The sequence below is a fragment of the Chenopodium album genome, chromosome 20 (genome assembly GCF_948465745.1).
Source record: "Chenopodium album chromosome 20, dcCheAlbu1.1, whole genome shotgun sequence".
Lineage (NCBI taxonomy): Eukaryota > Viridiplantae > Streptophyta > Magnoliopsida > Caryophyllales > Amaranthaceae > Chenopodium > Chenopodium album.
In genome coordinates this window covers 39,914,628-39,985,373 of record NC_137853.1, presented here as the reverse complement: position 1 = coordinate 39,985,373, position 70,746 = coordinate 39,914,628, and the positions used below count along the sequence as shown (strand labels likewise).

The 70,746-nt window shown below is 33.8% G+C and overlaps 7 protein-coding genes and 1 long non-coding RNA gene across 12 annotated transcripts; 2 read left to right on the top strand and 6 right to left on the bottom strand.

The window, feature by feature from the left end:
- Positions 1-216: 216 nt before the first annotated feature.
- LOC145598535 (uncharacterized) lies at positions 217-4,404 on the bottom strand. 2 transcript variants are annotated; one of them, XM_081654909.1, is made up of 5 exons: positions 4,388-4,404; positions 1,976-2,099; positions 930-1,047; positions 639-852; positions 217-546 (listed from the first exon to the last, which is right to left on the bottom strand). In XM_081654909.1, the coding sequence occupies exons 2-5, from the start codon at positions 2,068-2,070 to the stop codon at positions 434-436; spliced, it is 540 nt and encodes a 179-aa protein (XP_081511035.1). In that variant the 5' UTR covers positions 2,071-2,099; positions 4,388-4,404; the 3' UTR covers positions 217-433. The 2 variants fall into 2 exon arrangements, with proteins under 2 accessions (XP_081511035.1, XP_081511034.1); XM_081654908.1 differs by lacking the exon at positions 4,388-4,404 and having other exon boundaries at positions 1,976-2,141.
- Positions 4,405-9,340: 4,936 nt separating this feature from the next.
- Positions 9,341-9,836, bottom strand: LOC145597639 (uncharacterized). Its single transcript, XR_014103379.1, has 3 exons — positions 9,767-9,836; positions 9,544-9,666; positions 9,341-9,455 (listed from the first exon to the last, which is right to left on the bottom strand). It is a non-coding gene; the product is annotated as an uncharacterized LOC145597639 (long non-coding RNA).
- A 20,766-nt stretch (positions 9,837-30,602) lies between these two features.
- Positions 30,603-34,901, bottom strand: LOC145598773 (uncharacterized). 3 transcript variants are annotated; one of them, XR_014103614.1, is made up of 8 exons: positions 34,764-34,901; positions 34,541-34,662; positions 33,681-33,816; positions 33,468-33,595; positions 33,192-33,390; positions 32,978-33,091; positions 31,093-31,183; positions 30,603-30,930 (listed from the first exon to the last, which is right to left on the bottom strand). XR_014103614.1 is itself a non-coding variant. In XM_081655162.1 (7 exons), exons 1-6 carry the CDS (start codon positions 34,822-34,824, stop codon positions 32,982-32,984), a joined length of 756 nt encoding a protein of 251 aa, XP_081511288.1. In that variant the 5' UTR covers positions 34,825-34,901; the 3' UTR covers positions 30,603-31,183; positions 32,978-32,981. The 3 variants fall into 3 exon arrangements, 2 of the variants coding, with proteins under 2 accessions (XP_081511288.1, XP_081511289.1); XM_081655162.1 differs by having other exon boundaries at positions 30,603-31,183; XM_081655163.1 differs by having other exon boundaries at positions 30,603-31,183; positions 32,982-33,091.
- An 825-nt stretch (positions 34,902-35,726) lies between these two features.
- Positions 35,727-40,278, top strand: LOC145597611 (tryptophan synthase alpha chain-like). Its single transcript, XM_081653815.1, has 9 exons — positions 35,727-35,982; positions 37,116-37,262; positions 37,337-37,402; positions 37,510-37,618; positions 38,403-38,479; positions 39,145-39,222; positions 39,383-39,460; positions 39,685-39,744; positions 39,830-40,278. Exons 1-9 carry the CDS (start codon positions 35,782-35,784, stop codon positions 39,962-39,964), a joined length of 951 nt encoding a protein of 316 aa, XP_081509941.1. The 5' UTR covers positions 35,727-35,781; the 3' UTR covers positions 39,965-40,278.
- A 623-nt stretch (positions 40,279-40,901) lies between these two features.
- On the bottom strand, positions 40,902-45,240 carry LOC145598620 (V-type proton ATPase subunit F). The gene is made up of 5 exons (XM_081654996.1): positions 45,093-45,240; positions 44,748-44,838; positions 43,893-43,974; positions 43,088-43,170; positions 40,902-41,272 (listed from the first exon to the last, which is right to left on the bottom strand). The coding sequence occupies exons 2-5, from the start codon at positions 44,808-44,810 to the stop codon at positions 41,111-41,113; spliced, it is 390 nt and encodes a 129-aa protein (XP_081511122.1). The 5' UTR covers positions 44,811-44,838; positions 45,093-45,240; the 3' UTR covers positions 40,902-41,110.
- A 617-nt stretch (positions 45,241-45,857) lies between these two features.
- On the bottom strand, positions 45,858-55,234 carry LOC145597757 (histone acetyltransferase GCN5-like). Of its 2 annotated transcripts, none has more exons than XM_081654000.1 (13): positions 54,530-55,234; positions 53,156-53,220; positions 52,966-53,046; positions 52,655-52,726; positions 51,777-51,945; positions 50,605-50,648; positions 50,319-50,418; positions 49,480-49,548; positions 48,684-48,738; positions 47,741-47,859; positions 46,598-46,691; positions 46,243-46,384; positions 45,858-46,155 (listed from the first exon to the last, which is right to left on the bottom strand). In XM_081654000.1, the coding sequence occupies exons 1-13, from the start codon at positions 55,157-55,159 to the stop codon at positions 46,095-46,097; spliced, it is 1,701 nt and encodes a 566-aa protein (XP_081510126.1). In that variant the 5' UTR covers positions 55,160-55,234; the 3' UTR covers positions 45,858-46,094. The 2 variants fall into 2 exon arrangements, with proteins under 2 accessions (XP_081510126.1, XP_081510127.1); XM_081654001.1 differs by having other exon boundaries at positions 48,684-48,735.
- A 1,356-nt stretch (positions 55,235-56,590) lies between these two features.
- LOC145597230 (protein ELC-like) lies at positions 56,591-57,586 on the top strand. The gene has a single exon (XM_081653377.1). The coding sequence runs from the start codon at positions 56,591-56,593 to the stop codon at positions 57,584-57,586; it is 996 nt and encodes a 331-aa protein (XP_081509503.1).
- A 603-nt stretch (positions 57,587-58,189) lies between these two features.
- On the bottom strand, positions 58,190-68,235 carry LOC145598713 (uncharacterized). The gene is made up of 16 exons (XM_081655096.1): positions 67,772-68,235; positions 64,661-64,763; positions 64,377-64,446; positions 64,245-64,283; positions 64,026-64,143; positions 63,882-63,939; positions 63,549-63,689; positions 62,986-63,046; positions 62,623-62,682; positions 62,487-62,506; positions 62,326-62,391; positions 61,561-61,728; positions 60,840-61,097; positions 60,062-60,274; positions 59,112-59,383; positions 58,190-58,590 (listed from the first exon to the last, which is right to left on the bottom strand). Exons 1-16 carry the CDS (start codon positions 67,861-67,863, stop codon positions 58,449-58,451), a joined length of 1,881 nt encoding a protein of 626 aa, XP_081511222.1. The 5' UTR covers positions 67,864-68,235; the 3' UTR covers positions 58,190-58,448.
- Between the last annotated feature and the right edge of the window lie 2,511 nt (positions 68,236-70,746).

Genomic DNA, 70,746 nt, shown 5'->3' with positions numbered 1-70,746 from the left:
CATTTAACAGCATTTTTGTTTCCAGGGCAGAGTTTTCTGGCCTCAATGAAATGCAGCTTAAACAGAAAGGAAGATACATCCCCTGGACAAAGACCTATCCCGTATCCCGTATGCCTGGACTACAGAAGCCTGGGCTATAAACATCAATTTTCTCTTGAAAAGATTGGTTACAGTTTGATGTATATGTACCAAAGAAGCAGAGATTATAAGCAGAGATGTTTGGTCAAATAATATTTCATGTAACAAGTAAAATTAGTCTGAGAGATACAAATGATACAACCGCAAATACTCATAGATAATTTTTACTAGGCAACTAGCCAAACTAGAAAACCAGGCATGCTTCAAAGTTGAAACATAACTTGAATTACATGATAGATACCCACAGAATTATGGTGATTAAAAGTAGTTCCTGGACAACATAACCAAGAAATCCTTAGAAATAGCCTCCATTTTTCTCCAGGCCAGTCTTGAATCCTCCCCATCTAGGATGATACATTATGATATCCATACAAAAAGAGCAGCAGCCATACATATCGGTTTTAGCCTCTGCATTAACAAACATCAGATGTTTGAAAGTCCATGAGCAAACATAAACATATATGGCAGTGGTGGTACAAGACATTAAACAAGGTACAGACCTAAGATATCCTTTTCTGGACCCAAGCATTGGCAAGTGGTAACACGGCGAATCCCAATGCCAGTTAAGGTGAGTTCAGCAAAAAACAGCTCAACTGGAGCATCGGCAACATGTTTCTTCTTAGCAGTGAAGTTGATATGGTGGATACAGCCTCTTGCAACACCAATAGAATTCAAGTAAGCAGTATCAGACTCCACAAGCTTATAATTTCTTTTCTGGCCAAGACAACAAAGAGTTAAGCAAAGTCATCAAACAATAATAGAAAACCAAAAACCATAACAACAAAACTAACCGCGCGTTCATTATAGAACTCCAAGGCTAGCTTTGCATACGGCCTCACTTCAACATAAAAATCATTTTTTGTGCACTCCCTTTTGCCCAATTTAGACCTTCGACTGTCAGAATTCAAACTACAAAACAATAACATATTCGTTTGTGTCAATAAACACATAAAATCAAGCGGGATTCACAAAACCTGATTTGCCAATGCGAATTGGGGGAAGGACGAAGGAGAGGGAGGGATCTATTTTCCGTACCTTTCTTTTCCCTTCCTTTCATCCTTTTTTGCAAAAATTTAACTCTAAAAATCACTCAACAATAAGAGAATCAAAGACTAACATCCTGCCATAATATAAGTGGGAGCTTCCTTATGAAAAATAAAAGCCAGGACCTAAAGATACTCTCGTACTTGCCCTTTATTAAAAAAATAACTTGTGCAAGTTTTTATGTAATCAAGTGTTGATATAAAAAAAATAAAATAAAAATGTTGATATAGTAGTGACATAGCCATTCTCATTCAAAGTGTTGGTATTGACATAGCAATTCAGCCCATTCTCACGATTCGACAAGGTAACAATAACAAATCTAAGAATAGGAAAAGATGATGATATCGTATGATTTATTTATGAATCAATTTTATTTCAAAAAAAAAAAAAAAAAAAAAAAAAAAAAAATCTAAGAATAGGAAAAGATGATGATATCTAATTTCTAAAGGATATGTGGATGAGTGTGTGACTGTGCTCATACAATTAATACGGCCAACGTCGAATCAAGTAAAAGACACAATTGTTAAAATTGAAAAAAAACACATATAAAACCAAAATCAAATATGAATTGCAAAAACTTAAGAAATACTTTTTGGATTTCAAAATCCCCCAAAAATAAATGATTTATGTAATTTTTACAGGCTAAACCTGAATTCAATCAACTAATCAATCAATTTTATCCTTTTTTTTTGGTGCAATTAACTCGATAATATAAAATTCAAGCAATTTAAAAACCCTAGATGAGATCGATTGAATTATTTGAATCAGGTTAAAAACAAAAAAGTTAGAATACCTGGATGGGACAACCCTAGAACGCAAACGCTTGGAGTTGTCAGAAGCAGAACGCAAACAGTAACCACCGCGACCTTCGCGAAGTACCGTCGACATCTTTTTCCTTTTCTCTCTTTTTGTTTTTTGTTTTGAGGAACTCTCTCTCTCTCTCTTTTTACTCTGAGATTAATTTTAGGGCGTGCCCAGGTCTATTTAAAGAGGATTTTATAATAACAAGGTTTTTTCTAGGCCAATTGACCGGGTAAATAAAGAAAGACCCTTTGTGTCAAAAAAAATACTAGTAAAATAAAAAAGACTCTTAGCGACAATTTGGTAAAAAAAAAATAATTCTGATCACAATTTGGTAAAAAAATAACCCTAAGCGACAATTTGGTAAATAAAATAATCTCAGACAACAATTAACCCAAAAAATAAAAAAATTTCCGACAAAGAACTCACGAATGCTTAATTTAGTTCGTTTTTCATGATTAATTTAGTTCGCTTAATTTCAAGAAAAAAAATGTTGAAATATCAATTTCACTTAAGTTTCATACCCCTTATTAACGAAATTCTTTTAAAAAGGGGTTAAAAAAAAGGAAAAATTGCTCCCATTAATCTGAACTTTGCCTCGTCCGCCGAAAATAATCCCAACTTTCGTTTATTATCTATTGCACCCAACTTTAGGGGTTATTAATTTTCGTTGCACCCAACAGGTCATCTAACCTGATGTAGCAGGTCACCTAGCCACGTGTCAACGTATGATTGGCTTAAATTTTTTTTTTAAAAAAAAAAAAAACAAAAAACAAAAAAATAAAATAAAAACCCCACAAACCACCCATACCCAGCAGCCGGCCACCACACCCCCACCCCCACCCCGCCGGGAAATCACCCCCACCCCCGAAAAACCCCTCCCCAGGTGCCGGAAACCACCACCCATCCCCGGAAACCCCTCCCCCTCCCTCGAAACCCATCCCTTCCCTTCCCCCACCCCCGAAAACCCCCCCACCCCCGAAATCCCCTCCCCCACCCACGAAAACCCCCTCCCCTGCTGGTTAGGGATGTTGGGATGACGTTGTTGGTGATTATCGGCGGTTTATCGGTAGCTGGGTGAGATTTTCGGCGGCTGTGTGGGGTTTCGACGGGTTTACGGCGGCTAGGTGCGACTTTCAGGGTGGTGGTTATGGTGGTTTCTGGGGTGGGATTGTGCGATTTTCAGGGTAGGTTCTGTTGGCGGGGTGGTTTTCAATAGTTAGGGGTTCCGGCCGGCCGTTTTCACGGGTTTATGGCGGCGGCCGGCCAGTGTTTGGTGGGGCTACGGGAACGGTTAGGGTTTGGCGGTGGTTGGGGGGGGGGTTGCTGGTGGTGGTCGTTTTTTTTACTTTTTTTTTTTTTTTTTGTTTTAAACTTTTTTTTTATTATGTTTTTAATTTTTTTTTTTTTTTTTTTATAATTATGTTTTAAATTTTTTTTTCTATTTTTTTCAACCAATTACATGTTGACACGTGTGCCAAAAAAAGAAATTAGAAATGTTTACCTGATTTACCGGTTGCAGGTCATTTGGGTGCAACGAAAATTAATACCCCCTAAAGTTGGGTGCAATAGATAATAAACGAAAGTAGAGATTATTTTCAACAGATGAGGCAAAGATCAGATTAATGGGAGCAATTTTTCCTAAAAAAAATTTGTATTGGGATTTAGCAAAATAAAAAGGGGATGGCATAGTAATTCAAAATCTTTAAAGGGAAAAATAAATTTAAAAACACAAAAAACAAATTAAATTAAGATTTTTAAAGAGTTTGTCGACAAAAATAAGATTTTTTGGGCTAAATGTCGCCAGAGTTTATTTTTTTTACCAAATTGTCGCATATAGTTGGCTTTTTTTACCAAATTGTCGCCGGAGTAAGTTTTTTTTATTAATTTGTCACTAAGGGTCTTTTTTATTTACCAATCTGGTCAACAATAGGTCTTGTATGGACCCGGCCTACAATAAATTATTGTAGACCCAAAATTTGACACTTTCATATAATATAATCACATTCTGGATGATATAATCACTTTTTTAGACGATATAATTATCTTTTTGTGAGTCATATTTTGAATTATATAATCTCATATTAAATCATTTAATGAGATTATATAATTATCTTTAGGATGATAAAATTTAAAAATCATCTTTTGAATGATGTAATTTATTATTTAATACTTTTTATAATGATAAATTTACTTTTTGAGTGATACATTTACATAAATGTTTCGGGATGATATAATCACTTTTGTCGTAATATAATCACATTTCGTATGATATAATCACATTCGCACGGTATACTAGAAGGTTGGGTCTACAATAAGTTATTGTAGACCGGGTGTATTCTAGTCTTTACCTCTGGCCAATTGGCCGTTTTTTCTATAATATAACCATTTAACTTGTCATTTTCTACAATGTGCCCCTCCTTTTTGAGATTTCCACACTATAAACCTAAAAATACATTTAGTTTCTTTACCGTAATCTTGTCATTATTCCGCCGTTAAAAAATTTCGTTAGTGGGGTCCACTCTTCACTTAATAATATTTTTTTATCGATTTGCGTGTTGGAAATTGTTCCGTTAAAGGTTTAGGGGGCTATTTTCGGCCTTAAGGATCCATATTGAGCTCAAATTTGGTAAAAAAAAAAACATAAACGCCTTGTTGGATAATCAAACACTCTTGAAAATTGTATAAACTTAGAAATTCATGACAAAAACGGTTTCACAGTTCGGGTTTGGTTCGGTTTGAAATCAGTTCGTTATTAAATCGGGTTGGTTTGAAACCGGTTTAAGTGTCTCGCGGGTCGGTTGCAGTTCGGTTTAAATAGTTATTGGTTCGATTCGGTTTCAGTTTTTTCTTGAGCGGTTTTAATTTAGTTTGGGTTGTAAACAGTTCGGGTAGTAAATGGTTCGGTGCAGACGGGTTGCGGTTTGTTAACGGTTCGGCGTAAACGGTTTTTATCCCGGTTCAAACAGTTTCGAGTTGGGAACGGTTTCGGGTTAGAAACAGTTCGGTTCTTTTTTGGTTCAGTTTATAACTAGTTAGGCTCTTTTTTGGTTCAGTTTATAACTGGCTCGGTTCTTTTTCGGTTTAGTTTATAACTAGTTCGGTTCTTTTCGGTTCAGTTTATAACTAGTTCAGTTCTTTTTCGGTTCAATTATAATAATGCTCAATCGGTAGTAAACATGTGTGCATAATTAAATTTCATTAAAAACACCTTTTAACTTGATTTTAATATTCTCTTTATAGTAAGTAGTTTGTAGCCGATTCGTTTATAAGCAATCCGTTTCATAAACGATTCGGTTTGCAAGCGGTTCGGTTTATATACAGTTCAGTGCAAACGGGTTGCGGGTTGTTAACGGTTCAGTGCAAACGGTTTTTATCCCAGTTTAAATGGTTTCAGGTTGAAAGCGGTTTCGGGTTAGAAACAGTTCGGTTCTTTTTCGGTTCGGTTTGCTTTCAGTTCGGTTAAGAATTAGTTCAGTTCATTAACGGGTTCGGTTCTTATACGGTTCGATTTCGGGTTCATTCACATACGGTTCGGGTCGGTTTTCGGTTTCAAAAAAAGATTTTTAATCGGTTCGGTTCTCATTTGGGTCGGTTTGTTTATGGCAGTTAAACGCGTTTCGGTTTGAAATTTGACAGCCTGATCAAGTCGAGCCCGACCCAATTTAGGGTGGGTTTTGGGTAGATATTTTTGGCCCAAAATTGGGTCGAGTCCGGCCCTACCCAAAAAAATATAAATAAATTGGGCGAGCTTGGGAAATCAATTTTATGCAATTTTAGTTATTTTTTTGGCCCAGCCCGAAAAGCCCGCGTGGCCCGGGTAGTTTGGGCACACATATTCTCGCCTGACCCGAGAAATAGACTTACATTTTTGCTCTCGGCCTGGCCCACCCATTGATAACCTCTAGCTTATATATAGTCCTAGCCTCCTAGGGGCTATGATAACATTACCCTAAAAAAAACATATAGTAGTACACGTTTATTCAAAAAGAAAGAATTTGTTTTAAAAAAAAAAAAAAAAAAATTGATTTTATTAATCCCACCTTTAGGCGATTCACTGCGGATAATCCCAACTTTTGATTATTATTTAATAATCACACCTTTATTGGTTTTTTGTGACCGATAACTTGTAAATTAGGTACTTTTTTTTTTTTTTTTTAAAAAAAAAAAAAAGTAAATTAGATAAATTGTCACTTTTTTTTTTTGAAAGATGACACATGTCACTTAGTGATTGGTCAAAAAAAAAACCTTACAATGAGAATGCCTATGTATTTTAACCCTTTTTAATCGTGTTTGATGCAATCGTTAACACTTTCAATGAGAATGACTATGTATTTTACCCTGCCGAATCGTGTTTGATGCAATCGTAAACACTTTCATTGAGAATGACTATGTATTTTTACCCTGTCGAATTGTGTTTGATGCAAGTTAACCCCTTCATTGAGAATGACTATGTATTTTTACCCTGCCGAATCATGTTTGATGCAAGTTAACTCTTTCTATGAGAATGGCTATGTATTTTGACCTTGTTGAATAATCTTGACCGGAACTCCTAAATACTTTCAATGAGAATCGCTATGGCCTATACCTAGGGGCCACATGTTCGATGCTTCTGTGATAGCTGTTAGTATGGCAAGGGCTTCTGCTTGTATGGCTGAACTTGCATAGATACGGGCAAACCCTTTGACGTCTTTTAGGAGCCCATTTTCTGCTATCCATATAGCTGCTTTCCATTCCTTGTTCGGGCTCCTCTTATCCTCCTTCCATGCCGCGTCCACACAAACACAAACATGCTTATGAAGGGAGGGACTCCCCACCCTCCAAATTAAAAGTAGATTTGACAGTTGTGGTGATCCGCTTCTGCAGCTTCTAGCTTTTTTTGAAATCTAATGCTTTCCTCCATCTTGAGACGTGTGATTGTGCTTCGCCTAGAATGTGGCTAGGATTCACACTCACGCCTTTGATAATGATATCATTCCTATGAATCCAAATGGCCCAAAGAGTTGCTACCATTTTGAGTAGTGACTTTGTATACCCTTTTGTGGGTGATATGGCAGATTAGTTAAGGGTCTTTAATTTGTTAACTATTTTGGGCGGGAAAATTAGTTACAATTTTATTAATTGTTGCTGAATTAAGTTTGTTGGTAGTGGAAGATAGTGGAAGATGACTTTGTATACCCTTTTGTGGGTGATAGGTTGAATTGTATGAGGGATTTTGCGCCAAAATTTGCTTCACTTTCCCGCTCTCAGCTACCCTATATAAACAAACCACCCTAGGTCAGCAATTTATATTACTCTCTTGATACTAAAAAATGGTGAAGGGAAAATTCAAAATACCAGTGTCACTTGTAAAACCCTTCAAACACAACATATGTGGCAATAAGTATAAACAAACCATTAAAAAAAGATCACAAGCCCCAAAATCCTCAATTATTGTGCAATCAACAAAACTCAATGTATTGAATACTTGTAATCCCACTTTGTACACGGAAAAGCCAATGAAGAGGGGGGTTCTTGCAGTTATTAAGGACCCTCTGTTAACGGCGGACGGTAAGGTAACGCTGATCGCAATGTCCTCAGTTGAAGCTGCTAGGATAATTACATCAGGAGAAGGGTTTGTAGGCGATTTGGTCAGAATAACACCGGGTAATTCAGTCAGGCCGGCCCACTTACCGGATTTGTCAGACCTTGCATTACATCCGAAGGTGTTCAAGGTGTTTGTGCAGTGGTTAATTTCAAGTACTGGAGGTGTAAAGGGTCCTGGTTCTGAGAATGTGTTACCATCCATTGTAAGGGATGTGGTGGACCCATGTTCTGAGATACCAGTTATTAAGGAGTTATGTTTGTTGCAAAAAGGAGAGCACACAATGGAGCTACAAAGTTACAGAAACGACTTTAAGTTGTTCAATGTGGCAGCACCATTAGAAGTGACGCGATTAGTTTTATCCACCGCTACTAATACAGCCCACAACTTGGATGGTAGAGTGGCAACATTACATGTCCATGTTACCAACAGAGATAATCAGGGGATGGAGATGGGGATGGGAACCCACACCAGGTTTATGTTATGGAACTGTCGGGATATGAGCAGAGAAGGTTTTCTCCATTCTTTGAAAGAGGAAGTTGAATTACATATGCCTGATGTGATTGTCTTAACAGAGACTAGGGTTTCGGTCAACATGGCACGGCTAATACTGCACAGTCTGTTCCCTTACCGCGTGTCCGGGGTCTCGAAAGCCAATAAAGAAGGTGGATATGTGATAATTACTTTCAAAAAACAACCTACCTACATGTTATGCTGCAGCAAAGGTCATTGTTACACATGGGCCGTTGTTAGTTAATTGTTTGAATTACTTGAATTTAGTTTCCTAGTTTATTTATCGATTTCATTCGGAATGTAATGTGTTAAAATTCCTAGTCCATTAGTGTTTGGACTTAAAAACGTCATATTTATTTTGTTTTGAAATAAGTTCTTTGTCTTCAACTCATTACGTAGTGTCACGAATTTTCATTATGTTAAAATTCCTATAGGTTGTTCATCATTATGTTATTAAGACCAATGTATTCATAGCCATAAACTAAGCCCAATACCCCAAAACTAAGCCCAATTCAGAAACAATACTGTCAGTAAACATAAATTGCAATATGAAAATGGCCCAAGGAAATGGCAAACAAATACTCAAACAAAAAAATGGGCCCAAGGAAATAGCAACCAAATGCTCAAACAAAAAAATGGGCCCAAGGCAATAGCAACCAAATGCTCAAACAAAAAAATGGGCCCAAGGCAATAGCAACCAAATGCTCAAACACAAAAAATGGGCCCAATAATTACTCCACGCATATTACTAAACTGAAAGAGATTGAGTACTATTTGGTCCGAAATAAAGCATGAAACTAACTCGTTTTCCTTTTTACGAACATAATAACACCCCTATACGTCAAATGGATTACCTATTCGTTAACTATGGAAAATAACTAAATTCAGCAAAAATCTAATAAATGAGCCGACTGAACCAAATTACCAACGAATAAAGTACTAAAATCATCAATAGTGTACACTCGGGCTTCAGATAGCAGCACTCAGGTGTTGTAACGAAAAAAATTAAGGGAAGAAAAAAACTACTCATACAAACAACAACTAATCTACTGCAATTGTAAATGAAAGATAAGGGAAATAGTACCCCATCAATACCGTACGCATACCATGTCCGAGACCATGATCACAACCCTTCTCAACCTTGAAATGTTGTTCAATATAACCACCAATTCCTCAAATACAGCTCCCTAGAACCAACAACATAAATGTCAGTACAAATCAATTACAGGAGTAGATCAAATGGTGGTGGGTATGAACTCACTTCAGATGTGATCGTACTCATTGCTGGAGAACCCGTACTATGTAACACCACTCTTACGGAACAATTCTTGAGAATCAACACCCAATCTACTAGAGTCGGACAGTTATCTCCAACCTGGGAAACAAAAAAGCAATTCTTTTTTCAACAACGACAACAACAGCAATCAAATACATGACAAATGAATCCGAACAGATAGGCTCACATGCGAGACAATAGCCATTACACGGCAACAACCATCAATAAAGAAAGATTTCACTAGGTCCATGAAGGGGAACACGCCTTCATTTGGGAATGCTGCACCCCCCGGGAATGTTACAAATACGGCCTGTGAACAAAATACCCCATGGTCACCATTACTAACATTTACAAATTACTATAAACAAAAGAAAAAGAACTGCATAATACCCCATGGTCATCATACTCACCAACGAGAAGGGGTACTTAACAAGGCCCCAACCAGAGTTCGAAGGAAACCGGGCAATAATATCACTCACCTACATAGAATTGAATAACCAAATAATTTACAAACTCTAACAAATATACAAAACTAGCCAAGGTTAATACAATTACAAAGCACCATTGTCTAAAATGTAAATTACCAATTTCACATAAACAAAAGCGTCACAGTACATCCACCTGCAACTAATGAACACCTGTTATGAGATCAACAACATGGAACTTAAACAAACATAATAACAAGTACGACTATATATACCTCCTTATTTTTCCCACTTCAAAGCCTACCAAAACCACCAAACCGGTTGGATTGCGACCATTCAACTTCATTAAATCGGTATCTAGTTCACAGTCCCAACTACACATCGCCGATCGATCAGATTCCCGTGCCTTGTACTGTCTCAGGTTCTTAGTGTTCGACATGCGTCTCGGAGCACGGTTGTTACTTTTTAAAGCAACAGAAGCAGTCATAGCCTGTTAAGAAGCCATATCCAAAATACTTAAGTCTCCAAGACGAAATTCCACGTGAAACACACATCCTATAAGCCTACATTACCTCGACACGTCCCTCAGGACCATCTGTGTCCCTTGCCAGTCTAGGATGTTTCTCACCGTATGCACATCCAAGGTCTGGCAATGATATAACTGTCAGCAGAGACACCAAGATGAGCAATGAAATGTACTTAAATGACATACAATCTTACCCCAACTCCGCCGAAATCACCATTTGGCATACGATCAGCCTTAACAGCCCTTCCAATCTGGTCCATACTCCAAACTTCTATTCTTGGGAATACCCCCCAGTGGACCGGTTGTCTATCAAGCCTATCCAAGTACATGATCTGCAGAAATCTTAATCACATTAAAAAAAGACATGGAAAATACTTAACTAAAAGACACAAATTTTGTAAATAACCATACCACAGCAAAGATGAGGCAACCACCACAACCACTAGCATAGCCATGACAGTAGAATCTACGCGCAAATGTAGCTACGCTATCCATAAGCTTGTTCAGCACAAGGCTGCACCAGTCATACTCATATGCTCTACTAGCACAGGTGAGTGCAGGAACAAGTTCTGAAGCCAACCTTGATGATTGTGTGGGACATAACAACATCTCTAACGACAATAATAAAAACAACAACTTGAACTCCTCACCTTCATGCTGCTGCCACTCCCCTTCCATCCTCTCCAATAACTTCCTGGTCACAGGGATTCCACATGACTTATACTGCCGACCACTCTTGCTTGACTTACTAACCCAATTTTTCCCATACCTGGCCATTATCTCATCAATCTTCTCCTTTTGATCCATTGACAATGACTTGTACGTAGGAACTACAATACCCCGGTTAGGAATACCCAGCACCCAATGTACTTGGTTCTTTGACATATTAAACAATTTCCCGTCTACACTTTTAAGTGTGTGATTAAATGGGTCTATACGAGTCAACAACCAATAAGACAATTGCCTTGGCAAGTGCATGTCTCCTACAAACTTCAACAACCCCCCAAAACCCATTTCTACAACCCAACACCTTCTCCTACCATCAAAACTTTGACACATTCTCGCAAATGTCTCAATCCGACAACTAGTGTTGGGTGGCTGCATTGAATACGTTACATAAATCAAATTATAATTAACTATGAAATAACTAAAAACTAAACTTTAATTTCGTAACTAACCCTTGTACTGTTTCTTTCTCGTTGCATTAACACCTCGCCTCTAGATTTAACAATTCCACCAACAGTTAACGAATCATCCTACAACACAACCATAACTACCCTATCACATTGGAAGTATACACAAAATAAGAGGGATTAAACTAGGGTACAAATAAGATGCATACCTCAAACAAATAAGGGGATAAAGACTTTAATTCAGATACAGTATACGGTCTGAGTTCCTATCAAAACCAAATAGATGGAACCAATCAATTGAACCAATCAATTACCAATCACACAAACATAAATCCACATCAATCTGTTCATTTACACATTTCATATACCTTTGTCAAATCCTGCCCATTGCCTACATTGAACTTCCTCTTCGTACCTTTCCTTACCTCCACACTGTCATCCTACAAACACAGATAAAAGGACCTCAAAATAACAACCATTAACAATCATGCTACGCTTTCATATATGAACAATGCATTCATCAAACATCATAACGAAGAAATAACATACAAATTTAAAGTCGATAATAGTTGAATAACAAATTCAACATGCGTCCATATATCAGTTCTAAACCAACCCGATAATCAAAAATTAAGTTACTTTAACACTCAGTACAGTACCTTCTTCGGGGAAAACATGCCCGTTGCTGCGATTCTGGGTAACAGAATTTAGCCCTGAATAAATTTCGATCTAACTTGATCTAACGGCGGTGGGAATGGGTTGCCTGAACTCCGCCGAATTCCACAACTCTTGCGCTGCACCTTCAACGAATCGACGACTTCTGGGAATGAATTAACCCAATTACTGGACAATTGCAACTCTACCTTGAACGGATCAAAGTCGTCTGGGAATGAATTTCGCCATTTCTACAATTGCCAAGGGTGTTCTCAGTACGGCGGTGGGAATGGGTTGCCTGACCTCCGCTGAATTCCACAACTCTTGCGCTGCACCTTCAACGAATCGACGAGTTCTGGGAATGAATTAACCCAATTACTGGACAATTTCTCAATAGGGTTTTCTCAAAATAGAGAAGAAAGAAGGAGATGACTTAACGGAAAAATAGCATTGTATTTTCCGTCAAAAATAAATCCCAACACAAGTTCGTAAAACGGTGTTCATATTACGGGGACTTTACATGCTTTTTACAAAAGGACCTCCGTGCCCCTCACTTAATTGGGGAAAAGACGGTGCTGCCCATGTTATAAACGACATATGTTGATAATTGTTATAAACTTGTATTTCCTCCCTCCATATCCCTTAAAATCTGCTCCTTCATAAGGAGATAATCCCCATTCATCCCCGTAACTACTCAGATAAATAAAATTTATCTTTTTTTCAATTACTTCCCATTTTATAAACAAAACTGCATGTCCCAAGGATCTCTTGATTCTTTTTCCACGTTTTGTTTCAATGGTTACTTTCACCTCCTTTCCTTTCTTCTTAAACACAGTGGTACCGTCGTAATCGAACTCATCCGTCATGGTTATGTCAGCTAAAACTCCTCCGTAATACAAAATAGAATGTATTAATCTCTCTTCAAATTTCTCAGGGTTTCCGTAATGGTCGAGTGGGGAAAACCCAACACACCAGTGTAACTCATACTTTTTAGCATTCTGAAAACAAAAAAAATAACCTTTAAAACCCATTTCCAACCCAAAAACCCAAAAAAGCAATCAAACATAATTTAAATCTATACTTACATCCATAAGAATAGATGTATCTGCATTGAAACTTTCCTGGGCTACGACTCCTTCATGATGTATTTTTGTCAAAAAATGAGTTAAAGTTTTTTCTTCGTTTGGTAGTTCCATAAACTTCATAATCAAAAAATCAAGTGATAAACTTGGTACTTCAACTTCAATGGGCCTCAACTTGGCAATTAAATTCATTTGGAAGGTCATCAAGTGATAGGTTGAGTAGGGAATGCAAAGTCCTATATTTAAAATAGTTAAATCATCCATTATTTGGGAACTTAAAAGGAAAAAAATAAAAAAAATAAAAATTAAAAAAAATAATTAAAAAAAAAATTACCTGATCCTTCTTGATTCAACGGACGGGGAACGGGTGATTCTTCTTCAGCCCATAAGCTGAAGCCATACAAGGTGGGTAAAACCCATGAAAATGCCTCACTCTTTGTAGAAACTGATGAATTTTCAATCAACCTTTTAAGAGATTTAGATAAAAATGTTAAATTAATATCATTCTCGTTAAGTTTTTGTTTCCTTTCGTTTTGATTTAAATCTTCTAAATACATGGTGATGAAATGAGATAAATTTTGGGTATTTTTTTTTAAAAAAGAGAGAGAATAATATGGGTATTAGGAATAGAGGAAGCTTGAAAACAGAGATGAAGCTTAAGGTGGTGAATGAGGTATAACACGAAGACGACGACGAATGAGAGGAGTACTGGTACAGTGGTACGAGTTTTTATTGTGTAGGGTGTGGGAAAGTGGGAGTGGTGCACTGGTTGTCCTATTAATGTACAACTGTAATTTTTACTCATTTTTTATTTCTGTATTTTATCTTTAGGTTTTTAAAAATTTTATTTCTCTATTTTATGAATAACGTTTGGGTTTTATCTTTATGTTTTTAAAAATTTTATTTCTCTATTTTATAAATAACGTTTGGGTAAGTAAGTGTGTGCACCGTAAATTTATACAGTAGTAATTTTACTATTTTGTTTTAATTAATAATTTGGTTTTGATATGTGGTCTAAAAAATGATTTAACTCATTCAAGCCGATTAGTATTTTTTTTTTATATATATATAAAAAAAAATTTTAAAAAAATTGGACTTTATTAGTGCGTGGGTACAAATTTTCTTATATCTAGTCCAAAATTATAAAACACTACCATTAATACATTAGTTAATGGTTTGATTACTTCACATAAAATTGAGTAGTGTCAAGCTAAGTGTGGTGGAGGTATGCTTGGTTACTCCAATGGAAAAAATGAAAAATAACTAGACTTGTCTAATTATCTACAATATGAAAAATAACTAGACTTGTCAATATATAATAGTACAAGTAACACATTTGGTGATAAAATTTATTTTTTAATATTACACATTACTAATTTTTTTTATATGCTTAGAATGATGCATATATGACATGTATGAGGTGTTTTTTGCATTTATATTTGCTTAAATATGTGACATATAGGTAAGAATATAGCCAGGTGAGCTCATGTTCCATCTTTTAGAACATTTGAACCTCAATCATATATAGAAATCCTTGAAATTGAACTTATTTGATGTGTTAGAAACTTATATTATTGATGCATAAATTACATGTATAAAGTGTTGTTGCATCCATTTCGTTGAAATCAAGATATGTAGGCAAGAAAGTAGCCAAGGTAAGTCATTTTCATACTTTTTTTAGCATGCATGTTTAACATCAAAACAAATTAGTACTCCCTCCGTCCCTTAATACAATGCATCTTTCGAGCATTTATTACTCACATAATAAAGAGAAAGAGGCATTGTATTAAGGGACAGAGGGAGTATAAGAAATAAAACTTGTTTCAAGTGTTAGAACTTCCAATATAACATATATGATATGTTTTAAGTGATTATTTATTCATTTGGTAGAACACATGAAATATAGGCAAGTCAGCTCAATTTTGTTCCTTTTGCACATTTTGAACCTCAATTGATACTTCCGCCGTTCCCCAAAGGCCCAAATATTACAACATGGGTATATAACACGAATTTTAAGAAGAGGAGAGAGATAATGAGAAATAAAAATGAAGATGAACATCGACGATTTGGACCCCTAAGGGTCTCAAAATGACCCCTGAAATCTATAAGGGACATATTTAGGCACGCAAATCGAAAAATAAAAATTTACTCTATCGGCTTCGGCGAGAACGATGGTCAGAAACTCTCTAAATGTGCGCTTTAATTTGCACCCAAGCCATTAGTTTGTGGTGTTTAAGCTACTACGCAAAGTATACGGTGTTGGGTGCACCCAAGCCATAATTTAGAGTGTTGAGGTCAATTTTGCCAAAATTTATAAATATACATAAATGGCATGTTTGAGGTGAATTAATATTTTAAGTCATGCTTGGAAGAATACAAGATATGTACTACATAGCCAAGTAAGCTCATTTTACGATTCTTTTGTGCATATTGAACCTCAAAGGATAAAAATTTAGAAATATAAAGTCTTAGAAACTTTATGCTTGAATAACTGTTTGAGGTGATTATTTATTCATTTACTTGATTGCATGAGTTATAAGCAAGAAAGTAGCCAAGTGATCTAATTTTGGATCTTTTTTGTGTAATTGAACCTTAAATGATAGAATCCTTAGAAGTAGAACTTGATTCAAGTGTTAAAAACTTATAAATATGTGTTATTGACATGTTTGAGGTACTATTCATTCATTTAATTGATTACAAGAGTTATAGGCAAGAAAGTAGCTAAGTGAGCTAATTTTGAATCTTCTTGTGCAATTGAACCTTAAATAATACTACCTCCGTTTCTTTTTAGTTGACACGTATTCCTTTTTAGGAAGTTTCTTTTTAGTTGACACGTTTCCTTTTTGGGTAAATTTTTTACCTTGCATTTATAAGGTACCCCACTTGCTTTTTCATTCTCTATCACTCTCTCTCCTCTCCTTAATATATGTGCCTAAATCAAACGCGTCAACTAAATAGAAACGGAGGAACTATATAATAGAATCCTAAGGAAGAGAACTTGTTTTGAGTGTTAAAAACTTATAAATATGCGTTATTGATATATAGTTGAGGTGATTATTCATTTATTTACTTGATTACATGAGTTATAGGCAAGAAAGTAGCCTAATGATGAGCTAATTTTGGATCTCTCTGTGCTTATTGAATTTCAAATGATAGTAGCTAAAGAAAGAGAAGGAGGCGGTAGCGTTGGTGGTGGTGAAGGAGACTGGCGGTGAAGGGGGTGAGGATTGAAGGTTCAAGGAAGTGAGTCATAAGTCAAAAGAATGAAGGAGCGAAGAAGGAGGTGGATGCAGAGGCGGCATGTTGGTGGTATGAGAAAAGAGGTGATTATTGTAGCAAAATTAATAATCCAAAAGTGGGATTATTATTTATAATTTTTCCTGTTTTTTATATGAACATAGAAGCCTAAAAGGTAGGGGTGTCCATAATTCGGATAAAAACTGAAATCCAATCCAATCCAATCCAAACCGAATTATCAATTCGGATCGGATCCGAACTTTAAATCGAATCGGATCGGATTGAGATTTTTTGGAAATTCAGATTTTCGGATTGGATCGGATTGACCCTAATTGGATCCAATCCAAACCGAAAACCGAATTGTAAAATTAAGCTTGTATAAATATGGATTTCTATATATTTTGAAGTTTAGCTCAAATACTTAGTACTACATAAAATAAATTAGAGAGACTTTAATTTGTAATAATTAATTAATGTCTTGACGTTGAACTATTTATTTTAATCATGATTTTGAAGACTTTTATTTATAGTAAAGGTTTATTTTTATAATTGTATTAGGCGCTAAAAAATAATGTATTATAATTCGGATTTTCGGATTGGATCCAAATAACCGAATTTTAATTTGGATTGGATCGGATTGGATCAAGAGAGAAATTCGGATCGGAGATCGGATTGGAAAATTGAAAACCGAATTATATTTCGGATTGGATCGGATTTGGACTAAATCCAAACCGAAAACCGAACGGACACCCCTACTAAAAGGTACATAAAATGCAATCAACAGTACTCCATAGTTATTACAGATTTATAGCTAATTATAGATTAGTGATATCTATCTATACTTTTTTTTTTGTTTTTTTTGAAACAATATCTATCTATACTTCTATATCTATACTTAATTACTTAGTATATAAAAATACCAAGTACTTTTCCAAAAAAAAAAAAAAAAGTTAGAAACTACAAACTTGTCATATGTACCTCCATAAACATTTAAATCCTTTGAAAGTGATTCCTTTGTTACTCGAGGTTTACCAGTATTAACAAAACAAGAATATAAAAATTCTATTCACATGTTTTATTAATTCTAGGTAAACATTTACTACCTCCGTTTCATATTTTTTGCAACTTTTGCCAAAAATTGATGCTACACATTATTTGCAACTAGTGTTTTCTTTGTTTTTTAGGTTGTCATTTCTCTCTATCTCTCTCCTCATCACATGCATTCCTATTTTTCTCTCTCTATCTTACACTCACAAATAAATTTTGCTTAGGAGTCTGTGCACCCTTCAAAGTTGCAAAAAATGTGAAACAGAGGTAGTAAATCATACATTCATGGTTGACTACATACATGAATATACGGAGAAGACAAAATTAGAATGAGTAAGAAGCAGAGGTGATTTTAATTGAAAGTGAAGTAAACGTCTTGACTTAGCTATATATGTGATATTTTTGGATTTAGATAGATGTAATAAGAAAAAAGTCAGAAAGTAAACCGTGGTGTAGTAGGGAGGACAAAACAAATCTTTCCAAAACAATGGACTGTGTGATAACATGGCTCTATATATGCGAAAGCTGAACCAAATTATAAAACAAAGGGTGTCTTATTTCCTTATTTATGCAAACCATTTCACGGAACCTTTGCTCATATGATCCTCCTTAACACTCCACGGTTCACGCTAGATATTTTAGACGTTAAACTCAAACAACCCAATTATCATTTTATCATCAAATCATTTATTTGCTTCATTCTGATAAACGCGGGCCTAGGCCACACCCGCAAACCAAGAGAGAGAGTCCACTTCACAAGTCTAAGGAGGTTCCATCCCAAAACCATATGGCAATAGGAGGAGTAGCCCATTAGCCTTATAAAGTGTTTAATTCTCTCTTATTCAACCAATGTGGGACACTTACATGTGGTGACACTTGAGAGGTTTATTCTTCAACACATTCACTATATTAATTGAACCTTTCAAGTTTGATAATTGACATTTTTCTTAGTTATTCAATGTACTGTGTTAAGGAGTATGATTATATGACTACTTCCTTTTGCTCTCCGTTGTATGAGGTTCAAATAGAAAAAGTTAAACAGGAGTAAATGTGAATGTAAAATCTTTTAGGCAAATAGAATGATGTAAATTAACATATAAATTATATTCTAGTAGAATAAACCGATGAGACCTAGAATGAATCGGATGCGTCTTAGCTCTAGTGACTAGTTTGTTATTTTGTTTTAGTTGCATTGCTTTGTTTTCTTTCGTTCTTTTATTTTTAGTTGGTTTTCTTTTCTTTCTAGTTCCTAGCTTTGCACTTCAATTCATTTATCGGGCTTCCCTCGTGCTCACCCAAAAAAAAAAAAAAACAATTATACACTTGTTCGTATTCAGGATTAGATGTTAAATCCATATAGCTGAGCTATTTACTTACGCAAATATTGTGTTTAAAGATTTCTACTAATGCACGTGACTTATATAATTTCGATTTGAGCAATCAAAGAAAAGAGTAACTAACTAATTAAAACATGTGAGCATATATATGTACATATTAGAAGCTTGAAAAGTATATTTTGTTCAAAAAAAAAAAAAACAAAGCTGGAAAAGTATACGTGTACGTATATGTATATGCTTTAGGTCAAATAACAGTCTAAGAGCCTAAAGTAGAATTCGCTTAGTTATGAAATCCTACTAATTATGCTTCCAAAAGTTGAGTGCCCTAAGATTGCAACTCATTTCTGGCCAATTAGTTTGTGCAATACTATTTACAAATGCATAACCAAATGATATGTATGGTTAACCGTATGAAGATTTCGTTGCCACAGTTTATTACGGTCTTACAGAGTATCAGCATACTTTTGTGCCAGGAAGATATATGGAGGATAATATTCTTTTAAGTCATGAGTTGACACTATGGCACTATAATTTGACTTCTTTGTTTTGTTATAAACCTTTAATTAACAAAATTGGTTTTAATATGCCTTCTGATTTGAAAATTACAAAATTCTATGATTTATATTGAGTTTAATGGGAATCGTTGAAGAATATAATTTTTGTTTTTATTTCAAGAAGTACTTTTTTTTTTTTTTTTGACAGAGTACTCCAACATTTTTTTTTAGTAGGTGTTATAGATTCATATGTAGCAGGAACAAAATGGGATATTTGTTGATTTTGTTAATTCTTACAAAATAGTGCTTGGAAACAAATTGGTCACTGAAGAAATGAGGGAGTACTATACAACATTCAAGGATGAAATTGATTATACAACTTAATTATCTAACATTTTAACCTTTTGTTTATAATCATTGTAACTAAAGGTGCGGATGTGAATGACTAGATAGAGTTTAGTCGGGTCTTGTTTTGGTTTGAATAAAGCTAAATTATTGTGCTGAGGTATCAAAATCTTGACCGAATCAATCTCGGGTTAGGTTTTATTTTTTCAGTTTTGAACACCGTTATTAATTGTGACATAGTTGATTGGTTGATGAATCGGATTGGATTGATTTTGACATATCTAATTGTGGCATTGCATCATATTGTGACTATTTGACTACTTGTGCATTCTTTGCTTGTGCATAAATTATATGTGTTAACCGTTTGTTTGACTTGTGTTTAAGTCTTAATAAACTAACCAATGACTAAAGGACTTTTCTTAATTAATTGATTAATTAATTTGACCTAATAAATATTCCTTAAATCGAGTCATAGTTCCTTTGAGTCAACCCGGATTTTTATTCTCGTATACTGCACAATCGTCAACTTGTTTTGGTCATAGCCGGAGTTCTAGGAAGAACCACGAGTCTTACAGCCTATGGATCTGTAGCCCCAAGTTTTATCTTTAGTTTGGCGTTGGTTTCATCCCAATCAGATTCACAGATAAAAAGTTATGACTAAAATACGACAGCTTGTCCAGTTTAGTGCACATACGTGAAGTCTTAACTTAGTCTTCGCTTGAGTCTAGTCACATAGTCTAGTCACATGGTCATGACACAAGTCTTAACATGTCACCTACACTCACTAGTCTTAGCACACACTTTGTATATGTCACCATGACCATGTCTTAGGTTTATACATGAGTCGATTTTTCCGTCATTTGAGTTGGGGGGATTTATTCTATTTCTAATCTCCTCCATATTTCTCCATCTACATCATCTTCCCACTCTCCACATACTTTCTCCATACATATCATTCCCTTCATTCTTTCATGATCTTTTCCCATCTTTGCACAAGAAAAAAAAGTAATGATGAGATAAAATACAAGGCAAGCTTCTCACCAAGATTTCACGCTTTCTTCTTCTTTTTTCAAACCCTTCCCTAATAAGTCTAGCATAGGCACATTTTATTTTTCCTTAGATTTTATTTTGTAGGACTTTTATTTACTTTTTCCTTTTAATAAAATGAGCATTTTATTTTCTTGCATATGATCATTGTATTGCATTGAAAAAAAAAAAATCGTCGAATTAAGCACGAGGTAATATTCGAATAAGCTCATTTTATTGAGTTAGTTGTATTACCTTATTATAGGGTCATTAATGTGTATATATATATATATACCTTTCAAATGACTTATTAATAGGAGTATTAACTAGGTTAGTTCTCGTGTCATGCACGGTAATCTTCAATTATTATTATTAAATTATCATTATAATTAGTTTTTATAAAAAAAAAAAATCTAAAAATATAGTTGACAAATTTTGAGGAAAATAAAGGATTACGTAAGATATGTTAGATATTAACTGAGGTAGAAAATGAGCAAAATTATGTTAAGAATGTGTTTTTATAGCTATATAAATATTTGTATTAAAAATATGTCAAACTTTTTTTATTTTAAGTTATTATATTGTGTAAGGTTAGGGAATTTTTGTAAATAAGATTTGTTTCTTTAATTGAAATTTATTTTTTAAAAAAAATTTTTAAAAAAAAACTACTAAATAACACACCAGAAAATGACACGTGTCATTACTGGTGCGTCTTTTAGTATATAACTAGGTTAAACCCCGTGCAAATGCACGGTTGTTGAATAATTATGATAATAATATAATTATATAAAAATTAATGAATCGATTCATCAGGTATTAAAGTGCATGAAATATAATAAAACAATTAAAACATGTGAGAGAAAATATTTATAGTTATAATGTGCAAGTTGATATTTTAGGAAGTTTATTTTAGAATTTATATAAAAAAAAAAAGTCATAATCTAAATGCAATCTTTATTTTTATAAAATAACGATTTTTTTAGAAAGTAATTTTGGCGGGAATTTTTTTAATAATATGTTGCCAAGTGTTCCTTCAGATTCGCTTTTAGTAGTATGTATATGTAATTGATTGATTATTGATTGATAGATGAAATAAATCCAAGAGTTGCTTACATAAGATTATAGATTTTACCCAAACAATAACCTGGGATATCAATCATATCACCCGCCAAAGAAAGTAGTTTTAAATAAATAGAAATAAGATCACAAGCAACTCTTGTTAGCCTTAAATATTTCGTGTTGCAAAATGAGTTATAATTTAAATTGAGATAACTCTATTTAACCTCCTTCCAATTATATGTACTTTATTCCCTTGGATTGTTAGCTGGAATGCTCGATAGGGGAAAATATCCCAGTAATTAAATTGAACAAAGGCACGCACTAAACCCTCGTCAAAAGAAAAAAAAAAAATAGGCACACACTAAACCTGTTGTACACTTGTACGAGTTGTACCAGTAGGAGACGACAAAATAAGGAGTGACATTCACAGAGCACCGGAGAAGCACCCCATTGAATTTGGTCAAAATACCATCCAATTTTTCAGTTAAATAAATAAATAAATTTTAAAAAAATAAACCAATTTTACTCGGAGCCGTAAATGTTTAGGTAGTTACTTCTTCCGTTTTTTAAAATTTGCTCTTTTTTTTTTCATGCGCGAAGTTTTAGAAGAAATTGAAAAAGGTAAAAAAAATATGGAGGTTAGTTGAGAGGGAGCAATTTAAGGTACACTTAATGTACAAAAGGAATCTTGTACACAAGTTTTCTATTGGTTGATTGGGAATATTTCTTTTTTGTGGGCCACCTTTATTTTCATTTGAATTTCAAACTTGTTTTTTAAATTTCAACTTTTGAATTTCAAATTTATCTATCCTTTCACCTATCCAAATTAATGTAGTATAAAATCCCCAAAAAAAAAATCAGATTTTTTTACCTTATTTTTTTTCTCTCTCCTAATTTTTTTTTCTCTCTCCTAATGTTTCCCCTCTAATGTATCTGTGTAAATAACGAATGAAGAACAATGAATAAAATGTAAATAAAATATTTGATTTAACTTAACATTTCAATTTCTCTCTCCTAATGTTTCCCCTCTAATGTATCTGTGTAAATAACAAATGAAGAACAATATACAAATCTGATTTTCTAAATTTCAGCGTGAAACAGATTGATGGTGGTGCGATAAGGTGTTGGTTAAAATGCGAACGCCGTGGGTGAATGTGTTGCCGGAGAACAACCTATCGGCGTCGGTGAATTTTTTGTAATGTTCATGTATATTCCGGCCCGTCGTGGTGTGGCTTACAATTATTAAAATGAATTGTAGTGATTATATATTTGAAGAATAAACTAATTTGAATGAAAGTATGGTGAAGGTGTGAAAAACAAAAACACTGCAAAATTGGTTAAAGATTATGTTTTACAATTCACCCAAAACAAACGATCCGGAATTTGAATCGACTCCAAGAAAACGATTTGTTGGGACGCTCAAACAAACATTGTAATATATAGTTTTTTTCCCACATAATGAACGTGCTGATACCCCTTAGTCCAATGGTTAACTTTGAAAGCTGCATGTGCATACATCAAACCACTGTTCGAACACTGTGACGGCATAAATTGTATTTTTTTTTTCTGATTTTTTATTATTTTTAACTTTACAGAATCATATCTAATTTTAAAATATCAGAATAACATAAAAGTTAGTGAATGAAACAATGTTATACGTATATCTTTTATTTAGTTTTTAATTATTTGATGTTAGTGAAGGAAACAAGGTTATACGTTTAGATATAAATTATTTATATTTAATAACTATTTTATTAGTATTTAAAAAAAAAACTATTTTTTTTAAAACAAAAAGTATGTTAATAAGTTAAAATTTTCACTACTTTGATAAACATAAAAAGAGAACTTATTCAACTAATAATACATATTAATATGTAATCCAGTGAATGTGCTGATACCCCCTAGTCCTATGGTGTTGATATTATCAAAATGTTGTATTATTCAAATGCATTCAGTGTTCGAACCTTGCGACCATGATAAAATCATCTTTTTTTTTTGTCACCTAAAAACATTTTTTATTTTAAAGAATCATTCTTCTTTTAATAAAATCTTGTTTGATAAACATGTCACTGTGAGATCTCCGTACAACATGTTTAAAATGCTAGTACACACTATAGTTTGAAATGAATTAATAAAACTAATGGTATGTGTTGTGGAATATGTGAACCAGACTTCCAACCGCCATCACCTCCCAATCCACTTTGCCCTTTTTTTCCCTTTTACACATTTTTTTTCTCTTTCTTAGATCCATTTTTAGTACATGCATTTTAAAGATCAGAATGGCATGTTCAAATTCCATAAGGTGTACAATCTGGCATGGTGGGAGGCTTGTATATTATCCTAAGTTGAAGTACAAAGATGGAGAACACCTTGTTGTTAACAAAACATAATTTTTTTTATTTCTTTGAAGGGAACAAAGATATACTTTTAGATGTATAACTAATCTTTAATAACTATTTTTTTTTTCTAAAATAAAATATTTTCCAATGGTCTAATAAACAAACCCCTTGAGTTATGATGGATAGTCATCTTGTGTTCGAACCTTGTGGAGGTACAAAAGAAACACATTTTGCTTTTTATTTTTTTATAAATTTTCATTTTAAGTATCATTTTTGTATTTAAAAAATCATAACTAATTGTTATTAATATAATATTAAGGAAATCATATTTGTATATATAAAGTCAAAAGATACACCATATTTCAAAGTGAAAAAAAAAAATCAAAAAACTCTTTTTATTTTAAATGTTTTGCACGTAAATTATTTGTATAATGTGTCCAATCAATTATTTATGGGCATAAGCCAGGAAATTTAGTCTAATAGATACACTATAAAAATTAATTTGTTTTCATCCAATGTATGTGCTGATACCCCTTAGTCTAGTAATAAACAAACCCCTTGAATGACTATGGATAGTCGTCCTGTGTTCGAATCTTATGGAGGTATAAAGAAACACGTTTTGATCTTTTATTTTTTTTATAAATTTTCATTTTAAGTATCATTTTGGTATTTAAAAACTCAAAAATAATTAATATTAATTTTAAAGGAATCATATTTGTATTTGTAAAATCAAAACTTACACCGTATTTCAAAGTCATGAAACTTATTGGAACTTTGTAACACCTTATCAAACTTATTATACCTTATTGAACTTATCAGACCTTACTAAACTAATTTGAACTTATTGTTCCTTATTGAACCTTATTAGTACAAGTATCCATCATTCGGATTAAAATTCGAAATTTAATCAAATCCAATTTGAATTATTAATTCGGATCGGATTCGAACTTTAAATCGAATTGGATTGGATTGGATTGATTTTTTTTGAAAATTCGGACGTTCGAATTGGATTGGATTGACCTTGTTTGAATAAAAAAAAAACTGAAATGAATTAAATATGAAATCGTTAGTTTATGAATAAGTATTGTTAATATAATCATGCTAAACTATTATTATAATTATTACTATTTATCATGTAACCTACTTACGTTTTCAATACTTTTATTAATCGTGTACAACTATACTTTTAAGAATTAATTTTTTTATTATTGTATTTTAATTTTTATTTTCGCATTAGGCCCAAATATTTGAAACGTATTTTAATTTGCACTCTCATATCGAATCCAAATAACCGAATTTTAAATCGGTTTGAATTAGAGTGGATTTGGTGAGGAATTCAGACCGGGTTGGATTTTATAATTGAAAATTAAAATTATTTCGGATCGGATTGGATTTGGGATAAATTCAAACCAAAAACCGAATGGACACCCCTACTAATTAGACCTTATTATTAGACTTGATTAGAACTTATTGAAATTTATTAGACCTTATTTAACTTAATGTAACTTATTTAACTTATTATTAGACCTTATTATAACTGATCTAACTTATTAGACCTAAAACTTATTTTTATCAGGTGACGAGAACAAGCCCTTAGTGAATGACGGTGTGCAATTGAAATAATTTTAAATTTGACCGCTATCAAAATATCTCACTTTGATTAATATATTTAAGATTGAAAAATGAATTCAGGATCCTAACACATTTATTAATATCAAATCATATTTCAATTTCTCGTATATATTCTAGGCTATAATTTGAAAATGAATTCTTATTTTAGTAGCATCATTTTTCAATTCTTTTTAGCCCTTCACTAATGTTATATTTTTACCCCTTCTTGACTTATATGCGGAGTATTATAATGATGAATTCATGTTAATATCTCTTACCATTTTAACTTTTGTTTCTTCCTTTATAATAAAGTGTGCGTACAATAGACTTTGTATTTTATTATCTAAATATTTTTATGACAATAGAGCCCTAATTAATTTCATTGGTATAATTTTCAATTTTATTTCAGCTATTCCTAGTTTACTTTTAGTCCACCGTGACTTATTTTAATATTACTTATAATAAGAATTATTAAATATTTATACTAGTCAAGTATATTAGTTTTTAAAATAACAATATAATAAATTTTGCATTGTTAGTCTTATAAACTATAATGGTCATGAGATCAAATATTCAATACATTCATTTTATTTATATTTTTAATGTATGTAGTCGATATTGAATGAAACAAGATGCAGAGTCAAGTGGTGTCGTAGACTTGTTTTTAAATTATATTTCTTGGTATCAAGTTACTAATAAAAGTATTCACTGAATATGTTTAGTATCAGTAGACGAATGAATATATCAAATTTTATTATATTGAAGGAGATGAAGAAACTTTAAGTATGCGCTAATGGTGAAAAGGGAAATTACTTTTTCTCTCCTAATTACTATTTCCAAAGCTAAATGTCAGTGCCACATGAAATTTTACCACCATAAAGAGTTCATTGAATGGGAGTTTAGCGAAAATATTCCCTCATTTTATTTTCAGTAAAATTTTAAATGTTAAGTAATCATTTTTGGTTTTATAGAATCATAACTAACAAAAGAAATGAACGAATCATTTATGTTTTACAAAAATCAAAATTAACAAACATATTTGTTCGAACTCTATGACAGTACATTGGTTTGATAACTTTCCAATTTTACGTTATCGTATTTGTTTTTAATATATGAAAATAACAAAGTCATATTTTTTTAAAATTTCTTTTTAGGGAATTAAGTTATACTTTTATGTGTAACTCTCTATATATAATAAAAAAAGGACCTATAAATAATCTTTAATTTTTATTTTTTAGTAAATCAAATCTACACAGTGCTCTTAAATAAGTATTTTATTTTTCTAAAAAAAAAAGTATTTTTTAAGTAACAATTTTTCAAATTTAAGAAATTTTAAAAGATAACCACTTCATATAATACCCAACTTACAATAAATGTAACCTATGTTGATGGATATGATGCGAAACATACAAAGACGATTATATTAATTCCCAAATAACTTATATAAATAGTTCATTTTAGTGGATGTTTTTTAATATGATAAATTTAATATATACATGTATAATTTCAAACTCAATTTAATAAATTGAAACTTACTTTGTAATGGATCACATATATAAATTTAATATTTATAAGTGCACGTGTTGATACCCTATGACTTGGTTGGTCAATGCTTTCCTATTGTAAACAAGTGATTCGTGTTCGATTCTTCACTATACCAGAACTTTAGATCAAATCAAAACTGAATTATTAATTCAGATCGGATCCAAACTTTAAATCGAATCGGATCGGATCGGATCGGTTTGAATTTTTTTTGAAAATTCGGACGTTCGAATGGGATTGGATTGACCTTGTTTGAATCCAAATAACCGAAATAAATTAAATATGAAATCGTTAGTTTAAAAATAAGTATTGTTAATATAATCATGCTAAACTATTATTATAATTATTACTATTTATCATGTAACCTATTTACGTTTTCAATACTTCTATTAATCGTGTACAACTATACTTTTAATAAATAATTTTTTTATATTATTGTATTTTAATTTTTATTATCGCATTAGGCCCAAAATATATGCAACGTATTTTAATTTGCACTCTCGTAACGAGTCCAAATAACTGAATTTTAAATATGTTTGAATCGGATTGGATTGGGTGAGGAATTCAGATCAGGTTGGATTTGATAATTGAAAATCGAAATTTATTTCGGATCGGATTGGATTTGGGCTAAATTCAAACCAAAAACCGAATGGACACTCCTACTTATTATTAGACCTTATTATTAGACTTGATTAGAACTTATTGAAATTTATTAGACCTTATTTAACTTAATGTAACTTATTGGACATTATTATAACTTATCTGAACTAATCTGAACTTATTAGACCTAAAAATTATTTTTATAAGGCGAAGAGAACAAACCCTTAGCGAATGACGGTGTGCAATTGAAATAGTTTTAAATTTGACCGCCTATTAAAATATCTCACTTTGATTAATATATTTAAGGTTTTTTTTTTGTTGAAACACATTATTAAACCAAACAACAACATACAATAATCATCATAATATATTAATAAGTGTATTATTACCATTTAAGGAATCATATTGTCTTTAATAGAATCATCTAATATATTTGACATAAATATAAATAGTACAAATAAATAAATAATACGATAATATATGTGTTGATACCCCTTGGTGTAGTTGGTGAATGCTTTCCTATTATGTATAAGTGATCCGTGTTCAAATCCAAACTACTCCATTTTTTTTTTGGGTTTTATTTTTAGTTTTCATTCACATATATAATAGCCATGAATACTAATGTTTCCCAATTTTAAATTAGACTTTTAAATATCAACTAGGTTAAGTCCCGTGCCATGCACGGTAATTTTTAATACTTAATATTTATCATTAGTTTAACACTATTATTTAATTAAACCTAAAATAGGATAAAGTTCTGTAATTACAAAAAACAATTTTAAAAATTTATCACACTAAAGAAAACAGAGACAATAATATATGCACGACTCATAAAAATAACTATGAATTACATTACAAAGTTATAAACTATTATTGCATATTATTGTATAAAAAAATAATATCTTTGTTTAAATGAGTACAAATAGAATATACTTATCAAATAGGATATGAAATATTATTGCATAGTTTGTATTAAAAACTTCTCTAAGAAGCTTTGACAAAAAAAAAAAAAAAAAAAAACTTTTGGAGGGAATATTTTTAACCAGGAAATGACATGTGTCATTCCTGGTTTCGCCTTTAGTATAAAGTTATAGATAGATAGATGATACTAATTATCAATAAAACAATTCAAGTCATGATTAATTTAAATTCAATATACCAATTATTATTATTTTTGTTTGCATTTTACATTTCATTCACCTATTACCCATAAATAGTAACGTCCTAATAAAAATTAGTACTTTTAAATACTAATGTTACCAATCGTCAATAAAACAGTTCGAGGTCTGGTTTCTTTAAATCTGAAATTATGAAACTCCCACTACAAACCCAAAACCTTTCCGCATTTTTGAGCATCAAATTCCATAAAACAACATCTTTCCGAATTTAAACAACATCAAAATGGTATTAACAGGATCAATTTAAATATTGGCTTACTGATTCATATCTAATTCATACAAATACAAACATTTTCTCAAAGACATACATATGGCAAAACCTTGTAAATTCTTCACCGCTTGCAAGATACATACCCACAGCCGGAGTACGATTGACTTGTTCATCTCCGTTTGACCGATTATGAGAATCATATTCATTTATATTGTTATTAAACTCAACCTTAATCTCTTCATTACTAATGTTAGTAACCTCAGCTTCTTCATTAATAATCAAATGGCATGCATTGTTGCTTCTTCTTCTGTTACATCGTTTGATTCGATCTGCATCTCCGATTGAGCTAATCCCATCGTTTATCACTTCATTAAGATTAATGTTCAAACGAGGGGACATGTTTTTGCATTCCATTTCACTGCCACAATGTCAAACACACTACTGTTATTTATTTCAGATTCAACAAAATAAAAAAAGATACTATAAAATTATATTTTAATTTAATATTGACAAAATGATCCTACGTATAAAAAACAGATGCTATAAAATTATTGACAGCAAATAAACATCGATTCCATTTAACAATAATTGCTTCCATTACAATGGAACCCAGAAAACTCCTTCAATTAAATAACATCCCACAAGAAACAAAACCAAAGACAACATACAAATCAATCTATCAATATAAATGATTTACCCTTTCAATTCAATCTTTATAAAAACCTAATTTTTACCCAAAAATCATCTACTTCAAAATCAAACAATGAAAACCCTAAATTATCAAAATCATCAAATTAGGAATTTTAAACAAAATAATTCAGCAACTAACAAGATTACCTGCGAATATTTGTAACTGATTGACGAAATTAATATCCACACTTGAATAATTTTTTCACAATTCTTCCCTTATTCAAATTGGATGTGTTCTTCGCCAAGGAATTTTGGGGGAAAAGATGAAATTTTGGGGGAGAAGATGGGAAATTTTGATGCTTAATTGGGAAATTAATGGTGTATTATCCATTAATTGTTGCCGCCCACTGAAAATTTTGCCTCTCACCTTCCTCTCACAATGGCGCCTAGGCTGAAAATTTTGGCGCTCATCTTTCCCTCTTCTTTTTTTCCTTTCCCTCTTCTTTTTTTAGTTTCCATTATTACATTGATGAGTTGGCGTTTTTTTATTGGTGGTGTACAAAAAGAATCTTGTACACTTAGTGTACCCCTAGCCTTTCCCTATTTTCTACGCTCCATATTTTTTTTTGACATAAATTCATTCCATGTGTTTTTCAATCTAACACGATAAATATATACGTAGTATATACGAAGTACTTGTATATACTTTGTACATCTAAGTCGATGTTAGATGTCGTAAAACAAGATGCTTTTGCAACAATTGACCTCCATACATGAACTCTAAAATTTCTTTAGCTCAATAGAACCCGTTACATAATGATGTGAGAATATACAGTTTCATCACACTAACGTTATAGCCCCAACTCCTTGTAAATGTAGTATGCTGAATTATGTTTACCTTGACTTCGCTGCAAGTTATTGTGAGACGATTTCATACAAGATTTGCTGCCTTCTTTTGATACAATCTTTAGTATAACCGATAGCATACATTGTAATAATTGGAAAATTGCCAGCAACATATGCAGCTCTCAGCCTCTCACCTAAGTCAAGGCTCGAAAGTCATCCCATACTGAAGATTGCAACAGATTGTGGGAAGTCCTGCGAGGACCATCAATCAAGGTTGCGTTGCATGAACCAGACTTTTAAATATCTGCTTTAGCCAATCTTGAACTTTTCTTGGGCATATAGTAAGATGAAATTCCCAAAGCAAAAATTGCATGCGCATACAAGAATCATAAGTAATAGCTGCGATATATTTACCCCAAAATTGCTATTCTTCTGGATCAATCCTGGCAAATAATGAGTCCCTTGACCAAACATTGGAGGCATAACTGCAAGTAAACCTGAAGAGCTGAAAAAGAATTTACAAATGTAAGAACATCATCCGAGGACCTTGTTAGTACATTAAATGTTTATAGTTCAAGTATGACCTATCAGCTCATATAATGTTTTCACGGTAAATATGCCATCGATTTTATGCATTAGATTTTTCTTTCTCAAAAGTTCTGCAAGAGTGCAAGTCTCTACTTTTACCTATACTAGACACAATTTAGTTACAAAAAGAGTTTAAGGAGTCACAGGCTCTCTCATTCATTCTGTAAACTTTCCTTAATAAATTTCTCTCATTCACGCCACCCCTACCTCAAAAAGGATAAAAGATGTTTGTACATACTGAAGTTTTAATGTTTAAATTGAACAGCTGCGGGGCAAGAATTGGTGGATATATGGGGCTGGCCGGCTGGGAGCCTGAATGCCTGAGAGTTAGGAGAAAGACAATAAATACAAAGATAGGCAGCACAAGAAGTCACAGTTTGCCTCTCTGAAGTTTGAAAGAGCAGAATAACCAATTAAAGAAAAAATGATAAAAGGGCAAGAAAACTAGATTAATAGTGTATTTGGATACGGGGATTTGGAGGGCAGGAAAGGGGAGCGAGGGATCTAATTTCACTTATTTGGATATGAAATGGAGATTGGAGAGAGAGAAGGGAAAAGAATTGAAGGAAGCAAATTTCTTTTCCCTTTCAATAAAACCAAATCCGTCCAATATTGAGAAAATTCGAAGGAATAAACTCACTCCACATTTTCTGACCTTCCCTTTCCCACCATCACTACTAACCAAACACAAAGGGTGATAAACACCACCAAATAAAAATGATAACAAAAGGGTGTGATTGATCCATAAAATCTGGATATAGTATAAACAATTCTTGTCTAGTGTCTAACACCTAGAAAAGAGAAAGGATCCTTTCTTTAAATAAGCAGCACTAAGCTTCTGCTATGAAATTAATGGAAGAATATAAGGAGAGAAGAAGGAAATTCGATAAATAAACTTGAATTGCAGAAAAATGAAGGATATTCAAGCTTTCAATAGGCTTCATTCTCTACCCCCTCCCTTTTAAGATGAATGAAATATTATGAATCAATGAACCCATATACAATCCACATAAATTAAATCAAGGAATGAAGGAAAGAGGGAACTTATCCAGGCATGAGAACCTCCAGAATTTCACAAGTTATCCAACATAAGCCTAATTTCTGCACCAATTTAACTTGCCCCTCAATATTACAGGCTATGTCATTCTTGACACTTTCAGCAACTATAAGATTAAAAGAGAATTAGCAAAAGTCTGAAGAAAAATTGGTTATGATAGTCAAGTCAACTGATTGAAATTTGATGGCTCTGAAACAAGTGTACACCAGTGAAAAATCAGTTCATTCAATTCTATTTAATGGCAACTATCTGAGAAGCTGAATTTGTTTAGCAATGACCTCTTTCGGTCTTTCCTAGAGGTACTAGGCAAAGATCAAAATAGTAGTCATTTAAAAGTATTAAACTATTTACTAATGTTTGATCTGCAAAGCTTCATGTAGACTAGATAAATAATCCTTAGAGTTGGTGTATCACTTGTTACTCCAAGACAATCCTACAAGCAACAAGTTCAAAGACAATCCTACAGTCACAGTTGAAGAAAACAGTCAACAGAATATGTAGTATTGGAAACTTTTGTTCAGATTTTTGGAGCTAAATATTATTACACCGAGGTAAACCGTGTGAAAGTAGCAATTAGTGAGGTATGACAACATGTTTGCCAGAAATCTAACATAACTAAACTCAACGTATAGACAAAGGCCGAAGGGAACTTACTAACTTATTCAAATTTGATCTCATTCTGTGGCTGGGAGAAAAATTCTTTGGCATTGCGAGCAACTTCTGCTTCTAATACTGCTTCTAGAACAATATCAGAACCTGTAACTTCACCTAATCCATGACACAAAAGTCAGTCTCCGTTGATTCCAGTAAATCACTCAGCAGTTTAAGCAAACATCTACGAAAGTAAGTTGATGACATCAAATCATACCTTGACGATTTGGCAGTAAACCTGCACTATCAGCAGATACAGGAAGGACTGACAGAAGGCCAGGTCTGTCATCAACTGTGTCCGTACTGACACTACCTTCTATTGTCCCAGATTTTACTGCAGGAGTTTCTGCCAACTTAGCATAAGCTGTTGCTTGACTATACAAATTGGATGTTCCAGAAGCCACTGAGCCATGTTCCTGGAGAACATAATCTCAATAAGTTTTCCATCCTACATACATAAAGTTGCAAATAATAATTTTTTCAGCTATGAAACCTTAAACACACTAGTCTCTGTCTTAAAGTTGTGCAGTTGTTGTTGGATTTGTTGAGGTTGGACCAGGTTTTCCTTAGGAGCAGTGCTCTCTTCACTGATATTTAGAGGCCAAGTATTGGCAGTAGCCCCTGGAAAACAATACAGCAGCTTACATTGTATTCATAGTACAATTAATGGGACATCATTCATAATAACCTTAATATCAACTAATACCTGTGTTTGTATTATCTTGGTCAGGATTATCCATCAGTCTTCGCGTCAATGGACCAGGGTTCATGACGGAAATGCTGCGAATTTCATAGCGAATAGCTTCTAGCTGTGCCATCGTATCTTGCAATTCTTTATTTACCTGGAAAACAAGTTGAGAAAAACAGATTTGAGCACTTGAAGTTAGCAGGAGCAGCCATCATAACATTGACTCCCCAAGAGAACATCTGAACATCAACTATTTATACAAACATAGGAGCATTTATAGACCAAAGTACAAGAGAGTGAGAAACCAGCATTATTAGCAAAATTCAACCTTAACTAACTCAAACACACACATCAAGCATATTATTAGCAAAATGCAACCTTAACTAACTCAAACACACACATCAAGCATAAAAAGCTCAGAATAAGCAAGCTTCCATTCAATCAACACTTTTTACATCACACACCAAAAGATAAGCAAATTAATAAGTCAACTCAAATTAATAAGATTTGGTAGATTGTGGGTCAATTTCGAGATCACAAATCTTTTTTGGGTTGATTCTAGAATGTTGGCTCAAGTTTTGGGGCCAAAAATCAAAAACCCATATTCAAGACCCTAAAATTTAATGTGAGTTTCAGGTAAAGTCAATTTTTGCCAGAAAATCTCACTTCTACTGATTCAAATCAACCTAGAAGAAATCACCCAATACAGAAAACATCAATATTCTGCCCAAATTACAACAAGAATTCCCCAACACAGATAAAATCAACTCAATCCCAGAAAATAAATTTCAAAGCTTTCAACATTTCTACAACAATTAGTCAATTAGAATCCATGAATCATATTGATAACAATATAATGTATATAAATTGAAAGAGACCTGACGAAATTGAGTTTGTTGCATGACATTTTCAAATTGACCACGAGCTAATTGAACATACCCAATAGCTCGGCCAGCTAATCGACCGGCTGTTCTTGCAATGAGCGGAAGATCCTTAGGCCCTGTTCATTTGTAAAATCGATAAAATTGCGCAAAATCAAAACTTTAATTATAAAATTGATTGAAAATCTCAAAAATTGCATAAAAATCAGGACATACAAACCTATAAGAGCAGCAGTTGCTCCAAGAATTACGAAAATTTCACCATATGATAATCCCAACATGATTTTCTATTCTGGTTTTTGGCGTCGCATGCAGCAGAGTTGTTGATATGAGAAGCCGAGAGAGAATAGACTAATCTGGCATATTTGAGGCTGCAGCCAAACTCCCCCTTAGTCTGGGTGTTTTGGATAGTCACGTGCTGGCTCGTACCGGATGGAAAACCCGGAATTAAGTGTTGTAGAGAACTCTTATGTTTAGTTCAACTTATTTTTGCTAATCTGATGTGATCTGATTGCATGAATTGACCATACTAATTTATAGTGTAAGTCTAGGCAAAATGAAACTATTGTGTTAAACTTTTCTAAGTCAATTTTTTTAATCCGTAAATTTTTATTAATGTGCTAAAAATAAACTGAGTATAATGATTTGGTGCTTCATTTGTAATCGAAATAATCCGAATAAACTTGACTTAAGCCTACTCCAATTGTCACTTACTCACTTTACTAAGAATCTTAGTAAGGTTAGGTTTAGTTCACCTAATATGATATGATTCTTGAAATCTTGAATCAACTAAAATTTGACCTCATTTTTACCCTAATCCATATGATAAACTATCAAATGAGATGTCATTAAATCCACTATAATGTGCATTTTACAGATATTAATATTTCATAAGATTTGATAATCACTAAATCAAAGTTTTTTCATAATAAATAATCTTAAATAAAAAAAACCATATCAGATTGAATTATTTTTTCTTAAAATAATGGTATCAACAAAAATACTCGTAAGTTGAATTGAAGCGAACATAGCTTAATTCAAGTCCTTTTTAATGAATTTTTCCAAATAATAAAAAAAAAAAACCTTTTAATAATGCAAATAATATCAAATTTGTTTAATTAATTGGAATAATTATATTTTGTTCCATAACATTAAAACTGAATATATAAGCCCCTTGTTCGAAGCAGCAAACCAGAAGTGAGAGTGTAAGCATTTCCCTTAGATAAGTTTTCATTCAAATGGCTATTGCTTTCAAAGCTACTTGTTTTCTGCAACACAAACGTTTCGAAACGCAACCCATTCCTTCTCCTTCATCCTCACTCAGGTTTCGAAACGTGTCGGCAAAGAAAAGTTTCGTAACAATGGCTTCCCTTGCTACCGCCGCTCAACCAGTTGTCGGACTTTCAGAGACTTTCAATCGATTGAAGCAGCAAAACAAAGTAATCTTCTTTTTCTCTTCTTCGATAAATCTGGGGATTAATCTAATTGATTGAATGATTTTAACAATTGGGTTTGTTGTTATTTGACTAATTCTGCATTTGGGTATTTTTAATTCAATGAATTTTGCTATAAATTTCAACTAGATGTCTGAAAAAGTTTAACCCCTAATTTTTTTTGATGAATTGGAATGTTGTTTGTTTCATGTTGATTATTAATTATTCGATTGCTTTGGGTGATTATTTGAATTTATAAAATGTATGTGATTTACAATGCATGTGAGTAATATTCAGGGAGGCATGGAAGAGGAGAAATTGGAAGATATATATGGCCGTCTTCTTCCAAATGTCTCAGTTTTAGAGGGGTTATAAAACTTATAATTTTCCTTTTGATGTCATTTTGTTTGCTGTTATTCATATGGTCTTATGTTGTCAAATTGGAGGAAATTGTTATAATTTTTGTTGATTAGCTACCCGTGTCGTAGTGTCCGTGTAATTAAATACTTGTATGTTTTGTTTGGATAGTTGTGTAGTGTGTTTGTGTTTTGTCAATGCTGTATTTATTTGCAAACATGTGTGTTAAAGGTTTGTGTTCATGTCTTCATAATTTTCCTGGTGAGATGAATGAATAGATGAGTTTTCAATGCGATTGCTCTATTCGTCATACTTACCTCTTTCATTGGGGTGTGTTTTATTGAATTTTTTGAGTAGAAAAGATTGTTGGAAATGATGAATTACATCATTTGTTTCATCACAACTCTGATGAGCATTTTGTAATGTTTGAAAATCATGTCAATCATTTACTTTTATGTTCAGTACTATCGTGTCCATTTATTGTGGCTTCCTAGTAAGTTCTGTTGGTATGTTTCTTTGTGTCGTCCTCTGCTGCATTAAACATTAGGATTTCATCCTCTCTTGTGTGCTTTTGGATGAGTTATTGCTGTTATGCTGATCTATGTTGCATACTATTGTTTGCTTGAAGCATCTCTCTAGACGATTAGCTTTTGTGATTGCATTCTTGTTGCATATTGATGGAGACAGGGGATATGAATCATATGATTAAGAGTACTAAGGTTTTTTTCCCTTGCTAATTCTGTTTAGTCCTAACTCTTGTTATATATGTATGTATGACATAGGTGGCATTAATCCCTTACATCACAGCTGGTGATCCTGATTTGTCAACCACAGCAGAAGCTCTGAAAGTGCTCGACTCTTGTGGTTCAGATATTATAGAACTGGGTGTACCATACTCTGATCCTTTGGCAGATGGTCCTGTTATTCAGGTAATTTAGAATTTCGTTATTGTGAATTCTGTTGCCAATCCTTTCAGAATTTAAATGTAGGTATGTCTTTGTAGGCTGCTGCTACGCGTGCCTTGTTAAAGGGAACCAATTATGATAACATTCTCTCCATGTTAAGGAATGTAAGATCCCATTGTCTCATTTATTTATTTATTTATTTATTTATAATCTAAACAGTGTTTCACATTGGTAATTCTATTATTTCTAATCTTCTGCTCTCCCTAACCAGGTCATACCACAACTTTCTTGTCCAATTGCATTATTTACATATTACAATCCCATACTCAAACGTGGTGTTGAGAAGTTTATGTCCACCATTAAAGATGTTGGTGTCCATGGTATGGTTTTAATTTTGATGTCATAACTTCCATCTTTTAGAACTACTGTCATTTCTTTAAAGCATACTGAACTACTGAAGCGAGTTGACAATTTCAACCACAACCAGTGTTGCCAAATTCTATTTGTTACAAATGAAGGCCACAGATAGACTTACTTTTGTTGAGAGGAAAATTACTTAAGAGGAAAGGTTGTACTCCATAGATAGAATCAACAAACTATTAACAGTAGAGGAGGAAATACATTAGATGCTGATTGTTAGTTGCATAGGAAATAAGTTTAAATATATTCTTTATGAGTTTAATTTGTTTCTGCCAATCTCATGTCATGTTCAGCCATCCTGTTAATAAAAATTTGAGCCACTGAGCTTTGTTTTCTCAGTGCGTCCCATCTCCCAATCATGTTGGTTTTTGTTTCCTTCAAAAAGTATGATGTTTTTCTTTCTAATATTACCCTCCTATTTCTTTTCTTGTCTAGAAGCTGTTAAATCTTTAAATTAACAGCTTTTTTCAAAGGATGAAGCAAGTTTGCAGCTGTTCTTTGCTGTCATTAGTATCAAGGAGTGTCGTAGGACTGGTTTCCTTCTTTGAGAAGAGAAATTATCAATATTTGCATTCTTGCAAGCTGAGCTGCACAGTCTGCAGTTGAATAAGTAGCAAATACTGAGCAATTGCATGAGTAATTGCACTCTTTCACTGATTGGTTGGGATAGGAGAAAACTGTGGCTTTTACTTGTGTGTATGTGTACGATAATATTCTGTTAATGCCCAATATCTATCCTTATAGGGCTGGTGGTACCAGATGTTCCCTTGGAGGAGACAGAAATCCTAAGAAGGGAAGCTTTGAAGCATGGAATTGAATTGGTAGGCTTCTTCATTTGACCACTCCATATTTTGGAAATTGTTTTATTTATACAGTTGCTAGTAAGTAACGTAAGTCTTAGCAAGAACAAAATTGCGAGCTTATTCTGTATCTAGAAAGCTAGCCAAAACCAAGTATACTTCCTCGTAATATTATGAAGAAAGCTTCTTAGAACTCTACAGAAGAACTACATGATAATTAAAATATGTGATTCGTTATAACCCGGATGGCCAGGTGTAATCTAGAGCTCTCAATAGATTTTGTTTTAACATAAAATTGTTTCTGATACTGAGCTTGAAAAGGCTATTGGTAGCGAGCCAGTAGACAGATAATTACCTTGTTTAAGCAAACTAAGAAAAGCCATTAACTTTTTGCTGTGCTTCCAAATAAAAAGATTGTTAGGAAGAAATCAAGTCATGAGTAATTGGTATGTGTAGTAATGTTTATTAAGAGTATTGTGATATTTGTAGCTGAATATTACTAGACATTTAATGGGGCAATCATGAAAATGGTAAGAGGCAAGTTACAATAAACTCCTTTTTCAATTTTTAAATGGTTTCTCTGTTTTTTTTCTCCTTGTTTGATGGGCAAGGAGAAATATGATTGAAGAATTAATCAACAATGTTTACCTTCTGACCTATTCTGACTTCTTGTATTCATGGTTAAGGTCTTGTTGACAACACCAACCACCCCTAAAGATAGAATGAAGGCAATTGTTGATGCTTCAGAAGGCTTTGTCTACCTTGTAAGATCTCTTCTTGATTATATGTAATACATCGTTGGTAATTATAATTTAATGGTTGATGCACAAGCTGGGGAGGGGAGTGCAATGGGATGTGGTTCTTGCTTATATGTCTTCTAGACAAATCTTGCTGTTTTGTTCTGAATAAGCTCTTCATGAGCAGGTGAGCCAAGTTGGAGTTACTGGAGCTCGAGCAGATGTTGGCGCACGAGTTGAAGAGCTACTTGGTGAAATAAAAGAGGTGTGTTCATTTGTGAAGTATGCAATTTATTGCTCATGCAACTGCTTCTTAATTTAATTTTATAATCTGGCACACTGAAGGTCCATTTCTGAATATTATTGTGTCTAATTACCTGCTACAGAGTACATATTTTAAATTAAATATGAGAAAATTACTACCTCTTTCCTTGTATTAAAATTTGCAAAATATTTGTTCATCTGACCTTTTCCCTTTTTGTACTTTAGGCTACTAGTAAGCCTGTGGCTGTCGGCTTTGGCATCTCGAAACCCGAGCACGTAAAACAGGTGAATTTGCTAATACACAGCTTGATATAGATCCTGGATTGCTTTTTTATGATGGTCTGATTGCTATTTTTTTGTGGGGGCGTAGGTGGCTGGATGGGGGGCTGATGGGGTGATTGTTGGAAGTGCCATCGTGAGGCTGTTGGGCGAATCCAGTTCACCTGAAGAAGGGTTGAAAGAACTCGAGAAGTTTACCAAGACTTTAAAGTCTGCCCTTATTTGAGAGTGGTTTGAAAAAACCGCATGAAATATCATTATTGTTACCTGCATTTTAGTACATGAAGCACTGCCCTTTCAAATAGAGGGATTATGAGTAGTTTAGCCTGGCATTGCTTGAGAATGTCTCACAGTTACAATAATGATTGATTAATCATACAATAAGGTTCCTGTAATAACTAGTAAGTATTCGTGAGCCATACTGCTCCGTTTTAGTAGGAGAATCCTACATTTTGAGCTTCAGTAGAAATGATAACTCAATTTATTACAAGTACTCTTTTTGGTGAAGATTAAGGGCTAATGTCTGAAATTACTTGATGCTAAAATGACTACCTATTAACTACATTGTTGAACTTCTTACTGATTTTATTTCTGTATGTCGCAAAAAGTCAAGCTGCTTTCTAAAGTTTATCAAGTTAAACCTTTTGGTGCTGAACTGCGCTGTGAGAATTATTGCTGTACACAGATTTTCAATATGTACTTGTAAAATACTCTGTCCTTGATTAATACAACTATACAAGCATCGCCAAATTGATCTACAGTAAAAAAAAAAAAAAAAAAAAAAAGTTGAACCTTTATGTATTACTCTACTCTTAGCCAAGATTCCACAGAAATTATAATTTGTTAAGTGACTTACTCCAGTAATACCTTTTGCGGTCTTCTGTACAGTACAAAATTCTGGGAAATTTACCGTGAATTACCTTATAAATTTGTCAGAAGAGAAAGTTGGTTTTCTGAGTGACTATCGCAGTTTTTTTGGTAGGTAAGAAGATAATCCCATATTGCAAGTGCAATGCCAAATTCTGTTAATAGACCAAAACAATCTCTGATACATCACAATCCGCTTTAATGTAGCCTGCATTACCATCCAGTGCATACATTGAACGATGCACTCCCTCTAAAGGCATAGCTTGTATGTATTGGTTGATTAGACAATTGAAACAGATAAAAACATGGTTACCCATGCTGAATGGAGCATAAATATGGGATTGCTGAATTCGCGTTTGGTTCAGATACAAACTCTCTTAAAGTTGACATACAAATGTGATAATTAATTACACTCCTTATTTTGATAACATAAGAATGGAACATTAACTCAAAATGTGAACAGTTCTAGAAACTCAAAGCATTCAATATTTAGACGAATATCTGTCTAAAATCTGCTGGATGCTGATTCAGCGGAGAAGAGGTATTTCACCCGTGAAAGAACTGAGTCATGAGCAGCATCATAGGGATGGTCCTTTGATGGGATCTCCAAAATTGCTGGAATTGGTTTGTTGTAGCTATCCACAAGAAATCTTATCATATTTGCAATCTGCAAAAGGGCAAATGGAGCTTATTATGGGCAACAGGGGATAATAACAAAGCAAAATGTTGCACATACACGCAATCAAAACAAAGGAAAGGGGCAACCAAAGGACCAGATAGAAGCACTTCGTAACAAGATGAGAGAGAAGGCACAGATCAAGTAAACCACACTTGTTCTAATAGAAGGAATAGATATCAGGAGCAATATTAATGTAAGACCTGATATTGGAGACACAAGCAAAAACTTATATTCCACTCTGCATCATATTACAGTTGACAATACTATTCTTATAACTATCCACTTGAAGAACTGATGTATAACAGTGAATTAACTAAAATTTAGTGACTCTAATACATGAGAAGAAAATATGCACCTTTAACCACAAGAAATACTTGAGTATATCTGGAGGAATATAATTTGTCAGACATGATAGAGAGAGAAATACTAAATCAGGTATTCCATTCTGCATCATGTTATAGCTGAGTAGCTGTCAATTAAAGTATTTCTGCCAAAATAGAAATAGGCTATGCAAAAAAGACTTCTTTGATATAATGAACAACATAATGGTAAGTAATGAATGGGTTGCTTTGGGTTTCATAACCAAATGAAGGAAACACAACACCTAAATAGGACCCTGGAAAGTTGGTGATTGAAACCATATCTTGCATCTCTTTGACTCCAATACAACAAAATTATGAAATAGCCATATAATTGAAGCAAAGTTAGCAAACTCATTTTCAGACTATTAGTGGGTCTCTAATGGTTTCAAACCAACTTTTATGACCCTAAGGGACACCCCACACATTCACTTTAATTTTGAATTTTTTTTTTCCAAAATTGGTCCAAAAGTGTGGATTATAGCCTTTTAGTTTTGGATAATTTTTTACTTTTTAGGGTCTAGAAAGGATAGAAGTCAGAGTGTTTTCCATGGACTCCATGAGACCTCAGGAGACCATTTGGGTAGTTGGAACCATCCAATTTGTTTTTAAAGTGTCAATTTAACCAATTATGTAAACGCCTCCTTTCATTAACTTGAGGCCAACCAATGGCCTTAATGTGACCGACTAGTTGTTGTATATAATTCCAAACAACATTATATGATCTCGGATGCCTCCCTTACCATCACTTGATTTTTCAACATGGGGTCCTGAAAATGGTTGGATTTTGTGTAATATCCTTTCTAAATTTGGTATTCGGATAACATTGTTTTTACTTGTCAAGGTTATGAATTGAGGTGCTTCCAAGGGTCCCCCAGAAGCCTATTTGGTGTCGGGAATTTTTTCCTCATACCTTGTTCCACCCCTCGTTATCTGCCTTGCCTTGCATAATTGTGTTGCCTTGCCTTGGCCTTTTGTTGCCTTCACCCTAGGGAAGCCAAGATGCTACCTTTAATTGCCAAAAATAAGGGTACTTTTAGAATGAGGTATTTTTTATGCCTTGTCCCCCATGGCGTGCCTTGACTTTGGGCAGCAGCACCCAGCCCCCATGCCTGGGCTTAAGCAGCAGTGCCTAGGCCTTGGCTGTGCAGCGGCAGCGGCAACAGCAGCAGCATCAATGTGCATGGACAGCAGCGAAGATACTGACCGAGGGGGAAAGAACATTTTTATGCCAAACTAGAATAAGTCTCTACATAATTGACTTCTTTGATTAAATCCATAGCTAAGTTACCTAAAACTCGAGACTGTATTTAATGAGAAGAAAATATGCAACTTCATTTACAAGTCAATCAGCCAATAGAACAGTCAAGTGTGCATCTACTATTGCAACAATTGCAATTAGAAATAAAAATATATACAACTTAAATCAGCAATTGAAACTTACATATTGGCTGATCAATACGATTGCTATGTCCTCCCTTGCTGTGAACTCCTTAAATGCTTCTTCAATTTGTTTTACCGTTGTTTCTGAGAAAGATAAACAGGGTCAATGAGATAACAGTACCAATTTACTCCGTATAAAAATTGTTTACCAAGAGTAGAATTAGCAGCTTTACAAACTCAATTTTTAAAGAAAATTATGAATTGTCAGGGTCTGGCTAACCCTGGGGTTCAGGAGCACAAGCTCCTGTCTTATACAGTGGTTGAATAAATTTGTAGTCATAAGTTGGGGCAAAACTAATCCACTGTATAAGACAGGAGCTTGTGTAAATTTTACAATAATATCGTACACTGACACAATCACATCTAATACTATTCTTATACTATGAAAAAAGCTTACCATATGGTAGGAAACAAGGGGGAAAAGCAATACATTTCGATTACATTTTAAACAGCCGGATTTTTTTTTTTTTTTTAAATTTTTTAGTTTTTGTTCCCCCCCCCCCCCCCCCCCTCCCTTCCACAAACACACACACCAAGGCCTCATTTACATGTTCACATAAAGGTCACCACTTTGGTGAAAAGACAAAATTTCCATTTTTTTCAGGTTACATAGAATACAACTCACCAATAAGATAGAATCGATTAGCATGACTATTTCTTGCATTGAAAAAAGGCTAATAGATGCAAGTGAAGTTGATGTTCAACCAAGGTACAAAATATTCCAGTGTTGGAAAAAAGTAGAAGAGACTTCAACTGTAGCACACTAGACTACAAGCATTATATCCTTTGAAGATTCAAGTACTTACTATTGTCCACAATCAGGTAATTTGTCTTCCTCCGGATATCAACGTTACCAACTCCAGCAAGCAAAAAGCCAGTAATGGTGTCCTACATGTAAGGAATTAATCAAATAAGCTTTGAGGATAAAGAGACATCAACAATCCAACATAATTCTCACTATAGCAATAGTTTGAAGTTGTCATGATGTAAGCAACTTCCCTCCATGGGCTCCAACCCCAAGAGCATGTTATAGCATAGATTTTATAATAGTCCACGGTGTGTCTCTTTAATAGAAATTAGGAAGCATCCCAATTAGCTCGAATTTGGAATACATTCAAGTTTGATCAAAATCTAGTCTCTCTTAAATCATCTAAATTTCTTGTTTCAAAACCAACAAAATTTAATCAAATACATTGATCATTATTGAAAAACTTAAATTAAGAATATAAGACAAAGCTAAACCCAACTTGCATCATCAATCACCGATAAAATATGAAGGATCATATATTCATAATTCTTAGAGGCTTTCTGATTAGCATCTGAGTTGCAATTACTAAGCTAACAGTAACACAATCCCGCCAACGCTTTGCAAGAAAAACACCACTAGTATCATCGAGTCACCCTCGATATCACATTGAGCCATTGATCACTAAGATTGAAGCTAAAGCATTAACAAATTCAATTTGATGATGATAATAATTGCACAAACAAACTTAACCCTCATTGACATACTCAGTCAACCCAAAAATTCATCTTTCTTAAATGTTTAGCTGCAAAATTACACCATCAAAACTAAAATTTATACCTCCGTAACCTAAATTGCAAAGGACAAATTATTTTAAAATAAAAATTAAAAAAAAATAAAAGAATATAAAACATACCTCATCAGCAATAACAGCAATGAGTGCAGAATTCTTATTAGGGATTTGAGCTTTGTTCGACATGATCAAACAAGGTCAACAACCAAAATTTCTGCAAATCAGAGGAAAGATAATACTTCAAATTTACGAGATTTAATCAATAAAACTCAAATTATCATCAATGACATAATAAAATTTCAAAGACTTAATCAAGAACATAAATTTGAAGGAGTAGCAAATCAATCAACTCCAAAAACATGAAACTTAGGCATCAATTATAATTTTTTATAATCGAATTGAAATCAAAAAAAGTTGCGCAATGTAGATTAAAGCTAATAACAATTGAAGAATTGTGGAGAAATAAACCTGGGATAATTGCTTTGATTACAGTGGAATTTTTTTGGGAATTCTGGAGTAAAATTGACCTTGGATGATATGAACACTGATTATCTCTCGTACGAAATTTAGAAAGAGCAACAGAGATAGATAGATCTGGCGCATATAAAGACCTTATTCAATCATTTACTACTACGGACTACTTGTCTCTTCTTGATTTTCTTTTTTTTTCTTTTTTTTTTTAAAAAAAAAAAATTATTAATTTATTTTTTTACAAGTAAAATTATAAATTTTCTTCAAAAAAAAAAAAAAAAAAAAGAGTAAATTTCTAAATGTGTTGGATCATTAATATCCCGGGGTAAATGCTAAATGGATCAGTTTTATGTTATCTCTATACCCTCGTCGAGGCCCAAAACCGCTATTACTTTATTCGTAAGTCTTTTTTCGGTTTGGAATTAGTTGTCACATAACTCAAGATCTCACACAGTGTGCAATTCACAATCCAATTTTACAAAAGTATCCATATTAATTAAGTAATGGCGTATTAGAAAATCTAAGGCTTTTCTTTCAACCTCGTAAAAACACCTCTATTCCCTTTTAGCTCCAAAGGCGCAGCATTGGGCATGCACAAAATGATAACGGAGTAAGTATGTAGCGAGATGGGAGCTTGGGAGTATAAATTGCTTTTGCCAAGATCCCTTTCTAGCCGTAGCATTGGTAAATTGCAAGGCAATAATAGTGCATTAGGAGCTTGTCGAAGTCAGCAAGCATTGAGAGCTAAAACCAACAAATTAATTGATGACAATTAAAAAGTTATTTTAATAAATTAACTGCTTCCAATATGAGATTCATTAATATCTAATTTAACAATCGGGTACTAATCTAACAATGATACTAATGGTATACAAGTTCAATTGTCCATCAACAGCTGCAATTGGTATGTCATCCAGTGTTTCTAACTAATGTCCATCTCACATATACACACATTACTAAGGCCGCGTCTTTGGATCAGATTACACAGCTGCTTGAGCTTTACTTGAGAAAAGGGACTCCAGCTTGCAAATTTGCTTTACTGGTGAAATGTGCCTCCAACCTGAAAAATCAACCAGATAAACAAAAATTCCGGGGGAGATAATAGTGTACTAAAGTGAAAAATGGTGTTAAACAGATAAAAACATGCCTGGTTGCACATTTATAGTATATGGTTTCTGGGGAGTTATAGGTGCGTGCATTCTCAAACATTCTCCGGGCATCAGCAACAAACATCTCAAATGTCACATAATACATTTCTGAATCCACCCTCTTAGACATTGTTTTCAGGTCTGCATCATAAAATTTGTGATTCTAGCGTTACATAATAAAATCCACCAGTTGCTCAGAGATGAATTACTGATGAAAGGAACTTAAAGAATTTATAAATAGTAAAGCAATAATTTCAGTTTGGTTGAAACATGCAACAATGCAAGTCACCCAGCTAATATGACTGGTAACAAATGATTACTGAATGCCAAAAGATGTTTGAAGAATGCTCATACCCATGGGATTCTTGATGATATCGTAATAATCAGGCACGTCACGAGCATCAACTGGTTCCTTAAATGGCCAAGCATCAGGATGGTCTTGCATAGACTGTGTTTAGAAGAGGAAAATTTATCATCACAAACTACTCAGTGCTTCAGTGTTATTCAAGCATCAAAAAAAGAAAACCAGGGAGAAAGCAACCAGGGCGTTACACCACAATCAGATTAAGATTTAAGGAACCGGTTCCTTATATGGCTAGGTATCAGGATGTCATGCGTATAACTCATCTAAATTCAAGTATAACATACTTATTACTATTTATGCTAGGCTTCAGCATCATTTTAAGCATCAAAGGAGTAAATCATGGCAAGGGTGTAGCATACATCACAACCATAGCGAATTCATTGATGCTTAGACTGATCTTATAGCTTTACAAGTCCCTGCCAGATATATAAGTGCAGCCAGATGTTCAAAAGACAAGTAGAGCAAACAACTAAATGAATGAATAGATAATGACTGGAGTTCAAGCATATACTACGACAGTTGCTGGCCTTATTGCACCCAAAACAGTATGACAAGCCCCAAGACAACCTCGGACAAAGCTTCACTTGAGCTCATTGCCACGGCCCTTGAGCTTTATTGAGCCCAAGTCTAGTAAGCGGTGCAAAACACATGGCTAGAATTGGCTCAACTTGATTTTCATTGTTTTTTTTCCCTAACTTTTACGAGTTAATCATAGTTTCTTAATTGTCAAAAACGTTTTGAAGCTGATTCCATTAGATATAGATGTCTAAGTCCACAGCATAGTAGCTTCACCTGAAGCTGAAATTATGCTTTTCATCCCAAGCAGGAGCTTGACCCATCAACTCCAGCACTACAGAGTAATCTTTGAAAAGGCACACCTTGTGATGGTGCCCAAGCACTTAGAAAAGGTTCTAAGAGGGTATTTTCATCAAGGCATACAAAAGCACATTACAACAAACAAAAGCTCACTGGGTACAACCTAGAGTCCATGGTCTGCAACCAATTTTTCAAAAATTTTGACCATGTTTTGCACCTAAAGCTCACGGACCCGTATGCCTTAGCCTTGAACCTTTACAAACACTGAAACAGAGCAAGTAAAAAATGCCAAAATATGCGCAAGCAGGAAAACTAACCTTCAAGAGTGAGCGCATGAACGCAGTAAGAGATTTCTGATATGAGGCATTGTCCCCAGAAGCAATTGAAGGTTTAAACCTTGAATGTCCATATTGTTCAGGTGTCCACCCAGCCTCTCCTATAATAACATATATTAACAAGATCAATTATCAATAACGATATGTGTACTGGTTAGTTTTATTAATAACATTATCACTGCAAGAGTAGATCCATTAGAACTGATAACATACTAACTTTACAAGTGGTGCTACAGTTTTGTCTTCTGAAAGATTATGTTTTTAGTTATAATTTGCTTTAATTCTCCCCAAACAGAGGGTATATATGAAAAAAAAAAAAAAAAAAAAAAAAAAAGGGCTTTTTCCCCAAAAATCAATTACTAGCACAAAACACTAAACATAGATTCAGCATATGAAATCAATGCCAAGTGTCTAGAAAATCAGAAAGCCGGAACTCCATATGTCCTTTTTTATTACGCACTATAACAATATTAATATAAAGTACAAATCCAAATTACTTTCAAAGTCTGCTATAGGCGCTATTATAACTTTATAAGCATTCCCTATTAGGTGTACAAGGACAATTCTCTATGCTTGCAGAGATATTGGTTTGATCTGTATTCTAGTTAAATATACAGACAGCCCAAAAAAAATATAAAACTAAAGAATCTAAAACATTCAGAGAAAGGATTGATAGAAAAGAGCATAAATAACTATGGAGTACATATGAGAAAACAATGGATGAGTGGTTGACATAATCCCATGTTTTCTGATATATTTAGGTCATCAATGCAAAACAATTTACAAGCAGTAAGTTGAAAGAAGAACCCAAACACTCAGAGAAAGGAAATTAATCAGAAAATATCATACATCAATCATTTGAGTCGTGAAAACATAATGTTTAGATTAAACATCACAAAGTGCAGAAAAGATTGACACTACTTACTCAATCCTGGAATTTCCTCAACTTTGAAGACCTTTTTGGGGATACCAGCCTCCTTCTGAACAATATACTACACAGTTAGATAAATTCCGAGTGCATAAATAAGGATTATACAGCACTTGAATAAATAACTTCTAGAAATAAGCTGTCTCTTATAGTTCCATGTGTACACATACACACAATTAAGACTAAGTAAAAAACAAGTCCATGTGGTCTCCAAAATAAGAAACAAACTCCATTGTCTCTTTCAGTTTATGTCCTGAGAATAATGCCTTTGAACAATTCCTAATAAACATGACCCGAGAATAATCACTCATACCTTCACTGCTTAATATCTTCAAAACTCAGAATCTTTTACTGTAAGAACGGCAATAGACCTCTCTAGCAGGTCATTAAAAAGTGTCATGAGGCGCAAAAAAAAAAAAAAAATTGCCTCTAGGAAGCCTAGAAGCTCATTGAGATTAAGTTGTGTGCCTCTGCACACCTGATTCGCTTTTCATCTCAGTTACCCTTGTGTAGTGATTTGATAACAAGGAAAACAATGAATCTTGATTCTTGATGCATCTTTTTTGTCCACAAAAATTACTAAAATAATATTGACTTCTATTCTAGTTTAGTCAGTCACGCACGATGATTGAGTAAATTGATCTTTGATATAATAGCATTTTCAAAAATAAAGGAAACATGCGCCTCACTTCACCAAGGCATGTGACTTTGCCTTGCAAAATTTGCTAAGGCTCGAAGATTAAAATTACTTCAGTGCAATCATGCCTATTAAAAGTTAGAGTTGTGAGATTACCTTCTGAAAATCAATTCCAGGGTAAATAGTATGACAATTAGATAGCTCTCGGATTTTCTCATCAATGGCCTGCATCACCCAAACAATGAGGTTAATTAAAGAAAATGTGGTATACCAACAGAAAAAGAACTATCAAACTAAATTTAAAAAGCCCAAACTAACACAGCAAATTTTCCACCCGAGGAAAGTACTTTTATGGCTCAATTGCTATGCAAAGATGAGGAGTCAGGAGTAGGAAACTAGAAACTATTCTAACAAGGGATTGATTCCCGCAAAATATTTGCTTAGTACAAGGGAGAGGAAATGGCAAGGGGATGGAGAGGGAATCAAATCCAACCAATATTATCACCAATGGAAGGGCTAGATTTTAGAAAGTGGGGTGGGAGCTGCGAGACTAAAGGAATCGTTTCCATATTAAATCATTTCTTAATGAAAATGTTATTTTTAGTCATTTTCACCTCATCCCCTTTTCTAATACTCGTGTACTATATACAGAAGAATGATCACTTTCATTCTTGTTACCAACAATAACTTTTTACACCTTTTTTCCTATTCACAAAAAATGAATACCACATACCCACCTAGTTGTAGGTTAAGCTTTTTTGAGGCTACAAAAATGAGCAAACCTATCACCTATGAACACATGCCTGTATGAGAAATAAAATCCTGCATTGATCCTTAAAATTATACCAGACAAATGTTGGCTTGGAGAGCTCATATAGTTGCTTGCTTGCTTATACACCATTTGGCATAGTCGAATAATTATAAACCAGAAAACAACATAAGAGATGAAGGAGTTACTGTGCCAAAGCTACATATGCAGGTTTGAAGTTTGTTACCTGTCTCTGACGATGGATCATGGTTGACAAATCTGTATACGGAAGCTTAGGATCCATTTTGCATTCCATAAGGATTCCTCCATCATAATCTTTAATGTACCTTAAGGATGACACAATAATACATAAAGGTATAAATAAATATAATTAAGATACTAAACAAATTAGCCGATCAATCCACAACAGTAGAAGACAGAGATACAAGGAAGATTATAACAAAATTCATTTACTTATAAAACTTTGTTTCCCAACTCTCATACATACAAGTGGTGCAGCTTGAAGTACTTACCCATGCCATATGTCTTTCTCCAAGGAGATTTCTTTAGTAAACCCCTAAAGAATATGAAATTGGGACAATGTCAGCTACTATTCCAAGCTTAGAGTAAAAAAGAAAGATGAATTACAGAAAAATGCAGTATCAGTCAGTTGAAAAATGCCAGAGGGGGAAAAAAAAAAGTTTACATCAAACAAGTCTGAATCCAATTATTTCTTACAGCTAAGGCCCATATTATAATCACATGTTTATAAGTTAAGTTTCAGGTTCTTGTTCTTGGTTCAATTTTGTGTTTTGTTCTCATGAGAAAAGGGATGGGAATTTTGTAGTTTATATCACCTTGCAAAGTTAGCACCTGTTGGTGTTGAGCAGTGTTGGGAATTTCATTGTCCGACATAAGTTTCACCATATGTATTTATGAGTAAGCTGGCTTTAAAGTGATATAAGCAGTAACATTTCCTCTCCAATAAAAACAACAAATTTCAGTATAAGGCTAAGCCATATGAAATATTCGTTCTTTACTTTTGATCCATAGAAAAACAAAATACCCTGAGGTCCAAATCTCAGGCTATAAAAACACAAGAATAATTAATGACACTACTTGAAAAGCTGGATAAGAAAACATTATTAGATACTTAAAAGATACATTCAGCTTCATTTAAATCAAATTGGCCTATATAAGAAATTAAGAAGACCCAGAACCCCATCATAATTTCTCATTTTTCATGTACCATGTGGATGTTTTACTACTCTACTTGACAATAGAACAAACCATAGTACCATACACATGGAATGGCAAGAGGCATGTTTAGAGTATCTTATTCCTCCAAATTCGGCTCTTCTCAACTCATTTTTGCTGAGCTAAACTTATTATTGCTAAAAAAACTAATTTTTGCTGAGTTTACTTATTTTTGCCAAACTAAACTTATTTTTGCTTAAGTCTTGCCTAACTTGTAATTTACCTACTTCCACAATTCAATTTGCTGAAAATAAATTTGTTCTTACTGAAAATTATTTACAATAAGCTGAGGATAACAGAGCTTTAGCAGTTTGACTCAAACCATTCATTTTGATGAAATAATAAGGCTTATGTGGAAGAACCTTTTCTTGTTTCCTAAGATCATGATAACCATTAAATCTAATTCAATTAATAACGCCACTAAAACAATCATAAATGATAGTCGTACCTGTTTGATGAAATAACCAACAGCATTATTGTCTGCATAAGTGAGAAAATGACTTAATCCATCAACATCGCGTGCATGCTGTTTTAGGTGATTCATAAGTCTAGTGCCATAGCCTTTTACTTGTTCGTCAGCAGTAATAGCACAGAACGCTATCTCACCAAATTTTTGGCTGTAACATACCACAGACAATACAGTCAAAAGCTATAAATGAACCAATCATCTATGCAGAAGGTGATTTTGCACAAACAACAAAGCAAGAGAAGGAAATTGTGAGTATTGTAAGAATTTGCATCAGTGCACCTAATATAGATAGGTCATGCTGATACAGTTGAAAATGGCACAAAGAATGAAGGTCCTTTAAGATAACAACAGCAGCAGCAGCAGCAGCAAATCTCCTTAACATAAACCCACTGCTTAACAATTCTGTCAATTCCAATTTTATTTGTCTCCTTTTACACTCTTTAGGAAAGCTGAAAGCATAAAACCTTAAAAGGTCATGATTCTGCTTCTAAATGACCAGCAAGTTTATGAATCTTAATGGTCCCAAATGACCTTTTCTTTCTAATAGTCTCTTTATTGTTTAAACAATCCCAAACTAATTCTGATAAAAATTACAATCACATAACTAAGTAGAATTTTTTTTTTATAATTTAAAATTAGTTTATTTTCCAACTCTTTGCATTCTTTGAAATTTTTGGAAAATTGTGTATTTAGTTTTTCTGTTACTGTGCTTTCCTTTTCCATGCATCAATATCACCAAGTTACACAGCACCAATATCTTTTTTCTCCCATAGAGAAAATTATGTAACATTCAGATGTACATTAAAGAACGGAATCCAGAATAGAAGATAACTGAATAACCTGAACATAGCATTTACCTCTTGTATGGACGGTAAGTGATGCCACCAACAACAGTAGAACGTCTGATTACCATCACAGATTTATGGCTTCTGCAAAAAAAATCAGCACAATAATGGTTGTCCTAGAAAGCATCAGCGACTTGGTAAGGTCTGGAATAAAATGCACATTTGCAATAAATCCACTCCCTCACCCTTTTCCTTTATCAATCTCTTTCTATACAGAACAGGGACCTTTTTGCGGAAGATTTATGACTTTTATGGATAGAAAATCAGTAGGAGCATTTATAAATTTGCAATTAACTCTGCAAAAATCACACATATGGGCATACCTGTCCATAACAAGACGAACAATGTATTCCTTTGGCATGTTAGGAAGTTGCCTAGCAAATATATTTTTCAGACCTATCAGCCTGAATAACCAAAAACAAAAATTTCAACATTGGTCATCACATCATTTATTTACAACTACAAATAATTTTTTTTGTTAAAATAAGCATCCAGTGAGTAATATTAAGATACCAAACCATATGCTCATCAACTCCATCATTTGAAAGACATAAGAATCTTAGTTTTCCAGTCTCCTCCTGCAAGATTCAGATTTTTTCATAAAAAAGATGAAAAGCCATCCAGAGAAGTAAAGCTTGAATATCAAGACCAATGTAAACACCAGTTATCTAAAGATTAACAGTCCGTATGTTTTCTTTGCTGGTGTAGGTACAGGTACATGATATTTTTAGATACAGGTATATTTTCCGAAACCATGGGCATTGGGCAGTTTTTAGTATTAATCTATTCTACAACCTAAAACAGATCATTAAAAGCCATGACAAATTCTGTACATATTGAATGAGGTTAAGCCTTTTTTATACAACCAGATAGGGATAAGGGTACTGCACATACAGAATTACAATATTATGCAGCCAATTTTTAAAATATGTTCAGTACCCGGCTAATAAAGTTCAGTTCACTACTTAAAAGTTAAGATTCAAGATTACTACCATTCCGAACAAGTAAAGATAAATCCAGTTCAGTATGTTCAATCTTCATTTAAAGACATTATAAATTCAGTTCTGCACTTATAAGTTCACATATGTTCCGGTTTGAGCTAACAAGTCTAGATAAGTTATGTACAGTGCTACTAAGTTAAGATAAGTGTGGTTCAATAAAGTTAACAACTTTACAAGTGGAAACAATATGCACAAGATTGCACAAAGACCTTACCCCAAATAATATAACAATAAGAACAATGCTCCCTGGATTTAAAATTAAAATTGAACCCATAAAAGAAGCTAACAAGAAGAGTTACAGTTCACTAAGCGATCACAGTGCCTATCAGACTAAATAACGTTTCAAGGAACCTATTTATTGTAAAATCACATAAGAGCAATACAAACACTTGAATAAGTACCAGTGAGTTTCTATTAAACCTCAATTGATACATCCATACTAATTTAGTGCCAAAAAAAAAATCATAAATCACAGTAAAAGCAAAGTTCTTTTTGGCAATTAACAAACATTTTGTAAACCCTTGATATACCCTCTAGTTCAACTAAATCTAATCAAAACTACATTCCATTAGCACCCCAAAATATGTTCAATCAACCATCGAAACGAATAACATTACAACAGCATCACAGCAATATGTTCAAAGACCAGGTAAAATATTTCTTCCTTACATCCAATTTTTTTTATGCAGCTACCAAATTCAGCAACAACGAACTATAAATCCAATTTATACAGCAGAATACCCTAACTGACTGGATGAAATAACTCGATTCGAGCCAAAATTTACACATAAAGATATTGTATAACCACTATCAATCAACCAATTTTGCAATGAATCAATCAAAATTGCAGCAATTAACTAAAATGATGATAAAATCTCAAATATACCTCGCGCTTCAAACCTTCTTCTCTCGCACTATAAGCACCACTAGTCTGAATATTCTCCGTAAAAATACTCTTAACAGGATCCTCCTTCACCATCACACCACTCGCATTAGCCGGACCAACAGGAACAGCACCACCACCAGAATTCGCACCATCTTTCGCAGAATCAGGAACCTCAACCTTCACCGAACCACCATCCACCTTACTAAGCTTACTACTCCTGGGAGCACCGTCGAGGCGAGCAGCAGTAAAGGTACGAATCGAGGAAGAATCGTTCGGAGGAAAGTTGTCATTATCGTCGTCATCATCGTCGTCGTTGTCGGCGGGAGTAGCGGCGGCGGCGTCGTCGGAGGAGTTATCGGCGGGGGTAGCGGCGGAGATGGAGTCGAGATCGTCGGTGGTGTCGGCGGAGAGGAAGGAGGAGGGAGGAGGGGCGTCGTTGGGGGTGGTGGTGGTGGGAGGAGGAGGGCGTTTGCGTTTGTTGTGGTGAGGGTGGTGGTGGAGAGAGGAGGTTGCGGCGGAGACGGAGGCGGAGGAGTGGGAGGGAGATTGGGATTGCGAGTGCGAGCTCCGGGAACGGGCGCCGGCGCCGGCGGTGGTGGCGGGGTTGAGGTGAGATGGGTGCGAATCCATCGGAAGATTAATAAGCTGGCTAGCCGATGTGACGCGAAGGAAGAATTATCTGATTTCAATCCACGGTAATGTGGACTTGAGTTGTGGAGTATTTGACTGTTTTCTGTCTACTTCGTTTTTAACTAAAAATTACTGTGCCGACTTGTATTTTTCTAAGTATAATGTTTTGACTTTTTGCATTATTAACATAATTCACTTTGATTGATGTATACGGAGCATATGTTGTTATGTTGAAATCGTTTCAATATATAGATTATAACTTTATAAGTAATGTAATATTCATTTGTTAAAATATGTTTAGCTTAATTTCAATTCAATTTAGTTCAGTTTTCCTTTTCTCATAAACAAATCATTTCAGCCATATTCAATTCGGTTTAGCCCCAATCAGTTCAGTTCAGTTGTTTTTAGTAAATCTGAACAGGCCTTTAGTGATTATTAATGACACTGTAAGTAGTTATGTAGTCTGTACTAGTTTGATACGAGTAATCTACACTAGTTAGTCAAATTAGATAATGCACTAGTTTATCTCGTTGTCTGCTAGTTATATAGCTAAGAGCCTACGAGTATGTGATATGTTACGGAGAATTTTTTTTTTTCCTCTCTTATACGTTAGAAATAGTTATGAAAATTCACAGAAATTGTAAATAGTTATAAGATTAGGGAGAACTTTTAGAGCATGATGTATTAAAGTAATAGTCATTTGTCTCATACAAGATGGTCAACGTCGAGAATTTAAGTCAACTCTTCGAAATTTGGTTTATCATCCTTTTCTACGCTATAATTATTTTAAGAAAGAATTTCTCATACTTTTTTAAATAGGGTTTTTTATACGTAATAATAATAATGTGACAAACTGTCGTAATTTGAGAAAGTCTGGTTTAATTATCTTCATTGTTGAATAGAGTATTTAAATGGCAAATAATATCTTTAAGATCGCCTATATTACATATACTATAGATTGGGTGAAGTGATAATGAATCATCGATGATTTAAAATACAATTAAATTCAATGTCAACATCACAATCGAATTGTCGATTATATTTTCTTAAACACACTAACAAAAAAAAATATACGAAAGTATAATTTAGCATATTCCGAGGGTATAGAAATTTGGAGGAAATGTCCCTAAACATTACATAAGACGCTATCTTTAATCTTCCTTAATCCTTACTCTTATAATCAATGGTTTAGCGCGTAAACAAATCTTAATTCTTGACTAATGATAATAAAAAATGACTAAAACAAAGCTTGGTCAAGGCCACTTCAATTAGTTTTATACTACTAAATGGTAGATGACTTGGTATAATCTTAGCCCTTAAGATTATCTATAAATTTGACAGGTCCATAATATTATGAACCCCTTAAACATTAATTTGCTTCTAAAACTATATATTATATCATAAAACCAATTTTTATATGTATTTTAAGCCATGAAACCAACATCTTCAATGGAGTTTATAGACACTGCCCTCTTTGAAAGTAGTTCATTTGAACTCTCTTACAAAGATCCTCTCCAAAAATGGTTAATTCGAAAACATTTTCTTAAACTTTTCCAAGATTTCCCCTGTTTTATACCATCAACTAACAAATTTGATCATTTTGATGGTACTACTATGAATCTTTTGAACGTTAATGGCTTTCTTCATGTCTCGGATTTCTTCCCTGAAGTCCCTCTCATTATTTGGCTTCATGAAGATTACCCTTTGGTGTCTCCTATGATGTTTATACCATCTAACCCGGAATGTCCAATTCGCGAAAACCATCCATTTGTTGATCCTTCTGGTGTTGTTACAACACCTTACTTATTAGATTGGGACCAAAAAAAGAGTAACTTGTGTGACCTTGTACACAACCTTGTAGACCTTTTTCAACTTGAGCATCCTTGCTTGCCCGAGACTACATTGAAATCGACAATCCAAGATGATCTAGACTCGAGGTTTTATGATGATTTAGATGTGAAAGAGACTATTATAGATGATCTTGTCAGGAAGATTTCTGATGATTTGGCTGCCTTGGATGTTCAAGCTCGAAATGATATTGAGAGAGAGTCTAACACCCAAGCGGAGCTGAAAGAAAGAGGTGATGCTATCGATGGTTGTATCAGTAAACTTAAGGATGAACGCGACAATCTTGAAAAAAGTGTGGCAGAAGTGGAAGAGTATAATGATAAGCTGTCAGATTGGTTGAGGATCAGCCAGAATGCTTCTTCAACTGCTCATGTTCAAATAGTTGGCGACAAGTCGAAGATGATGGTAGAGTGTAAGGCTGCAAGCAAGGCATTAGACGATGTCCTATATGCTTTGGACGAGGCTCTTGGACGAGGTGTGATAAGTTTAGAAGTGTACATGAAGCAAGTTAGGGTGCTAGCTAGAGAACAATTTTTTCACAGAGCTATGTTTTTTAAGTTAAAAACATCCAGTTCCTAAATTTCATCATTGTTTTGTAAATTTTGACTTCACAATGAATATTATTGCTTCATCTCTTTCCAAAATTCTAGCATGTTTATATGTAAGCAAACGTATTGATGGATTGCAAAATTGTGCATACGATTGTTAGAAAATGTTAGTGGTTAACTGATTTACCAAGTATATATCCCCTGATCAATTTGATGAAACTATGAATAATGGGTGAACCGTGTGGAATGAATGGAGTCGAACAGACACGAGCCAAGGACCATCCAACTTTTTCACTCGTTGCTACCTCCACATCGCTGCATTAGAATATGTTAGAAAATGGATCATCCTGGGGTTGGAGCAGCTTTACCACAAGTTAGAGGAGTGACTAGCTCCTTTACCTCCAAGATCCGCCAACACCATGACAATTGTTAGAACCTCATCAATCATTCTTATGCTGTGAGGCCTGAGAAAGGCTGAGATAGGGCGCTGCGCGTTTTGTGCTCAAAAACATATATCCACCATAATATAGTGAATTAGTGACAACAAAACTGAACATCAAAGAATTCATTGTCAAATGCATGTAATATAAAATATGATTGGGAAAGGGTAAAAAAATAACATACAAAGGAGCTGTAGTCCAAAAAGAACATTTTCATTAATTTTGATAATCATACATATGGGGTGGTATGCTACAATTGAAATAAACACAATCGAAGCCGACAGTGTCTAGCGTCTAATCCTGATACCTGTTTATAGACTATGGTAATTTAAAGGGTCCGTGAAGCACCCCAAAATCCCAGTATGATGAGAGAGCTCTATATATGAAAAATCAAAGGCTCGCCCACATGAACAAATCAAGAGAATCTTAACGGTATACATAGTATGGGTATAACTAATCTGTTCTTGACCGATTTGAACTACTTTTTTGATTGTTGTACAAAGGTAACAACCACCTAGACGAGTTCTTCTTCCTCCCATAACACCGCCAGTAGAGTATAAATAGCGCCACGAAAACACACAAGGGAATTGCCCACCTGGTCAAACATAAAGGACCAAATGAGAACAGGAACAAAAAAAAAAAATTATCAGATCAACAAAGATAGTACATAATATGATTTTTTTTTTTGTGAAGTCCTTAACTGATAGTGAACAGTGACACACTCTTCTCAGAAACAAGCAAGAATAACATCTAATATCAGTGTTAAATTTTCATACTTCTGACATAAACGGGTGTTTTGGTATTTTACTGATTTGAATGGCATTATTTTGGAAGAAAAACCTAAGATGGGACGAGCGTATCACAATTTAAGTACTCCTTGACTCTTAGATAGATTTAACCCAATATGCTGGTTCTATATTCACTTTGTACAAGGTTTCTACAGACTGGTGAATTAATGAAATTGCCATCTGTGAGGCGTTCTGAACATTCAGCTATAGAATCAATCAGAACTTTTGTTATCGGTAAATTGCTGGAAACTTTAGGGGGGAAATGGAGCTAAAACAGACATAGAGGAAGACCAAAAATTCTTTGTCAAATAAGTGACATTATAATTACCTGTCCAAATCAATGATCGGGCTGTAAACAACTGTTTCCCAAGTGCTTACAATGATGTGCCACGCGGGATTGTAATATAGAGATTCTGCTGACCAGAACATCCTCGTATATGTCTCCAAGAAAATGAACATGATCCATGCACCAATCTCTAGTAAAAAGAACTTTATGATAAATCGCCCCACCACCACCATCACCAAAGAAAAAGCAACCAACCAATTAAAAAGTCTGTTGTTGTATTCCTTAATAAATAGAGAACGCGACTTTCCCATCATCTGCAGAATAACATTGCACAGGTAATACTAATCAGCCAGTGAAACAGGACTTGCGAGACTGACTTTGTTCTATCACATTTCAAAAAAGAAAAAAAAAATTTTGCGGGAGACTAAGTACAGAGGGAGTACCAAATGCATTACACAAAACAAACTTTGGATAATTACATGCAAGTTCAAATAAGAGTCGACAAATTCAGGCAACGGGAGCTCAAGTGAAATAAACGAAGCTTATTAAACCCATTATACTACTCATTATAGTTGTCTAATAAAGTTACCGATGTAAAGTTGTAGTTGCGACTAACCCTGACCCCAGCCCACACTTAAAACACTCTTTTACGTACATTACTATCTCACCTATTTTTTATTCACATGGTGCACTTGCTACACTCTCCCTCTTAACCTCCTTAATGTTTGTGCATTTAGTAACTGTAGCTAACTCAAAGGAACAGAAAAACTATAACCTACAAAAGGTTTTACAGTACGTGGCAGACCTTTCAGAAATTACAAAGTGAACCAATATGCAAAGAAAATTCTAAGGAAAACTAAATGATTTCTCTTTAGTAATAAGTATGTAGTAACTAATTCGTCAAAGTATATAAGCAGGAAGGAAGATGAAGCCAAATCATACAAGTAGGCATTGATATCTAGAGTGGAACATAGTAAATCATGAAAGATAACCTTCATCATCCGTTGTTCATAATTGACTTTTGAAGGTCCAACACACAGTTGTTCAAAACTCTCATTGCACTTGAGAAATCCTGCATTGAATTTGGCCATGGACGGAAGCCTGAGAACCTGAAGCTGGTCCATCTTGTCCTCACAAGTTGTATACAGCATCTCACAAAGTTTTGTTGATTCATATTTATTTGCCATTACATAATTCTCAAACACCTACAACATGAATAGCAAGGTAGCAACACTCATCCTCAGTCTAATGTCCAATATCATTCTAGCCTGTTGTGAGAAATGCAAAGCGCAGAAAATGCGGTACATATGAAAAATACTGCATCAAAAAAATTAAAATTAACAAATAACCTTAAAATCTTATTGTATACTTCAGGCTTCATACATTTTTCATTCTTCCCTTTCTATTTGAGTGGGAATATAAGGAAAGTATAAACAGTAAGATGAAGAATGAAGTGAATTATCGGGATGCATTCTAGTAAACAAAGCTGTACAACACTGCTTGTGGTGCAACCATGAAATCAAATGAAAGACAACTGGCATTTCTTCCAATGCCACAGCCCTATGCAGATTAAGGAGTGTGATATTTACTAATAGTAATTTTTTAACACAATTTTGTAGGAAAAATGGTCATCAAAATATTAATGATAGTAAATCCATAGGTAGAAACTATTCATGTGAAGTTTGAAAATGCCATATTCAAGTTACAAAGGATTTCAAAGTTTCTACAGATAACTGATGCTATGGTAATAGTTCAACTGGATAAATGTACCTTCTTGATTTCTTCATCCAATTGATCAACTGATTTCTTAGCATGATTTCGACCGAAATGCTGTTGGTCAAAAACTTTCATGGAAGCATCTCTAGAATCTTCATGGGCTATTTTCAACGAATCCTCAGAGAGAGGTAATTTCAAGATAGACATCTTTTCATTGTATAACTTCAAACACCTCTCAACAATTTTCTTATTAAAAACCTCAACAAGAGATCCAGTGGAAGGGATTTCTCCTTTGTTCAAAGCTTCAATAATCTAAAACAACAAAAAGAATAGTTTTTCAGAACGTCGAGTCAAAAAGGAGCATCACACAAGCTGAAATTAACATCTTCCATCTCAACCCTGCTCAACTTCTCCCCTCTAGTATAGACATGTAAAGGTGGTCATTCTTATTATAGCTTCCAGGCAACCATAACACATAATACACACATGAACATGCATGTGCACAAAGGTTACTAGGACAAAGGTCAAAAAAGTACCATTCAGTTTATGTAATATGATACAAAGATATGGGAGAAAATTGAATATTAGGTTTGCAGATCAGTGAGACAAGGCAAAAAAATTAAATATGTTGCCAGGTATCTAGAGTCTAGACATCCAAGTCAGCTGATATGGTCACTATCTCACATTCTGAAATTTGGTGTTAAACTCTTGGAGCACTGCAAGAAACAGTCCCTTGATCACAAAAATTACATTTTAAGTGGAGTACAGAAGGCACCTGTTCCAGAAAAGAAACAAACTCCTTCCCATTTAGCATTTTACCCTGCACAATTTTTGGTCGAACAATAGAAGCAACAAGCTCTTTCATCTGGTCCCTCTTCTTCACATAGCCAGGATCAAGTTCAGTGTCATTCATGTCACAGAGCCTTGTTCTCTGTAGATGAGGCTGTTTAAAATCCAAACATTAATATTTATTAGAATCAGCCAGTCATAGAATTAACAATTTCCTTACTAAAAACCAATAAGCTATTCGTATTATGATAAGTGTATAGAAGGATGGATAAAAGGAGTGAGAAAATATCAGCATACAACCAGCAGGCAGATATAGCTTTAAGAGTTCCCACACAAAATGCCTAATTTATATAATGATTGATGATTTCAATACCACTACCTTCCACCACCACCCAATAGCACAACATTAATGCAAGGGTGCTGGAGTACAATGTGTGCAAACACCATAAAAGCTGATCTTTCATAAATGATGAGTAAGGTCAATTATATTGACTATTGAACCACAAAGGCAGCAGAAGAGGGACTGACTACAAAAACCGATGCTATTATATACATAGTCATAAACAAACATTCATGCAAGGATGCATGCTCAACTGCTTGAGTAATTTGACTTATTTGAGTGCAAAGTTGCAAACACGTTGGATACAGATCATTTAGGAGTATGGTCACTTATATTGACTACTGAATAAAGGAAACAGAGGAGAGTCTGAATACGAAACTTGATGCAAATTATTTACTTAAAAATACACACCTGTGGTAAGCTGAAAGCTGTGCTGCTGTCACCCATAACACCCAATGATTCACGGATCTGGTTAACCTGATATATAAAATTCAACAGTGAGTCCTCTCCTTCAGGTAGTCATCAGTAAGTTATCATGGAAATATTCATTTAATCTAGTTAAGCGTGCATACCTGCTCAATATCTTTGTCATCTGAGCGGACAGGTTAACAGCAAAACCCATAGTCAGAATACCCGTAAGGAGAAGTAACAAGACTTAAGATTAACTCATTAACTTAATAGACAGGTGCAACTAGGAACTAGACAAACCATTTTGATTGGGGATACGCCTAAGAGCTTCATTTACCATTTCTTGCACAGATTTCCCTTCTGTAAAGCACCAATAAGAATTAGTTCTTAAAATGACTCAATGCCATCCTTGTTGTAAAACTAAAATCATCAAATCCCGTACAACTAAAATAACAACTACAGTAGGGCCTAAACTTTATAGGAAGTTAACCTCGTCCAAAGATTTTATTTTTTATTTTTATTAAAGGCTGTGGGACCTCAAGCAACAATAGAGACCCTTGATTGTCCAAAATCATTCATTGCATGCTTTTACATTGTTAGATAACCGTTATTTTCCCATCTGAAAGCAATCACTATTAAAAGTTTTAAGAACTTAGAACTTACGTAGGAAATCACGTTGTATTAGCCATAGAAGCTTAGCAGGTTCAAAAGCAACATCTTCACCCTACAAAAATGAGCCAATCAAATCATAGCAAAAATTTCAGTCCACTATAATCGTATCATTTTGTTGTTGTTGACTTGTTGTTGTTGTATAATTGTATCATTGTGACTTTCACAATTGGAAATGCAGAACTTTGATCTTTACCTATCTTTTAGTAATAATTGTAAAAGGTTAATAATATGAAGATATACATTGAGGAAATTCCAATAACATGTTACATGTTCAATTTTGTTTTCATAGATTAGAAAAAACTTAAAACATATGGACAAATATGGTCAAAAAGGGTATGTCAATAGATAAAAAGTCAAACTGGTACAATTTAAAATAAAACGGGGGAAATAATATTTATCATTTAAAAAAATGGGAACTTGAAATTTTCATAGGACAGCATACCTTTACTCTGCTTTGTGTGTAAGAAGGCATCCATGAGCAAAAAAAAGAGAAAAAAAAAAAGTTAGTGATAATTATTTTTATTATGGGAGAAAGATTGATCAAAAAAAAAAACAGTCGTTCGCGAGCAGTCTGTTAAAAAATGGAATAACAGTTTATAAACACATAATGTGTAAATCAAAATTCTTAACCTTCCATAAAATTCTTCAGCAAGCTCAACAGCAAAAGAAAGTCGTGATATATCTGCTTCACGCACCTGAAACAAGTAAATTCCAATCACTCTGCAGCACAAGTACATCATAAGATCACATATGACATACATCATTGTGTAGGCAGGGTCAAACGAAAGAAAGAGTCCATGTTTAACTTCTACTAGAAATAAAAATAAATAGAAAATACGCAATAATAAGGAAAAGAGAAAAGAGTGATACTGGTAGAGAAAACAAACCGTCTCAGGCAAGTTATAGATAAGTACAGAACTCATTACAGTAGCCAGCGCAAAAATCCTGTGGAAGAAACATCAGAAAGGCTTTACAAAAACATACACGCCAATGAATTCCAGATTCAAAGTTAATTAAAGAGCAATATTTACCGGTCATCATAAACATTTGATTTACCAATGCTTTCAAATCCCTCTGTATCAAGGTAGAGTACAGATGTCTTGACACCATCAACCATCATTTCCACCGGCATTCCCCATACCCATATTCCTGCATAGTAAAATATCAGGAAAAACAAACAATTCCTAGCAAAAATCAATAAATATCATGAAATTTCCAAAAGAGTAAAATTCTAACTTATTAAATCATACCTTTGGTTTTAGTATCTCGCATGTGTCCAACCCCAAAACCTGTTAGAAAATTGTTTAAAAGTGATATGATTAGGCAAAATTCAAGCTAATTATGTTTTCAAAGTATACAGTACCACAAATTTAGTACATTACCTTCATTACAAGAAAGTGACAGGAGCTGATTAAGTAGAAAGGATTTGCCAGATCTATAAGGTCCAATCACCTAAAAATGAAACCACAATGAAATTCAGAGAAGCACCGTATGCAAGAAGCTTAGCATCAATAATCTCTGTATAGATAGTGCTAACGACAAAAATTATCTACACCACCTTGACGCAGGGGGGGTGGGGGAGGGGGGGGGGGGTTAAACGAGCAGTATTAGAGAACAGATGGAGGCTAAGCTGAAAGAAATATTCAAAATAACAACATTGGCTTACAGCAACAGCAGAAATTGGTGTCGTTATTCTCTTAATGGCCTCCAATCCCTCCATTGAAAGGCGTAATTTGGTATGACCAGGATCAGGTTCTACAATGGGAAACCTGTATAAACAGAGACCAATGTCAGTATTGTCACCACCATGACATTCCTCAATCACAAAACACTCTTCCCGGGCAAGCGGGCATCCCCCACATAAATAAATAAACAAAAAAATACAGTGAAATAGATACAAGAAATTCAAAAGAAAAGGTGCAAATGCAGGTCAACAAGCATATATTAGTATGGAGTGAGCTAACATTAGGCTCAAACAGACATATATTTTCATGGAGTAAGCTACCATCAAACAGAGATCCCCAAAATAAAATGCACATCCTACATAAGACATGAATTGTCAACAGTGCAGGATAAGGGTAGCACATATCAAATTCTCATGAGTGGTACCCTAGACGTTAGAAGTTAGAAATAAAGTAGCTCATTCCTGACTAGTTAAATAAAAGCATTATAGCCAATTTTGCATAGCTCAAAAACGCAATATAAGGTTTAATGAGCAATGACCAATCATTTAAAGCTAAGTAGCTGTATCAAATCAAATTGATGTAAAATTTGATGATTGGAATCTTCAGTTTACTTAGCAATGAAGAAAAAATATACCCGCACTTCCAAAACAATGACACTACCCAACACTCCCCTACCCATTACCCCCAGTCTCCCACTCCAAAAAAGGAAGGAAAGAGAGAGAGTGATTCAGGAGCAACATCACACAATTCACATCCATGCAGCTTTATGCCTCTACCTATGACTAATAGTCTACATAGCTCAATCTTGCCGTAAAACAGCATAAACTTTTAACCTTCCTCTACATAATAAGATAACAAGCCCTTCATGGAAATCTGTATAGTCCTACCTATGACTACATACTCTACAATGCTGAATCTTTCTGTAAAACAGCATAGGTTTGTAAATTTCCCCTACATAATCTGATAACAAGCCCTTCATGGAAGTTAAAATACTCCTCTTCGCCTATGAAAACTAATTTGAGACTTAAGTACTAAAGTCCAAATTTTTGTTATTACAGTCATAATGGTATATCAACTTGAGGATATATTTAGGGGAAGCAAAATAGCTACATAAGAGTATCAGAAGTACTGAAAAATATGTTCTGAATGAGAAAATTTTGCTTTCGTGATTGCAAAGACATAATAGCAACAGTATAAACATGACCCCTGGTTCAAGATTAAAAGAAAAAACCCTATTGTTGAAAAGCTCATATGCACATAAAGAAAGGAATCCACGCAATAATTTATTCATAAAATTTCACAAAATTTTGAGGACCTGCATCACTTATTGGCATGCACTCTGACATAATCTTAACTGCTCGCTAATTGCCAAGAGAAAACAGGACAAGTATCTAAATTACAGACAGCATGACTGGCATTCTCATTTTCAAGGAAAAACTGTTGAACAATATTATACTATAGCTAAGGGAAAAAAAAAAAAAAAACTTATTCATCTTACAGGTTTGAATGAAAAAGTAGAGCAACAAACAAACTGTTATACCACTGAAGGATTGGATTCAATGATCGCAATAAGTTCTCATTACTAAGAGGTCCAGTAAGTAAATCAATTAACCATCAACTTCACCATGCGCAGAGCATGTGCCTCTTACTGTTTATATCACTGTTTGCTAATGATAATATAACAGAAACTTCTTGACAATTCTACAGCATCTCTTAAACAAGTTTCTATTTACCTCATTCCTTTATCACTCAAAGTCTTTTAAACAAATAAAAGGACCTATTCTAGGTTCGGATAGGAATAACTGAACACGGGTATGAATTTTTCTGCACAATCTGTAACCTTATAGATATCCACAATTTATTGAACTACTCTCACATTCACTCCGTCACTCAATATAATTATATAAGTAAAGGCATCTTGGCAAATCCTATTATAAACCATTACCTTATGTAACAACTAGTTTCTAATTTTCCAACATATTATATGCAACTATTTTCTGAAATTAGATGAAGAGAAAATTTCCCAAAACGGCAACACATATTAGTATAGTAACATTTCTCAGTATACACTGTATACACCATAATATGGTGCACTAGTCTGTAGGAAATTATCTCGATTCCCCTAGTATCATGTGACATTCTTTTCTTGCAATGCTGTGACATGATCAATGGTTTTCTTACTTGACTTTATCTGATGTGAATAAGTCAGGTGAAATGCATGTAGCAGTCATCACAGTATACTGAAGCTGCAAGCATAATACATAGCAGAAAATTCTGTGCTAACAGAACACAACTAAAATAGAAAGAAAAAATCTTTCTTAATCAAGTTTCATTTTTTAACGTTAATAATCTTCACAATTTATAAAAGATACTCGTCAAAAGGTCCGCATAACCACACTCAACCCAAGTCGAGTAAAATATTCGACTATTGTTCATCTTCTATCCTGTGGGATTTTAAGTATGATGTTCTTCAATTAGGTCAAATGTCAGTTCTTTGTTCCAATCAGTAAAAACAAAAGTAGTCTAAATTGCTAAAATTAGAACTATGTCAAAACAAAGATTAAAAACTTAAAATCCCCTCTATTTCTGTTTTTGTTTTTTTGAGACTCAAACTATAACAACTAATGTGTTATCTTGAATCTTATAAACGATCACACTTCCTCTCTAACTCTTTTCCTTGTTCCAATTCCCTTTTCAATACAAAAAACTAAGTTCTTGGTAGGACCTATAAGACCACACCCTAATCCATTTCACTGGCATTGCTCCAGCAAGGTACCGTCTTGCCGGTCATTTCTTGACACACACGGTCCTGCCCACGGTTGCACAATAAACTTAAAATGTATGTAGCTCACACATATGTGACATAAGTTATGTCATGTATAGAAACTTTACTCAATTTGAGCATACATATTAACATATGCATGTAATCAATACTAAATTTACCCAAATCCACAATTAAAGCAGCAATCATAAACAAATACACATGATAAATTTCAGTAAATTTTAGAAGTACCCAAAAAAAACATAAACCTTGATTGACCAATAAAGAAAGCTATAAACTTGATGAAAGAAAGAGAGAAATTATAACATACGCTTGATGGAAATCATCAATTGAAGAAGACCCAATTGCAAAAACCGACAAAAGAATCGAAATAACCAAAACCCAACTCCAAATCTTCACCATTGTTCTTGATTCAAATGTAAACCAGATGCTGTAAGATCCCAGGTGGGTCGGGTCGGGTTGTATCAAATTGAAATCAAGAACCCATCATTTGAATTGATAATTATAACAACCCCAGAAAACCCAATTGGATTAATTTGGCATCAAATCAAATTTCCTCAAAATTGCATAAATTGGGTTAAGTTTTATTACGCTTAGAATCCTTGCCTTGCACCGCTTCTTCTCCTCTTTCGGGCGGTTAAACGTTTCCTTCCTTTCCAAATTAAACTATAAAATATTTTCAAGAAAAAAATGATTTATAAGTTTTTTATTTTTTTCGAGTGAGAATGTTGAAGATCTTAAGAAGAAGAGAGAGAGTGTTTTGAAAAGAACGAGCTTTGAGATTTGAAGATTTTGAGCCATTGAAGGTGATGGGGCCATGGGGTAATTTGGGAGAATGATAGGGGTACTTTAGGTAATTCATGTTGGTTATAAAGTAAATTGGTATACGTGGTTTGAATCTATTGGATAGTGGATGTTGGTCAATGGAGCTTAAGAAGAGGAGACTTTCTTATTGTCCATCTTTCGAAATATGTTGACTTGATCATGAATTCATGTAAGTGAGCATTTGCCCAATGACCTTACTGAAGGATCATTCTTGTTTTTTGCTATAATTTGAGAGTGTAATTTAGGCAACAAAGCAACTTGATGTATTGACAACGGCATAAATAAATTTAATTAAAATAAAACACTTACAAACCCACTACATCTATCTATTGTATATCTTTAGTTTATGGGCATAGACACGACACTAGCAGACCTACAATACTAACACCCGTATTCAGAACACTGATTCGAAGACATGGAATTAAGAATACACACGCACTTGCTAACAATATAGATAAACCCCTTCCAAAAAAAAAAAACAACATAGATAAACTAATCTAAGTAGCGTGGGCGATCAGATATAGGAGGTTAAGAAAAATTTCCTCTTATTGCCAACATGTGATCTGCAAGAATGCAACTAGAAATATTGTTAGTACAGATGCTGGGAGCAGGGGCGAAGCCAGGATTTTAAAGTTATAGGAGCCGATTAACACTCAAATAAAATAAAATTAATGTGAAAATAGTTTGATACTTTAACTGTAAGAAGAAAAAAAAAATCGCTGATTCTTTTTTAATCCATGCATTCTACTAAAATATATATTTGTTAGATGAGATATCCTACCTATCACAATTATCAAAATAATAACATACATATCAATTTTGATGATATACAAACACTTCCTCTATTCTTCTGTCATATATTTACTAGTTTTATGAAGACAATTAAGCTTCATAATATATTTCATTACTATTAGTATATCTAATTAAGTCTTTGTAAACATTACAAAAAAATTATATACAAATTATTTAAATTGAGATGAATCTAATTAGATCATCTTTAATTATACATTATCTTATTTATAAGTAAAACTTTTGTGTAGAACGGACTCACGGTGAGTCCGTTCAAGGGTCCAGCCAAAAACGCCAAACCTTCTCATCAATGGTACGTTTTCTACCTCTCGCACTTCCTCGGCTTGTTTCGCACATTTTTCTCTCTCCTCCGCCGCCGCAAACTCCCAGCGCACCACCTTCTCAACCACTCCATTGTAATCTTCTACTTGTTTCAGTGGCTCGAGTTTTTGCAATCGTTCTAGGTTTTGGCAATCATTTCTAGTACCCTAGTTTCGTCGATTATTTATGGGTATGTACGATTTTGGACTGCGATTAGATTGCCTCTAATGCTTGTTCTGAATTACATCTTCTGAAAGGTGGGTGTAATGGGATTGGCACTTATTGGGGGTTTAATTCACTAGAGGAGAGAGAAAGTGGTAAACAATGGAAATGGAGAAGTGAGAAGAATATGGATTTTTAATTTCTGATATTAAAATTTAAAATTTAGATATTGATTTTAATGTCAGATATAAAACTTTTAATGTTTGATATTAAACTTTTAATGTCAGATATTAAATTTTTAATGTTTTATATTAGAATACTTGTCTGGTAGTAGATTAATATTCTTCAGGAATTAGAAAATTTTAGTCATGAATAAGATTATTTTTATCAGTAATAAGACCATTTTAATCAGGAATTAGAATATTATTGTCAGGTATAAGAATATTAGTGTCATGCATTAGAATATTATTTTCAGGTATTAAAATATTAGTGTCATGTATAAGAATGTTACTGTCATATATTAGAATATTATTGTCAGATATTAAAATATTAGTGTCATGTATAAGAATATTATTGTCAAGTATTAGAATATTATTGTCAGATATTAAAATATTAGTATCATGTATAAGAATATTATTGTCAGGTGTTAGAATATTACTGTCATGTATTTGGTGTTGCGGGCCTCGCGATCGGGTTTAGTAAGCCCGCGCCTTTTTGTTGGACTTTTGTTATTGAGCCCGGTCTCACACAAAACCTTTTGTATTTATAAATAGCAAACGACAAACAAAGTAGCTTAGGTGAATAAGGTGAAAAAATTCAATGGATTATCTAAAAAAGTTTAGTAATGAGTAAAACCTTAGCAATTAACATTATAAAGAAGAATTTTACAAATTCTTATAAAAAATTGAGGAAAAAAAATAATAAAATTACTGATTAAGTAGTGAAACAAATTAACAATGTCGAAACCCATCAGTAATTGGGGTTTAAAAAAAAAAAGTACTAGTCTTTGTCTCTAATGGGACTTGATCCTAGGATCTAAAACCCGAAATAATGGGAGTCATACCACTATGGCAAGTGTTGAATACAACTAAATGTATAACTAGAATAATATTATTCTAATAATTTGTAGGGGCCAACAGTTAAAATAATAGGCCACGAAATTGGGTCATGGGGGCCGGGCCTCCACCC

What these genes read in the sequence shown, in the direction of transcription:
- LOC145598535 (XM_081654909.1), bottom strand. Translation starts at nt 2,070, where the DNA reads ATGTCGACGGTACTTCGCGAAGGTCGCGGTGGTTACTGTTTGCGTTCT. An exon ending in TCTAGGGTTGTCCCATCCAG is followed by an intron (nt 1,048 to 1,975) that starts GTATTCTAACTT and finishes ATTGTTTTGTAG; the next exon opens with TTTGAATTCTGACAGTCGAA. An exon ending in AGTTCTATAATGAACGCGCG is followed by an intron (nt 853 to 929) that starts GTTAGTTTTGTT and finishes TGTCTTGGCCAG; the next exon opens with AAAAGAAATTATAAGCTTGT.
- LOC145598773 (XM_081655162.1), bottom strand. Translation starts at nt 34,824, where the DNA reads ATGTTGGGATTATCATATGGTGAAATTTTCGTAATTCTTGGAGCAACT. An exon ending in CAGAGACTAGTGTGTTTAAG is followed by an intron (nt 33,391 to 33,467) that starts GTTTCATAGCTG and finishes TATGTTCTCCAG; the next exon opens with GAACATGGCTCAGTGGCTTC. An exon ending in TTTACTGCCAAATCGTCAAG is followed by an intron (nt 33,092 to 33,191) that starts GTATGATTTGAT and finishes GTCATGGATTAG; the next exon opens with GTGAAGTTACAGGTTCTGAT.
- LOC145597611 (XM_081653815.1), top strand. Translation starts at nt 35,782, where the DNA reads ATGGCTATTGCTTTCAAAGCTACTTGTTTTCTGCAACACAAACGTTTC. An exon ending in GATTGAAGCAGCAAAACAAA is followed by an intron (nt 35,983 to 37,115) that starts GTAATCTTCTTT and finishes TGTATGACATAG; the next exon opens with GTGGCATTAATCCCTTACAT. An exon ending in AACCCGAGCACGTAAAACAG is followed by an intron (nt 39,745 to 39,829) that starts GTGAATTTGCTA and finishes GTGGGGGCGTAG; the next exon opens with GTGGCTGGATGGGGGGCTGA.
- LOC145598620 (XM_081654996.1), bottom strand. Translation starts at nt 44,810, where the DNA reads ATGTCGAACAAAGCTCAAATCCCTAATAAGAATTCTGCACTCATTGCT. An exon ending in TTACCTGATTGTGGACAATA is followed by an intron (nt 43,171 to 43,892) that starts GTAAGTACTTGA and finishes TATCTTTCTCAG; the next exon opens with AAACAACGGTAAAACAAATT. An exon ending in TCGTATTGATCAGCCAATAT is followed by an intron (nt 41,273 to 43,087) that starts GTAAGTTTCAAT and finishes GCCCTTTTGCAG; the next exon opens with ATTGCAAATATGATAAGATT.
- LOC145597757 (XM_081654000.1), bottom strand. Translation starts at nt 55,159, where the DNA reads ATGGATTCGCACCCATCTCACCTCAACCCCGCCACCACCGCCGGCGCC. An exon ending in TGATCCATCGTCAGAGACAG is followed by an intron (nt 49,549 to 50,318) that starts GTAACAAACTTC and finishes TGGGTGATGCAG; the next exon opens with GCCATTGATGAGAAAATCCG. An exon ending in TACTATAAATGTGCAACCAG is followed by an intron (nt 46,156 to 46,242) that starts GCATGTTTTTAT and finishes TTGATTTTTCAG; the next exon opens with GTTGGAGGCACATTTCACCA.
- LOC145597230 (XM_081653377.1), top strand. Translation starts at nt 56,591, where the DNA reads ATGAAACCAACATCTTCAATGGAGTTTATAGACACTGCCCTCTTTGAA.
- LOC145598713 (XM_081655096.1), bottom strand. Translation starts at nt 67,863, where the DNA reads ATGGTGAAGATTTGGAGTTGGGTTTTGGTTATTTCGATTCTTTTGTCG. An exon ending in TCAAATGTTTATGATGACCG is followed by an intron (nt 63,940 to 64,025) that starts GTAAATATTGCT and finishes TTTCTTCCACAG; the next exon opens with GATTTTTGCGCTGGCTACTG. An exon ending in TGGATGAAGAAATCAAGAAG is followed by an intron (nt 60,275 to 60,839) that starts GTACATTTATCC and finishes TTCATGTTGTAG; the next exon opens with GTGTTTGAGAATTATGTAAT.